Below are 72,089 nucleotides of genomic sequence, written 5' to 3'. Positions count from 1 at the left end.
GAGCTGGCCATCTGTCTTGATGGTTTAGGACAAACTGCACTGAGGAAACACACACACACAGGCCAGTAGACCACCTAGTTCAACTGAAAGCCCTAAGAAGGGGGCATTGCATGTAGGAAATTATGAACCCATGAGTGGTCCTGAGTGGTAGGGGATGGAGAGTAACACTCCAGAGCAGGCTGTCAGTGGGCTCCACCTTGTTATGTTTTATTGATCCTTACATCGAATATCAGCCTGGTTCCTCAGCCCATTCCTGCAGCACATAATGTGCCAGAGGCTTGTGTCTCCCAAATGTACTTAGAGGCTGAGGCCAACTTTTCTTTAAGCATAAGGACAGCCATGGTGGGAGTAACGTTACCTTTACAGGCAAAACGCCAGCGAGCAGGTAAGGATGTGCCTCTGTTTCCAACCAGAATAGACCAAGTGTGAGGAGATAGAAACATATATAGATGGATTTATTGCAAGAAATAGTTTACCCAGTTGTGCATGATGGTTAAACAAGTCCAAAGTTGTTAGGGTTGGTGGCTAGGAAGGGACGATCACGAGTAACCAGAATTCTATGCGTGTGAGCTACAGCTGTTGTGTAAAGGGGGCTGTCAGGAAGCAGGTCTGGAGGAAGGGAGCAGATGCTGACCCAGGGCTGTCTGCAATCTCTCCCTCAGGGAGGGAATACGGTTGCTTTTAAAACCTTCCAACTGGTCAAATGAGGCCCAGCAGAATAATATCCCCTTTGAGTGACACAGTCAGCTGAGCAGAGATTTCCATCACATCTGCGAAATCCCTTCCCAGAGGCACCTACACCATAGTTTGGATGAATAACTGGGAGAGGACGTGTGAATGGTGCAGAGTGGCAGCCGCTGCTCCCTGTCCTCCAGTTCTCCCAGATGCATCTCCCTTGCCACCCACCTGCCCAGAAACACACTAGAAAGGGGATTCTAGGAACTGTCCTCTGGCCTAGGCAAGCTGACACTCAAAAAGTCCTCCAGATGGAGAGCAAAGGACAGAGTGCAACCAGCTTCTGATGTATTTGACTTGCCCACTGATGAGGTAGCAGATCAGATTATAAGGCTGCCTGTATTTATCACAGTTCACATTCATATTAGGTTAGGGATATTAACACCACACATTTATGGGCAATTTCATACATCTCAAGTGTTTTCTCAACTGCAATTCATTTCTATTTTGTTTTCTTTTGCTTTGGGCTTTATAGAACACTTTCACATGGGTGGAATGGCTGTTATTCTCCCTCATTTTACAAACAGAGACACTGAAGGCCACAGAAGTTAAGTCTCTTGCTGAAGGTCACAAGAATAGTGCTTGGGAGGCCAGACATGTCCAGATTTTCTGACTCCAAGTTCAGTGCTCACTCCACTACCGCAGACTGCCCAAGATGAGATGCAGATAGCCCAGTGTCCAAAGCATTATCTCCATGGATAATATTTTTAGTTACCACAGAGTCTTCTAAAGCAATAGAAGACCTGAAAAGATTATGTCCAAATTCTGGCTGTAGGCTATGCTTGCCTATGCATAAGTTCCCCTTTATGTAATTGATAGTCTTGCAAATTTGAAAATCACATAAAATCCAGTGTTATGCTCACAGGAAGCTCCATATTCAAAGAAAAACCACTAGGTTGTAAGCCCCTGTGAGGCAGGAATTTCTGTCTGCACTGTTCACTGTTGTATCTATAGTGCTCAGAGTAAAGTCTGTCACACAGCAGGTTTTCAATATTTTTTTTGTGTGTAAATATTAATGCTTAATGAAGCTATGAATCCTGAATCAATGGGAAACATTTGTGTGTTACTGAGTTTTTGTAAAGTCAGATCATCAAACCTACCGGGTTTATTAATGGTATTAGTTTACTTGTCACTTTGTGGTAAAAATGCACATTATATACAAGCCATATCCTGGGAAACATGTCCTTAACATCTTCAAAGAGCTATGGCCTGGAGTCATCCTGGAGCAGACAGAGTTCTGCACCTTAATCTTGAAAGAGAGTGTTTCTCTGGGGCATAAGAGCAAAGCCTCTTTTGGTCTCAGCTCTATCTCCTTATGATGCTGGAGATAGGGTCTGGTGGGGGGTGGCTGATAGCTGGCCTCAACCCACACAGTCCTCTTAATGGGATCTTGACTCTGCCACAGGAAAGAATTCAAGGGCAGAGTCACAGTAGACAGTGAGAACAAGTTTAATAGGACAGATAAGAAATGCAGGTTCCACAGAGAGTGAGGCATAGCTCCAGAGACTGAGCAGGGCGCACACCAAGTCTAACACTAAAGGAAGTTCAGCACAGACATCAAGTCTATCAAAAGCAAGAAAAATTCAGTATAAAGCGCAGGTCGGCTCAGGAGAGTGAGCAGCTGCTGCTGACTTTCAGATGCAAAGTAGAGTGTTGGCCCCTCAGCCCACCATGTGCAGGCCGCCTCTAGCAAAGCGAGCGACAACCCGCCTTCGGCTGCCATTTGGTTTTTATAGTTTCTCCGTAGTTTTTGTTGCTGGTACATAGAAATGCAATTGAGTTTTTGCACAACTGGTGTTCTATCCAGTGGTCCTAGTAAACTCACATTGTTAATTTTAATAGTTACTCTGTACATTCTTTCGGGTTTTCTGAACACATGCTCATGTCGTCCATAAGGAATTGCACTTTTGTTTCTTTCCATCCACCGGTAATGTTCCAGTTATTACACTTCGGTGGGTACATTGATTTTATTATATTGTTTAAGTCATTTTGAATGTTGAGATATTTCTAATAAAGTGAATATTTAATTGATCAAGAAAGTTTTTAGTGGTGATATATTTTTCTTTAAGTAAAATTTCTTATAAAAATGTCAAAATCACTCTATTCATTTGAAACTGTCTCGAAATTTGCTCATAAAAATGCCTCTGAATCATGTTGCTGTGGACAATAGTAACATTTCTGTACTTCTCCCCCAAAACCGTTACTAGAGGTTAGAACTGGCCCAACATTTCTCCACTCTCCTCCTTTCTCACTTCTAAATACCTTGTAAAACTGTCCACAGTTTGAGGAGTGTCTATGAAGGACGTTTAATATTCTCGTACGGAATCTGTGAGGCCTGTGAGAACGGGTGGCCACGGATGCACTGCTTCTAAGACTGTATTGAAGTGGAACCTCCACAGAAAACAGGGAACGGGAAGATGATGAGCTGTCATTAACCAGGCAGTTTGAATGAGTCTGGCTGCCCCGGCAAACCTGCAATCCCCTGGATACAGCAGGGAGTCTGGGAACCACACGCGATCACATGGCGGTGGTGAAGACCACTCGCCCCTGAACTGGCCAGTAACACAGTTTTAGAACCAACACAGAATGAAGACTTATTTTATTACCTTTGTCCTCACACATGCAGTGAACTGAGATTTATCGTACTTATTCTAAGTACTCTACAAACAGTATGCTGCATACATTGTTAATGTTAAACTCTCAGTAAAAGCACTTGTTTCTGCAAAGTTGTTCTTAAAAAATTCAAGAATCCTCAATGAATAACTATGAGATCTGCAAATCCCGACAGTGCGTCTGCCTCACAGGACCTGAGTGTTTGTGCTGTCTGTAGAGAGACTGACAGCCAGACAGTAACCACAAAGTGTTTCCTCTCCACCACACTAAAACGTCCCCCAGACTGACATGCCACCCTCTCCATAACCCATGGCTCCTGCCTGTCTATTCTGTTCTATTCTAAAACCAAGCATTCATGAATTTAGAAAATTGGCATTGTATTTTCTTCATTACCATGAAGAAATGGAAACTTTAACTAGGTAAAGCAATGGATTATTTTGGCTAAATTTGACAAGTGATTCAATTCCCTCAGTGTAGTCTTACTACTCAGCCTTTAATATTTATTCCTTTATATCTCACTATATGCACTAAATACAGCCAAAAAATTGTTAACAGAGGAAGAAACATTTAAATAACAATTTATTTTAGTTTGATCTAAAATAAAATGCTTAATTTTGTAAACTATGATGACACTTTTTCCTGATAAATAAGAGAAATTTTAATTGAAAAAAAAAAAAAGCCAGGAATGAACACATATTCAGTGACTCACCTCCTTTTTTCAAATCTGTACAGAGGCAGAATTGGCAGACATATAAAGGGTAGACCTGCATGTTCCTTAGATTCAAGGTATTGCTAGTTCAAATCAGACTCTTCTCTGTGTACAAATCAGAAATAAACATGAAACTGAAGTACCTCATAGAAACATGAAAGTGCAGCACAAATGGAGATGACCCTTATTTCAGAGATGGGGAAACTGGCCCAAGAGGAATTGGTGGCCCGCAAGGTGAGGCCGCCTGCCCCTACCCCAACCCTCTCTGCATTTTCCTAGATGTTATTTGTTTTCCACAAATGCTCACTTTTATAAAGCCACTCATGACAGTAATGCAGGGTGCCTCAGGCTGTGTGAGTACAGGGCAGGGAGAAGCCCCCCACATGTCCCCCACAGGGAGCAGGGAGCAGCAGGTCTGTGTTGGGAGGAACATGCAGGGACAGGTGTTACCAAGTGCTCTCCTCCCACTACCTCATTGGTTCAAATTCATAGGCTATTGCATTGCAATTGATTCCCAACTTGGTTTCAAGTCAGTTTTTTTATTATTATGAAATCAATTTTAAAAAGGACAAAGCAAAAAAAAAAGGTAGTTTTAAAAATAATAAGTCTGAGAAAAAAACATATTTATATATAATACAGATTATTATATCTTAAAAATATTTAGCTATACCATCTAGTGATTTACCCATGAGATGCTTCACACTGCATGATGTGTGAGAACAGCATTTAAGCCCATGCCATACTATGCATCTAGAAAGCAGTCTGCAGCCTAATTAGGCTGCCCCTCTGATCTCAGGCTGGCCCAGATAACCACACTCTGGACGCTGCCACCTGCCTTCTTTGTGGTCAGTTATGTGAATGATGGTTTGGGCTTGAAAAGAGCCCATCATGTCACCTTGTTTGGTGTCTGGCTGATAACCCCATCCTGGCCTGACATAAACCTGCATGAGGAGCTGAGTGGTACCTGGTCCTGCAAAGCTTTTCTGTGCTGTTTTCTCCCACCAGGGCCAATGACACGGTGCGCTTCCCTATGAGGGGCACCTGCCATCATGCCGATCGTCATCATGGGTGCTCACCATCCCGCCTCCAAAAGCTTATAAACTGCGGCCTCTGCTGTGCCAGGGATGGTAATGGAAAAATCAGGAATTCTGTCCTCATGGGTTTCTAAGTTTTATCTGGCCAGCAACAGACCCAGTGTTTATTACCACAAAATGGGTACAAATAGAAATTGTTTATCTAATGGGTTAGCAGGCCATAACAAATTTAGTAATACACTAAACAAAATCTGAAATTGTGTCTTTTGAATGAGAAATAAAATCCATTTGCATTTAGGGTGGCTATTGAAAATTATTGTCATACTCCTGGCATTTTGTTGATTTTTGTTTTGTTCTTTTGAGTACCTTTTGTTTCTTTCTTTCCCTTTAATGTTTGTCTTTGGTGTTCATTGGTTTTTTGATGTGGAAAGATAGTTTCTTTCTCTTTCTTGATTGCATATCTGACATATCAGTGGGTTTTGTTGTTAATATATTCATGGATGATTGTCATTTTGGATTTCTCATAGGGCTGATTGTGTGGTGGTGAACTCCTGCAGTTTTTGTTTGTCTGGGAAATACTCTATTTCTCCTTCATTTCTGAAGGATAGCATTGCTGGAAATAGTATTCTTGGCTGGCAGGGTTTTCTTCTTTTAGTACTTTGAATATATCATTATATTCTCTTCTGGCCTGTGGGATTTCTGCTTAGAAACCTGCTGTTAGTCTGATAGGGACTTCCTTATAGGAGATTTAGTGCTTTTCTCTTGTATTTAGTGTTCTCAGTCTGTCTTTGAGTTTTGACAGTTGGACTATAACATGTCTCAGAAAGGACCTTTGAATTGAATCTGTTTGGGGATCTTTGAGACTTTTGGATCTGAAAGTCTGGGTCTCAGCCAATACCTGGGAGCGTTTCCACCATTATTTCATCAGGCAGGTTCTCAACTATTCATTCATCACCCTGTTTTTAATATTTAGAATCTGATTTGCCTTCAGAAAGATTGCGTTTGTGAGAGAAGGATGCAGACACAGAAAGGAAGATGAGCTGTGGGTTTTAAAGTGTCTGTAGAAGCTGATTCCCAATATGTGCATTAAAAGCATATAAAAAAGGTAACACATCTTCATGATTAAACACTCAACAAACTAGAAATAGAAGGAACCTTTTTCAGACTGATAAAGAATATCTGCTAAAATCTTACACCTACTTCAGAATAAATTTTTGAAAGTTCAAGATGTTTACAGCAAAAACAGAACTGCTTTTTTGAGTGAATTATAAAAGACCTAAATAAATAAAAATACATGTCTGGTTTAATTATTTAACATTCATTGTTAACATAATGATACTTGCCAAACTGAAATGTAGATTCAATACAATCTGTATTAAAACTTAAGCTACATTTTTTTCCTCTAGAAATGCTCATCTTAAGATTTATGTGAAAGTGCAAGTGACCCAGTCTGTTGTAGACAGGGGCTACAGAAAATAAGTATATCAGTTTTTCTCTTTATAAATTGTGGTGCTTGGAGCAAGTGACCCCAAGCGTTTCAGGTACTCAGAAAGTGTCTGCTGGCTTTGCTTTTCTATCAAAGACCCATTGTGTTCTGACTCCCTGGTAAAAAATATTTTTCACTCAGTTTAGATGGACAGCCTAAGTTTCTTTTCATCTGTTGGCCTGGATATTCCCTCAGATCTCTGCCATGTGGGCCTCTGCATAGGGAAGCTGATAACATAGGAGCTTGCATTCACAGTTTGAGAAATAGAATGGAAAAGAGAGAAACAGAAAACATTGAAGAGAGTAAAAGAAAATGACAGCTTTTTGTGTAATCAAATCTTGGAATCTGCAATGGTCTGAATGTTTTTGTACCACCTCGAAATTGTATGTTGAAATTCTAACAGCCAATGTGATAAAATTAGAAAGTGGGGCCTTTGGGAAGTAATTAGGTCATGAGGCTGGATCCCTCATGAAAGGGATGACTGGCCTTATAAAATGGACCACAGAGGGCTCTCTCCTCCCCTCTCTGCCAGGTTAAAAGACAACCTGAAGTCTGCAGTCTGCGACCTGGAAGGGAGTCCTCACCAGAACCCAGCCACAGTGGCACCTTGATTTCAAACTTCCAGGCTGCAGAATGGTGAGAAGTAAATTTCTGTTATTTACAAGTGATCTTGTCTACAGTGCTTTGTCACACACTCTGAAATGACTAAGACAGAAGTGATACTCTCACATTTGTTTTTATCCTGTTGGTCAGAAGCGAGTGAATAACCAGGCAGTGTTGGAGCCACCGTGGAGGCTGCCACCTCCTAGGCTGAGGGGAGGCTCATGGGTCTCATTGTAAACATGATGGACAGGAAGTGGAAGGTTTATTATCAAAGGATAAAAATATCTGAATTTTATTTAATGTTAAAGTTTTACCAGCATTGAATGAAAAAATGAGGCCAAAAAGAGAAGTGACTTCCCCAAGATCACACTGCTGGAACTCAGGCCTGTCAGAGCTCTAGTCCATGCTGCCTCTCACTCTTTTCCTCACCTCTTATCTCTAAACGTGTGCATTATCTTTCTACATGTGGCACCAAGCCTGAGATTTCTCAGTTTTATTTCATACATGCCTGATGAGTTTCCTATGAAGTAGATGCTGGCATGATTCCCATTGTGCATATTAAGAGACAAGAAGGACTTAGAGGACACAATGGTTGGTCTGGGGTCACAGAAATGGTAAGAAAAAGGAGGATCTGATCTAGCTCTGGGTCTTCAAACCTGAGACACCAGCTACATTCACTTTTTCCCAGGGGGCTGAGGAAGGGCTGTGTTTGCACAATCATGGACTCTGAAAGAGGTGACAAAGGAGAGGAGGGTGAGCAGCCAGCAGCCTAGTGGAATCTTTGAGTAGAGGGTATTGAAGACAGGGACCCAGGTCATGTAACATTGAAGATGTGACCTCACTTCCTTAACAATAGACCCAAAAAGAACTTAGAACTTTGGTAACCAGACACCTACATTTGAGAGAAAGCTCCCTGCTCAGCTCACTTGCCAAGAAACACTCAAGAGAGGAAGATATTCTGCTGTGTCCTGACTTTCTGAGGTGCTTGCCTCAGAAAAGCCTGGAGTGAGAAAATTTTTCAATAATGCAGACATTGGCTCAGTCCTCACCCCCAACACCTTTGGTCATTTGGTAGAAGGCAGTCACAGGTAACACAGGGCAGTCCAGGGAAGGTCTGTTTAGGCCAGTCCTCACCTGTGATCTTATCTGGGCAGTTTTTCACCTGTTCCTCATAACTCTGTGAGTGTGTGTGTGTTTCTGTGTCTGTGTAGCAGAGATGAAAGGGGCCCTTCCTGAACAGAATCAGGTTGGTAGGGGGTTGGAACCCTCATAGTCCTGTCATGTTTACAACTTGAGCCATGGCTGGCAGGATAGAAACGTGAATGTTTGTGACCAAGTTTATCTACTCAGATGGACTCAGAAACTAAAAGGGGAAGCCTTTAACCTGCCAAAATGTTTTTTAAAGCCCATAACTTGTAAAGACCGTAAGAGGTGTGCATCCCTTCAAATGCACAGACATTAATGCAAATGTAGCAGATAAAGAAGGATCAGTGAATCGTGATGACATTAAAAGAAACTTATAAACTCCAGTAACTTACTGCAAAGAAATGAGATCTATGAATTGGTAGAAAAATAATTCCAAATAACGGTCTTAATGAATCTCAGTGAGCTGCAAACAAACAAAGCAACCAAAAAAAAAAAAAAAAAAGGCCACTGATACAGAACTAAATACAATTTTAAAATACATAAACAAAATTGTGTTTATAAAAGAAATAGAAACCATAAAAAGGGAACCAAACAGAAATGATGGAGTTGAAGAAAACAATGAGAGAAGTGAAAAAAATGAATGGAGACCTTCAGCAGCAGTTGTGATCATGCAGAAATACCCAACAAACTCAAAGGTAGATTATTTGAAATAAGCCACTGAGAGGAACAACAGGAGCAGCAAAAACAGCAAAATGGAAAAAGGTGAAGAATACAAAAGGGACCCATGGAACACCATCAACTGTGAACACATAGAAGTTATGGGCATCTCAGCAGGAAAAGCGAGATAAAAAGGGGAGGAAGGTTTATTTAAAAAAATACTGTCAGAAAACCTCTATATCTTGGGAGGAATGTGGACATCAAGAAGCTCAAAGAACCTGAGGCAAGATCAACACACATACACAATATAATCTGAAGTGAATTATCAAGATATTAAAATTCAAAACAATGAGAGAGTCTTGAAAGCAGCTTGCAGACAAAAGACTCATCACATATAATGAAACCCCCATTAAGCTATCACCTGATTTATCAACAAAAGCCTTGCAATCCAAGGGATAGTGAAATGCTGAAAGATGGGGGGGAAAGCCAAACAAGAACAGTTCACATTGGGAAACTGTCCTTTAGAAATGGAAAAATGGAGACATTCCTAGACAAGCAAAAGTTGAAGGAATTTATTACCACCACCTCCCTTACAAGAAATGCTAACATGAGTTCTTCAAATTAAAGTGAAGAGACATTAACCTAAAACATGAAAACCTATGAAAGTAAAAATCATAATGCTAAAGATAAATATATATTCAAATTCAAAACACTATGATAATGTAACAGAGATGTGTAAATCACTTATATCTATAGAATAAAAGAGAAAAGAAAACTATTAAAAACTTCAATATCAATAAAAAATTGTTAAGAAATATACTATATAAAAATGTAAATTGTGACATCAAAAGCATGAAATGTTGGCTTAGAGCAAATGAATATAGATTTTGTTTGCAATCAAGGTTAAAATGTTATCAGCTTAAATTAAGATTTTATTACTCTCAGATATTTTATGAAAGGCTTGGTGATCACAAAGAAAAAAAAACATGTAGGAGATAGACAAAATATTAATAACTGGGGTTCGTCCTTCCAAGATGGTGCCTTAAGCTTTTCATCCTCATAGCAATGGCAGTAGATAAAAAAAAGATCCAAATACTGTATAAAGAGTTCCTTTTACATAAGTCTTAATACCATTCATAAGAAAGGAGCCCTCATAATCTAATCACCTCTGAAGGGCCTACCTCTTAATGGAATTCAATTGGAGATTAAGGTTGAACATAAAATTTGGATGGACAAATTCAAATCATAGTGAAGAAGAAATTTGAAAAATTCACAAACATGTGAATTAAACAACATGCTCCAGAACAACTCATAGGTCAAAGTAGAAATCAAAATAAAAATTTTTAAAAATATTATGAGATAAACAGAAATGGAGACAAGAAATATCAAAACTTACAGGATGAGAAAAGAAGGTGTAACAGGAAAGTTTATAGTAGTAAATATCCACATTAAAAAAATGTCAGAGGAACAACCTAATATTACAATTCAAGGATCAGAAAACCAAGAACAACCACACCCAATGTTAGTAGAAGGAATGAAGTAACAAAAATGAGCAGAGACATAAATAAAATAGAAACTAAAAAACTAGAGAAGATCAACAGAACTGAGATTTTTTGGTTTTGTTTTTGTTTTCTTAAAAGACAAAGTTGATAAAACTTTACCTAGGTTAATAAGAAAAGTGAGAGGACACAAGTAAGTAAAATAAAAAATGAAAGAGAAGACATTTCAACTGATGTCAGAGAAAACCAAACATGAAAAAATTTAAACGACTCTCAGTGAGTTACAGCAACAAAATGGATACCTAGAATAAATGAATACATTTTTAGACACATACAACCTACTAGGATAAAATTACACAGAAATACAAAATCTGAACAGACAGATAACAAGTAAGGTGATTGAATAAATGATAATAATCTCCCTCCAAATTCTCATCAAATAAAAGCCCAGAACCCAAGGGCTTCATGTTTAAATTCTACCAGCCACTTAAAGAACTAATACCAGTGCTTCTCAAATCTTCTGAAATGTTCAGGATGGAATACTTACAACTCATTTTAGAAGGCCAGCATTACCTTATATAAAAGTTAGACAAGAACACTGCAAGAGAAAAATTATAGGCCAGTCTCACTCATAAATTCAGATGCAGAAAATTGAATTCAATAGCACATTAAAAGGTTTATTCACCATGAACAAGTGAGATTTATTTCTGTGAGGTAAGGGAGTTTTAACATATGCAAACCAATAAAGGTGACATACCATATTAACAGGCTAAAACACAGAAACCATGTGATCATATCAATAGATACGAAAAAGAAAAACGCAACTGAGAATATTGAACATATTTTTAACAAATGACTAAAATTTCAGTAAATTAGGTATAGAAAAATGTGCTTCTACACAATAAAGTTAATGTATGACAAGTTCAATCGAATACGATACTCGACAGTGAAAGGTTGAAAGCTTTTTATCAAGTTCAGAAATAGAAAAGAATAGCCACCCTTTTCAATTCTATTTAACATAGTACTGGAAGTCTTTGCCAAAATGTCAAGCAAGAAAAATAAATAAAAAGCATCCAAATCAGAAAGAAAGAAAAAAATAAAATATTTAGAAATAAATTTAACGAAGGTGGTGAAATGTCTGTGCACTGAAAGGATAAAGCATTGAAGGAAGAAATTGAAAAATACAAAAATAAATGGAAATATTTGGTGCTTATTATTTTGAAGAATTGATATGGAGAAAATACACATAATACCCAAAGTGATCTACAGATTCATTGCAATGTCTATCAAAATCCTATACCATTTTTTCACATAAATAGAAACAAATTCTAAAATTTGAATGGAACCACAAAAGACCCCAAACAGGCAAAGTAAAATTGAGTGAAAAGATCAAAGCTGATAGCATCACACTACCTGATTTAAAAATATAATATAAAGCTCTAGTAATCAATATAGCATGCCACTGGCGTAAAAACAGATACAAAGACCAATGGAATAGAATAGAGTGTCCTAAAGGAAACCCACACGTTTATGGTCAATTGATTTTTGACCAAAATATCATTAACAGACAATGGGAAATCAATAGGTTCTTTAAGAGTGTCAGAAACACTGAATATCTACATCCAGAAAAACAAAAATGGACCATATTTTACCCATGTAAAAAAAAAACCTAAAATAATTAAAGAATTAAACCTCAGACCAGAAACCGTAAAACTGCTAGAGGTAAAACCTTCATGCCTTTGGCCTGAGTAAAGACGTTTTGGACATGAACTCTAGAGCACAGCTCACCGAGGTAGAAATGGACACATGGCAGCTCATAAAACTAAAAGCTCACGTGAAGCACAGGAGACAGTCAACAGAGTAAAGGGACAACGTACAGGATAAGAAAACCATTTGGGAACCATATATCTTATAAGTGGTTAAGACCCAAAATAGATAAGGAACTTACCTCAATAGCAAGAAAGCAAATAACCCAATTAAAAGTGGTGAAAAAACGAACAAAAACTAAAATACGAAAAACTCTGGAAATGTATTTATCATAAGAAGATATACAAATACCACTAAGTATGTGGAAAAAGTAACGTTTAACATTACCAGTCATCAGGGAAAGGCAATTTAAAGAAACAACTAATAGACATTACATCACAGCTGTTAGCATGGCTATTACTAAAAAAGAAAGAAAACTCTTGGAACGGGTGCAGAGATAAGCGGGCACTTGTACACTGTTGGTGGGAATGTAAGTTAGTAAAGGTATTATGTAAACCAGTATGATATTCTCAAAATATTAAAAATGGAACTACCATAAGATCCAGCAATTTTACATCTGGGTATATATATCTAAAATAAATGAAATCAGTATGTCAAAGAAATATTTTTACTCTTGTGTTTATTGTAATCTTATTCACGATAGTCAAGATATGAAGTTAATCAACATGTCCATCAGGACTAAATAAAGAAATGTGGTATATATATTATTAAAAAGACAGAGAATAACAAATGATGGTAAAGATATGGAGAGAGTGGAACCCTCCTGCACTGTCGATGGGGCTGTAAATTAGTACTGCCATTGTGGAGAACAGTACAAAGATTCCTTAAACAAATACAGATAGAACTTTCACATGATCCAGCAATCCGAGTCCTGGGGATATATCCAGAGGATTGTAAAACATCAGGTCAAAGAGATACCTGCACTCCCATGTTTATTGCAGCTCTATTTACAATAGCTAGATGTTGGAACCAACCTAAATGTCTACCGATGGATGACTGGATAAGGAAATTGTGGTATATAAACATAATGGAATACTACACAGCCATAAAAAAGAATAAAATTCTGCCATTTGCAACAACATGGGTGAGCCTGGGGAAAATTCTCCTAAGTGAAACAACCCAGGTACAGAAAGAGAAATACCACATATGCATAATCATAACTGGGAGCTGAATCCATAAATAAACAAATGAACAATAAAGAAAGACAGAGAGAAAGAAAGAAAGAAACAACAATCACAGTAATAGACTGAACTTTAAAAAAACTAGATGTGGCCACAACCAGCCCAGTGGCAGCCACCTAGCCACCACAGGAAGCAAGCCAGGCTTTCCTGAGCTGAGTTTGTGGGGGAGCTCAAGCTTTGGCCTCACACCCCCAACACCCACTGCCAGCTCAGCAGTGATCACTGAGTCACTGCAGGAAGCACCCTGGGCTCTCTAGAGCTGGGGTGGTGTGGGGCCTTGGGCCACAGCCACAACACCCTGACACCTGCAGCCAGTTCAGCAGTGAGCACTGAGCCACTGCAGGGAGTGCCACGAGCTGTCCCACCCAGGATGGCGGGGGCTCTTGGGCATCAGCCACATACCCCAACACATGCAACCAGCCCAGTGGCAACCACCAAGCTGTAGCAAGAAAGGCCCTGGGTTCCCAAGCTGGGACAGTGGGTGGTGAGGGCTTTTATCACACCTGCCTTACATCTGCACCCAGCCCAGCAATGAGCAAGCCACTGTTGGAATCCCCCCAGTCTCTCCTGTGGGAATGAGGGGATGCCACAGGCCTCAATATCACCTCTCCTCCTTCCTCCTTCTTCCACTCCATTTCCTTCCCATTTCTCCTCTCCCCCTCCCTCCCAACTGCATGGCAACCACATGCTAGAATGTAAAAAATAATATTAATAAAATTACATTTTCTTTACAAAAAACTAGAGGTGGAAAATGGGGGGGGTAGGAGAGGGGAGAGGGAAGGGGGCTAATAAGGATTTGGTCAACAGACACAAAAAACGATTGTATATTGTAATGATGAATACCCTAACTACACTGATCTAACCACCACACGTTGAAAACAAGTATTGAAAATCAACATTGTACCCACATGCATGTACAGTAATTAAAAAAAACAACAACAGCAGGATACTTTTCATCCTTAAAAGAAAACTGCATGTACCTGGACGACATTGTGCTGAATGAAATATGGCAGGCACAGAAAGACAAAAACTTCATGAACTCATTTATATGTGAATCCAAAATTGTCTCACTCATAGAAACAGAGTACCATGGTGGTTATCTGGGGTTCAGAGTGGGGTGACAAAAGGAGATATGTTGGTCAAAGGATAAAATATTTCAGATGGACAGAACAAGTAATTTCAGGATATATATTGTTGTACAACAGAGTGAGCATACTTTAAAATAATGTATTCTATACTTTCAACACTACTGAAAGAAATTAAAGAGGACACAAAAAGGTGGTAAGGCATACTATGCTCTTGGAATGGAAGAATTAACATCCTGAAAATGCCTATCTCACCCAAAGCAATCTACAGATTCAATGCAATCCTCATCAAAATACCAATGACATTCCTCACAATAAAAGAAAAAGCAATCCTAACATTCATATATAAAAACAAAAGACCTCAAATACCCAAAGCAATCCTGAGCAAAATCTAGAAATAAACCCGGTGGCATAACACTACCTGACTTCAAATTATATTACAAAGCTATTGTAACCAAAACAGCATGGTACTGGCATAAAAACGAACACTTGGATCAATGGAACAGTATAGAAAACCTGGGAATCAACCCACATACTTACAGCAAACTGATCTTTGACAAAATCAACAAGAACATACACTGGGGGAAAGACTGCCTCTTCAATAAATGGTGCTGGGAAAATTGGGCATCCCTATGCTGAAGAATGAAACTGGACTTGTACCTCTAACCACATAGCAAAATCAACTCAAAATGGACTAAAGACTTAAATATAAGACCAAAACCATAAAATTACTAATGGAAAACATAGGGGAAACACTTCAGCAAGTAGGATTGGACAAAGACTTTATGCAGAAGACCCCCAAAGCACAAGCAAGTAAAGAAAATATAAACAAATGAGATTATATCAAAGTAAATTGCTTCTGCATGGCAAAGGAAACAATCAACAGAGTGGAAAGACAATGTATGGAAGGGGAGAGAATATTTGCAAACTATACATCTGACAAGAGATTAATATCCAGAATATATAAAGAACTCAAACAACTATACAGTAAAAATAAATATATAGATGAATAATAACCCAATTAAGAAATGGGCAAAGAAGATGAATAGACGTTTTTCAAAGGAAGACATACAAATGTCCAGCAGACAAATGAAAAAATGCTCCGCATCACTAATCATTAGAGAAATGAAAATCAAAACCATATTGAGATATCATCTCATGCCAGTTAGACTGGCCATTATTAAAAGACTGAGAATAACAAATGCTGGCAAGGATGCGGGGAAAGGGGAACTCTTCTACACTGCTGGTTGAACTGTAAACTGGTGCAGTCATTATGGGAAATGGTATGGATGTTCCTGAAACAACTACAGATAGAACTACCATATGATCCAGCAATCCCAGTACTGGGCATATATCCAAAGGAATGGAAATAATCATGCTAAACGGATACGTGCACTCCCATGTTCATAGTAGCTCTATTTTCAATAGCCAAAATATGGAACCAACCTAAATGTCCTTCGATTGATGACTGGATAAGGAAAATGTGTATACATACTCAGCCATAAAAAGGAATGAAATTCTGCCATTTGCAGCAACATGGATGTGTCTGGAGAAAATCATGTTAAGTGAAATAAACCAAACAAGGAAGGGGAAATAACACATGTTCTCACTCTTAACAGGGAGGGAGGGAGGGAGGGAGGGAGGAAGGAAGGAAGAAGCCAAAACAATATGTTGAACATTCAGAAGGAGAGAACAAACCTAAAGATACTAGAGATGGGCGAAAAGCAAATTTTGGCCCTCACACTTTCTGATTTCCAAACATATTACAAAGTTACAGTAATCCAGATAGTACGAAACTTGCATAAAGACAGAGATTTAGACCAGTGGAATAAAACAGGAATCCCAGAAATAAAATCTCACACAAGAGGGTACTTCAAAATATTTGTGAAAAAATAAAATAAAAGATAGCTTTTTGAAGTACCCTCATATATGTTCAAATAATCCTCATCCAAAATGGCAAGACTACACAATCAGGAAAGGGTAGTCTATTCAACAAATAATGCTGGGAAAACAGGACACACATGTGCAAAAAAAATAAAGTCGGACCCTTACCTTACACCATTTAGGAAATTATATCTATTGAATTAAAAACCGACATGCTGTGCACCTTGGTTTTCTGTAATTGTAGTCAAATGCCTCCCTGAAAATCTCCCAGTCACTTGTAGGCTATTGTGGGAAGGAGTAAACACATTTGGCTGGGGTGGGGAGTCTCACTGGATGTCTGTAACCTGCTGCTCCCCTCCCCAGCCAAATGTTGTCTGCTCCTTCCCATAATAGCCTACAAGTGACTGGGAGATTGTCATTGAGGCATTTGACTACAATCACAGACAACCAGGGTGCACAGCATTTAGATTACAGATATCCCATGAGACTCAGGGAGAAGGAAACAGAGCGAGAACTCAAGAACAGCCTGTCACACGCTTTCCAGCTGAAGACCCACAGGTGACTCCCAGAGCCCTCTTACCTGTAACAGGAGAGAATGTGGAACAGACACTTCCCACACATGATGGAGGCAGACACAGTGGTTACCATCCAGACTTCTGAAATAGAGAGGATGGTATCAGACCCCTCATAAAATAAACCAGAAGCAGTATTTTCAAAATGCACAAACCCACTTCTGAAATCTATGGCCAAAATCTATTCTACTTCCTTCAACATAATCCTTGTGTAAATAAAGGTTTACTTATTTTTCTCTTTTATTTTCAGCTACACACACCTTTGATATGCTGTATTTTCTACAAGTTCTTCTCCCTTGGTGCTAATATTTCCACTTCACAGTAAATAAAGAGAAGACAAATTTCTAAAGTGTGCACTCTACAGGTATCCTCCTTCCTGCCCTCTAACATTATTGGTATTTGAATTTCTTTTTTTGGGGGGGGGGTCGTTTTCGTGACCGGCACTCAGCCAGTGAGTGCACCGGTCATTCCTATATAGCATCCGAAACCGCGGTGGGAGCGTCGCCGCGCTCCCAGCGCTGCACGCTACCGAGTGTGGCATGGGCTCGGCCCCTGGTATTTGAATTTCTAATTGACATTTCATGGGAGTGAAAACCAAACCTCCTCAATAACACAGCAGTCAGCTGCAAGGATAACTGAGATCAAGGGTTCTCAACTACTCATTCATCCACTCACCCTGTTTTTAATACATAGAATCTGATTTGCCTTCAGAAAGATTGCGTTTGTGAGAGAAGGATCCAGAAACAGAAAGGAAGATGAACCGTTGGTTTTAAAGTGTCTGTAGAAGAAGCTGATTCCCAATATGTGCATTTAAAGCATAAAAAAAAGGTAACACATCTTCGTGATTAAACACACACAACAAACTGGAAATAGAAGGAACCTGATAAAGAATATCTGCTAAAATCTTACACCTACTTCAGAATAAATTTTTGAAAGTTCAAGATGTTTACAGCAAAAACAGAACTGCTTTTTTGAGTGAAATTATAAAAGACCTAAATAAATAAAAATACATGTCTGGTTTACGTAGCTAACATTCATTGTTAACATAATGATACTTGCCAAACTGAAATGTAGATTCAATACAATCCGTATTAAAACTTAAGCTACATTTTTTTCTTCTAGAAATGCTCATCTTAAGAATTATGTGAAAGTGCAAGCGACCCAGTATAATCAACATAATACTGAAAAATTTGCTATAAAGCATCAGTAATGAAGGCAATGTGATAGCGACAGAGCACAGAAAAAAATATATGTATCAGTAGAATAGAATTGAAAGTCAACAAACAAATCCTGACATTTATGGTAAATTGATTATCAACAAATACGAGAAGACAATGTAAAGGTAAAATTTAGGGTTTTCAACAAATAATACTTAGAAAAATGGATACTTACAATGAAAATAATGAGGTTAAACTCTTGATTCGGTGCATACACAAAAATTAACTCAAAACGGATTATAAACCTAAATGTAAAAAATAAACTCTTATGGGAGAATATAGAAGCAGAGTTTTGTGACCTTGCTTTGAGAAGTAGTTTCTTAGACATGACACCAGTGGACCTGTGACCAGCAGCTTAGTAAATGTGACTACCACTATGTACCAATGTGAACCTCATGGTAGAAGCATTTTGGTGTATTTCAAGCACTCTTTTTCTTCATCCCATTAAACACTGGTGTTAGACAATAACTCAAACATGCACATTGACCTCAATGTGTCCATGTGGCTGGATGCTGAGATGATTGCTTTTGCATGGGCAGCATTTTTTATGAGACCCTCTCATGGAGAGTAATGTCCCTCAGCTGTGGCCAAAGAGAAGGTCTGGGACTGTGGATTTCACACTAGGACCTCAGAAAATTCTAGCCTGGTGGTCTGTGAGGAGCTGCCCGAAATCGCCATTACAAGATGGCGCTGATTTCCGGTGGAGGGCAGGGCTGCTCCGTAACACGCCTGGGCCGATTAGGCAGCCACCAATAAGGTAGGAGCACGTCCTAGGCGAGGAGCAGTCTCTATATAAAGGGCGCGGGTTCCCTCGCTCGGAGTCTCCATTTTTGGCAAGCTTATGCTCTCCCTCTCAAGATGCATTAAAGCTTATCTGCAGAAGGATCCTTTGTGTGCCGCGTCGTTCTTGCTGGCGAGACGGTAGCGCGGGACATTTGGTGCCGAAACCCGGGAACTTGTGTCATCGTCAGCACCTTCGGAGACCCCCTGGAGACAGGGAGGATTCAGAACTGCAGGAGGGTAAGTTCGGAGAGGTATGCCTGTTCTTGGTCTGGGGTTAATCCGGTTGGTTTAAAAGGTTTTGAAATCGCCCGTTGGTGTGGTCAGACTGACGTAGATAAGCAGCTGCACCAGAGACCTGTGTGAGCCTCTAGTACGTAAGGGAACGGCGCGTCTCACAGCGCCTCCCACGGAGTGGGGCGCGTTATGGGTTCCACTCAGTCCATGGTTACCGCGTTAGAGGCCGTGCTGAGACAACGTGATATAAAGGTAGGGGGCCGTGTGCTCAAAAATTTTGTAAAAGAGGTAGATCGTGTAGCGCCGTGGTTTGCTTGTTCCGGCTCCTTGACTTTGAGCTCTTGGAACAAACTAGGCAGAGACCTTGACCGCAAGTACACGGAGGGAGACCTCCGTCAGGGCACCAAGACCATTTGGAAGTTTATTAAAAATTGCTTAGAAGATGAGGGCTGTAAACCGGTAGTGATAGTAGGGCAAAATACATTAGAGGAGGTCCAAGACAGCATGTCAGAAACTGAACGGAGTGAGAGGATGGGTACCCGCAGGAGGAGAGACGTCTCCCATAAGAAAAAGGGCCCTCCCGGTAAGTCTACGGACGAGGGAGAGATTCTAAAACAACAAAGTGACACTCCCGGCACATCTGCCGGTAAAGGAGGGATTTCAAAACCCAGACAAAAGTTGGAAGGGAAAGAAGGAGGCCTCTACCCTATGCAAGAGCTGGGGGCCTTAAAACAAGAATTAGAAGATTTAAATCTGGATGAGTATGTTTGGCTGTTGTGTGGGGTAAATGGCAGCTGCACGGACCTTTCACCGTTTGCCTTTTCAAAAGGCGGTGGTTGGGGAAATGCCTCTTTTGAGTGGAATGTGACTGAGTCCTTTGAATCCACTGTGTCCATAAAACAGCTTGGAACAAATTACTCTGTCCCGCCAACACCAGTTTGCCTTTATCCTCCTTTCATGTTTATTTTAACTAATATTAGTGATGAGAGGAGTCAGATTGCTTGTGATAACTGTACTTGCTTTTATGCACAGTGCTGGAATGCTACGCTGTTCAATTTGGCCATAGTTGCTCGAATGCCTAGATGGATTCCTGTCCCAGTAGAAGCTCCCAATACTATGGTCTTGTTCAGGCAGAGGAGGGATTTTGGTCTCACTGCGGCAATAGTCGCCGCCGTATCCCTGGCGGCGGGTGCAGCCACAGCTGCTGCCGTTTCCTTGACTACCACGGTACAGACTGCCACCACGTTGAATAATTTGTCCTCCGCGGTAACACAGGCCCTAGAAACACAGACTGCGCTAAACGCTCAGCTGAAGGGAGGATTAATGGTGGTTAACCAGTGGGTGGATCTTGTGCAGGAACAAATAGACGTTTTATGGCAAATTGCTCAATTGGGGTGTCAATGGAAATATTCAGGGTTATGTGTCACCAGTATCCAATATAAAAAGTATACCAAAGCTGCAAATTTGTCTAAACAATTATCCCAGCATCTTTCAACAGGTTGGACGAGAGAATTTGACAACCTGATAAACCAGCTGCGCATGGCCATTGTGTCCGTGAATTCAACAAGAGTGGATGTCTCCTTCGCAGCCGGACTGTCCTCATGGATTAAAACAGCCGTGTCCCACTTCAAGGAGTGGGCAGGAGTGATTGGGGTTGGCATGTTCTTATGTGGGGGAACTGTGCTCCTACTATGGTTGGTCTGCAGATTAAAAGCCCAGACCCAGAGAGACAGGGTAGTCATCGCCCAGGCATTTCTAGCCCTGGAACAGGGGGCCAACCCTGACGTTTGGCTGTCCATGCTTAAGGATTAGCCTGCTCTGACTCCCCTTCCCCCTTCCTGTTGGCTGGCCTCCCTGAAGCTTGTTCAGAGGAGTTCACCCTTGCTCAAACAGGTCTATGTGTAACAACAGGCTCCAGTGTGTCCAGAGACGGGCAACTTCCCCCAGACTTGAACCAACCTAAGACATGGTGCCCGGTGGCGATAGGGTCAACCTATGACGGGTAAGGTCAAAGTCTGTGGAGGGACGACCTAGGACAGGAACGCTGGCTAATTTGTCCGCGACCGCCGAGCTTGTACCAGCCGCTTTAAATGATAAAAAAGGGGGAGATGTGAGGAGCTGCCCGAAATCGCCATTACAAGATGGCGCTGATTTCCGGTGGAGGGCAGGGCTGCTCGGTAACACGCCTGGGCCGATTAGGCAGCCACCAATAAGGTAGGAGCACGTCCTAGGCGAGGAGCAGTCTCTATATAAAGGGCGCGGGTTCCCTCGCTCGGGGTCTCCATTTTTGGCAAGCTTATGCTCTCCCTCTCAAGATGCATTAAAGCTGATCTGCAGAAGGATCCTTTGTGTGCCGCGTCGTTCTTGCTGGCGAGACGGTAGCGCGGGACAGTGGTCTTCATCAGTTCTGGTATATTACATTTCTATATGTTGTAGGAAGAACAATACAATGTAGATATACAACTTTATGAGGTTTCTTTCTAAGTCAATTAAGAGAAGAAAGTAGAAACAATGTGCACTTATATTGCCTTTTATAGTTTCTCATTTACCTTTACAGTGGCTCCATGTTTTCTTTGTGTGTGAATTTGTATTATTGTCTGGGGTTATTTGCTTCCAGGCTTAAGAACACTTTTTCTATTTCTTGTATTCCCATCTACCAGCAACAAATTATTTCAGTTTTGTTAATCTGGGTATAGTATATATTGCACCTTCATTGTTGACACATAGCTTTTTCTCTTCTTTCCTCTTTATGATAAATTATTATGTCAGAACATATTTATTAAAATGCCATTCTTAGATTATCCTAAACAGTAGCCGCTGTTCTCAATCTTACTATCACCAGATCCCCGTGATAATAATCTCTGAGCAATTTTGGTCTCATTCTACCACTCAAGCCCACATCAACCTTGATGACTCAAGCCAGGCATTTCTCTGTTTGAAAAGAAAATTCAGTGGTAGCAGGGGCTTGAGAAACCCATGCACAGAACTCCTTGCCAAGTCTGTGGCAGAAACCAGGGAAGAAAAGGGAAAGTTCAGGCCCATCACATACACTCAAAAACACACAAAAACATATAATGAAATATTTGACTGATGCATATATGGATTAATGAACAGGACCTGGGGGTTTGGGGGCAAATAATTATCAGATACTGCAAGTGTAAATTGACACAGGATTATGGAGTGCACCTACCCTATGACCTGCTATTTTATTTCACTATATACACAATAGCATTTTCCCAATTGTACAATAAAATCCATTGGAGACTCACAAATTAGTTTATTGGATGAAAACAAACATCTTTTGATGAACTGGAAGAAAGTTACCATAATAATTTCTGGCTTGTTAAATCTTTTCAAAGAATGATTACATATTGTGATGATGAATAAGCTAACTATCCTGATTCTACCGTCGCACGTAGTACACAACTACTGATAGTTAACTTCGTACTACACAAATATGTATAATAAGTTACTTCAAAAAAATTAAAAACATTAAAAAATAAAATAAAAATAAAATGAGGTCAAATAGGGAAACAGTTTTTTTCATACTTTAAAATGCATCTGTAGAAAATAGACTTGGGTTCTATAACAGCGATATATATATCTATATAACAGATATACTAATATCAGAAATAAAAATTTTAAAAAAGGAACTTATTAATATCATCTACTCATTTGCCCACATTGAATTTTCCCTTTATCACCACAATGTCTCTCATCAAATAAGGATTTAATCAAGAATCAGAATTCCTCATCACCAACATCTGGATAGAGACCACAGCTGTTCCATCACGGCCTGGTGTCCCAGTAGCAGATTTCCCGCTGGAGAAATAAAGATTTCCTCCATTGTTCCCAAGGGGGAACCACAGAGGCTTGTGGGAAATAAAGTCTCATCCTCCGTTGACATCGCCTGCAGAGAGCTATGGAACCGGCCTTGTGTTTCTTCTGCGCATGTGCCACTCAGTTCGCTCTGCAACCTGGGAAAGGTAGTTTGGCTTTGAAATGACGTCATCCTCACGGGATCCGGGCAGGGCTGTTCTGGGTTTCTGGTGCGCATGTGCGGCCTTGCCCGTTCCCCTCATCTTCCGGAGGCTGCTGCCACCTCCACGGTGCTGACGAGATTCTGTGGTTGGAGTCTGTGTCCTTGAAGGTGGGTGCGAGGGTGAAGGAGGGGACCCTGTGGAGCAGACGGGTGTCTCAGCGTTTGGTGGAACAGGTCCGCTGGTCCGTGTGAGGCGGGCGGAGCCTGATGGGCTGGTCTGAACCATGGACCTGGGCTGGGGAAGGGGGGCCTCCCCCTGTTCTGTCGACTGCTTCGTCAGAGGAATGTGGGCCTGCAGAAGGCGGGGCTTGTCCTTCCTGGAGAACAAAAGCCGGTTGCAGAAGCTCCGCCATTGGGGGCCAAGACCAAGATGGCGGCGGGTCTGGAGTGGGGGCGCCTGAAGACAGCGTGAGCCTGGGAGGTGTGCGGTGAGTTCCCGTTGCGGCCCTGCCATGAGGGCACCTGGTACTAAACTAGTGACATTCAGTTTACTGATGTGTAAGATGAGCGCATTCGCAATAGTAGCGAAATTGCCTCAAGTTCCCAGAGAAAGAATTGTGAAGCGTGTGCACACTCAGTGTTACTCTCTGCAAGTTGTATCTGTGGGGCGTCTTGGTGTCTCTTTTAGCAAGTGTAGTTTCTGTTCCCTCCAGCACTGTGTAGCCTGCCTAGCACTTCTGGTCCAAGTCTACAGATGTTTGTACATGACCGAGTCTCCAGGGACAGTGACTTCTAGGACAAAGATTGGGCCACTGGCTGATGGTCCAGTTCTCTTAGGAGTAAAGGAGGTGTTAAAAAGTTTGAAGGATGGTGCCCAGTGAATTGGAATCTCCCCTGCAAGAATTCCCCTCTGACCTGAGACCTCTCAATAGTGCTTCAGTGCACAGGCAAAAATGTCCCAGAAGGTCAAGATCCTAGCTTTGCACAGCCCAACCCATTACTGATCTCAGTGTCTGGAGTGAACACGAGTTGGTTGATTGAATGAGGTGTTCTCGTGCAATAGCTATTGGGGACTGGGTGCTATTGAAAGATTTGCACCATCTTTCAAAAGAGACATGAGTTTTGGGCCGAGCCTGTGGCGCACTCGGGAGGGTGCTGCGCTGGGAGCGCGGCAACGCTCCCAGCGGCCGCGGGTTCGGATCCTATATAGGAATGGCCGGTGCACTCACTGGCTGAGTGCCGGTCACGAAAAAAGAAAAAAAAAAAAAAAAAAAAAAAGAGACATGAGTTTGAGTATAGGCGAGGGCCTAGGAAATGTTACTTATAGTAGGGGGCTTGAATGTATGGCCTGGAATGAAGGAATAACCTGTCATATCTGAGAGGATCTGCCTACAGTGCCCTCCAAACACGCTCTCGTTTCTTCTATCTTCCCTGATTGTTTCGAGTGTCTGAGCTCTCTCAAACATAGCCTATCACCATTTGTGGCATCTAGAGATAATCCTGAGGCTCTCACTATCCTGATAGTTGTTCTCAATAGTTCAGGAAGTGTTTGCCAAGTTATTCCTACCTTATTAGAAAGATTGTTTAAAAATGGATTTTAGGAGATGTGATTTGCCCATGGTCACATAATCTGTTGATGTTACACAGCCTGACTTTTTGGATAATGTTATCCTTTTGCCACACTTAAGTCAAAATAAGTGACTGCATGCCTTCACTCATAAGTGGGCACTAAAAAATAAATGTATAAATTAAAAGAAGGAAAGAAAAACAATCAATAATACATTGAACTTTTCAAAAGGAGAGCTGAGGTTACCAGAGGGGGGAAAGGGGAAGGGGGAGGGAGGAATTGATAAAGAGCTGTGAAAAATGATGACATTGTATATTGTTGAACATGCCAGTTATCCTTATTTGAGCATCACATGTTGCACACAGGTATCGATATTCAACTCTGAACCCCACAGATATGTACAATCAACTGTTACAATAAAACTAAGATTAAAAAAATATAAAAAATCATTTGTTTACTTTTAAGATTATCTTTGTGAGAATGAAATTAACTTAGATTAAACATTGCTTTAATATACTTTGCCTTAAATATCACTATCCTTTTTTATTTCCAAAACTTTCTATGGATTATATGATTTCAAAGGGTAAACAACACCAGTGTTTTCCACTTAATGTCAGTAATCTGTTCTTAAAAATTATGAAATCTGCAAGGATATAATGGGAGCCTATTTAACATTATTTAAAATGGGCAAATTAGACTGCATCACTCTTCTCCTCCACACCTATGTCTTTTTTCTTTTTTTTTTTTTTTTTTTGTGACCGGTAAGGGGATCGTAACCCTTGGCTTGGTGTCGGCTGCACTGTGCTGAGCCAGTGAGCGCAATGGCCATCCCTATATAGGGTCTGAACCCGCGGCCTTGGCGCTGTGCAGCTGCGCTCCCAGCGCTGCACTCTCCCGAGTGAGCCACAAGGTGGCCCCACACCTATATCTTAAAATGTAATTAAGTTACAGTGTAATACTTGCTTATAAGTAACAGACACTTTTTATTTTTTATGTTTTTAGGTAAATAGACTTGTTTATGACTTGAAAAATAAATTTTAAAAACTTACAACATACTTTACTGATGCAACCAATTGCTTTATATAATTCACGTGGCCTCCCTGAGCTCTAACAACCTCACTGAAGTCCATCCAGTTGTCATTCTGTGTGATTTTCAAAACTTTTGTGTGTGATTTTGAATTTCTATTGACTATTTTTGACATGTAATTTAAAATGTCTTCTTCCAAATAATTTTGTTTCTATTGAGTTCTGGCATCTTCTGTGTAACAGTTGGTATTTGCTAAGGAAATTGGTAAGAAACTAACCAAAATTCAATGACTTATAAAACAGAAATAAACACAAAATGCATTTCATTTGCTACATGTGTATTTGCTATGGAAACGCTTTTTCGAGTGTGCTCAGGTGGGCAGTTTCTATGTTAGTGTTGCCTGGATTACAAATGAGGCTTCAGTCAGCTTGTGCCCCGACTGAGGCTGGTTGGTTTAAGATGTCATCACTCACTTGCCCTGTAGTTTTTGGTGGCTCTTGGGTAGGTCCTGTGTCTCCAACAGGGTAGCCCCAGGCTTCTTTACAACATAACTGTGTCTAAGAAGGCAAGCACCAACGGCAGTCACTTTCCGAAGCAATGTTTGCATCACATTTTCTAATGTCTTAGTGGCCAAAGAAAATCAATTGCAAAGCCCAGTTTATTGCGAGAACATACTATATGAGAAGATGGATACAGGGATACCTGACACTGGAAATTATTACTGGAAGAGTGTACCACAAGAAATATGTATCATGTATGTCTTTTCTTATACTTATGGGCAAAAAATGTTGGGGTGCAAGATGTACACTTTTCTGATGTTTAGGTATATAAAAGCAAGATATGTTATAGTGGAAACACTCGTGTGGACTCCTGTGTGAAATCCCTGTATTAATAGGCAAATGGTTAATACAGCCTAGGTATATTTTATCACATTAATTTTAGTGAAGACATGATATTTTGTTCTTTGGTTTAAATGATTAAATTATATCTTAAGGTAAAATTAGATGTTGCTAAAGCAGTAGGTAATCTGTGAGGGGACTTCAAAAACTGTATTGAAGGATTCACATTATCTTTTAATTTAATGTTTATGCAGACTTTTTAAGTACCCTCATCGGTTTTCATTAACCCCAAATTAAATTGTCTGCTTTTTGTCAATTAATGTATTTGTAGATGCATCTTCAGTTAGTTATGTGCTGCCTCTTTTTGAGGCATAAAGGACTATCATCCAATAGGGAGAAAAGTCTGTTGTGTTGCTGGTGGTGGTGGTTCTTGTTTCCAGCTAATTGGCAGTGTTTTGGTCAGGAGAATCTAAGATCAAGTCACACCAGTTCTCTTCTTAATTCACTCCATTTTCTTTCTCCTTCAGCTGTGCAGCCAGAGTGCTATTTGCATTTCCAAGAGCAACAAAAAATGAATAAGTCTTTGGTGAGTTGTTTGTTTATGTTCTTTACTTTGTCTGACATTGTATATATGACCTTTATGGGGTCCATGAATTAAAATAGAAAAATATAAATAAGTAAAACTTAGCTTGTGGGAAATGTAGGAATAAAAGATAAAGTTGGCATGTAGACACAGCAGGTAGGCAGAAGTTAGGATATTCCATGCTGAGTGCAAATTTGTCTCCAGTCCTTTTGATGTCATGGCAAAAAGGAACTTTTGTTTCTTGATTGAAATGAAATTTGAGAGGACAGTATGCTACATTTTTTACGGAACATCCAGATTTGTTGCCACCGAAGTCTGACAGACAATTTTCATTGAGTATGTTGTGGAAGGTTTTTTTTTAACCACCAATTTGAAAACAAATACTTTCAGTTTTCTGCAGTAAAAACAATAACCTAGTGCTTAAGAACAATTCCCTTAAAAAGGTTTTTCTGGAATTTCTAAAACAGTGTGAACCCAACAGCTTTTGGAAGGCCTTATTTGATTCACAGCTAAAACCTGGATCATCGGGAGGATGGAGTCAACCACAGATTCTTGAATAACTCTATAAGTTTCTTTCAGTTCCTGTGTTCATGCAGGTGTGTAGCACACTGTGCAAAGTTATATTTTCTGGAAAATGTTCTCACCATTCATTTGCTCTTGAACCCACTCAATATAGTTTTAGTTCAGTTCTTCAAAAGTTTCCCAATCACCTAAATTTTAATCAATTTCAATGACTATTCTCTAGCCTTTGCCTTACTTGAATCTTCTGCCATATTTGAAACTGCTGTTCATGACCTTTTCCCAGAAATTCTTCTGTGTTACTTGCTAGGATGACCTCACTGATGGTTTCTTTTTTCTCTGAATTCTTCTACTTTCTATTTGTAGCAGAGTCCATCCAAGCACTCCATCCTGGGCCCTATTCTCACTCTGCAATTCTTCTTGAGAGATTCAATCCTCTGTAGTTTTCAGACCTATTCCTCTCCAGTTTGTACCTCTTTTCCAGCCTTTCAACCATAGATTAAACTCCCTGTTGAATACTTCCTTGTAGCTATTAGAAATGTACCTTAAGGTAAAAAAAATTCAAGACCACAGTTTCTCACAAAATGCTGTCATGTGCACAATATAATTTTCCGCTCTCAAGAGCCTCAGAAATGTTTTGCTGTTAAAGAACGGGCTGAAAGCCCAACATAAACAGGTCCTGTGGCCTGTCATCTGCTCCTCCAGACACACCCACCTCACAGTGAAGACACTGGCGGGAACGTGTGGGCACTTCCTTTCAGAGAGGGCTGGTGGGAAGGAGAGGCACCTGTAGACACTGGTCTGATCAGTTAGTTATTCCCACTGGCCATGTGCTGTAGTTCTTTGAACAGGCCCTGGTCCTCTTCCCTGGAAAATTTCCTCGTGACTCTTTACACTTCCCCTTTGGCTGTCACAATTTTCTGTCAGTATCCTTATTCCTCACATGCTTGGGTTTGTACTTGACCAACTTTTTTTTTTTTCTATTTCTTGCTTATAGTAATTTGGGGATCCAATGGCCTCTTTTTCACCTTTTATCTAACTCTGGCCTTTTGATACAAGAAATGATGTAATCATTACTTTAGAAAGCACAGGCTTCTGTGCATTAAAATCCATTAGACCAAAACTACCCCCACAGAGCCGACACAGGCTCTTTGATTTTTAGCCTCCATTCAAAGTGTGTCATGTAATTTTCAAATATTTGAGACTTTGTGAATATACTTTTGTTGTTGGTTTCTAATTTAATTTTATTGTGGTTAAAACATATTTTATAGTATTTCAGTCTTGAGACTTGTTTTATAGGTCAGTGTGTACTGTGTCTTGATGAGTGTTTCTGTATTAGTCTGGTTTTTTTTCTTTTCTTTTCTTTTTTTTGGTTTGTTTCTTACAACAGAATATGTGAAACTGGACAATGCATTAAGAGAAGAGGTTATATTTTACAATTTTGGAGGCTAAGATCAAGTCCAGGATCTTCTTCATGGTGGGGCCTCTGTAGGGAGTCCTATGGCAATGCAGATTAACACATGGTGGGAATGGCAAGAGCACTTTCATGTGCCCAGTGTACAAAGCCACCAGTCTATGCCCATGATACCTCATTAACACATTAATCCATTACTTTGTAAGTGGATTAATGTATTCCCCAGGGCATTGTCATCACAATCCAGTCACCTCTTAAAGGTCCCACCTTGCAAATATTATAATTGGATTTCCTACCCTCTTAACACTGTTATAATAGGGATCAAGTTTCCAACACATTAACATTGGTGGACACATTTACTCATAGCAGCTTCAGATTGTACTCTACAAATATCAATTAGGTTGGATGGGGAAAACATACTCAGTTTCCCCTCCTATACTCAGAACACACTGCTGGCAGCTGACACCAGATACATGAGGATTTCTCTTCATACACTAAGCCCAGAAGCAATTTTGCAGCAGAAATCAAGCAGGGTGCATTTCTAATTCAAATTTATTTTGGCACTATCTACTTGGAGGTAGCATCATATCTCATAAGTTAAGAGCTTTATCCCCAAGACTATCCCCACTTCAGATGCCAGTTGCAAGTCCATGTTCCTGGATCTTCTGACTGGCTCCCACAATGCCCTTTTTTCTCTTTAGTCTATATTAATTTACTAAAGGGGCTCCAAGAATTCAGTGAAACATTTACTTACACTTATTCATTCCAAAGGACATTTTGAAAAATACAAATAGGTGAAGAGATACAAAGGGTGAGGTCTGGAAGGGTCCTGGCACAGGAGGTTCCATTCCCTTGGATATGAGGTACACCACCCTCCTGTCTCACGGATGAGTTCAACTGTCCTGAAGCTCCCTCAACCCTGTGTTCTTGGGTTTTTATGGAGGTCTCATTAGGCACAATTGATTGCAGCATAGGCCACTGTTGATCAACTTAACCTTCAGTTCCTCTCCCCACCCTGGAAGTTGGGGGTGTGGGCTGCAAGTCCCAACCCTCTAATTACAAAGTTGGCTCCGCTGACAATCAGCTCCCATCCTGAATTTACCCAGGTGCAGGCAGCCACCAGCCAACTGATTAGCATGCAAAGTGACACTCATCACTTTGAAGAGTCTAAGGATTTTAGGAGTTGTATGCTAGGAGGCAGAAACAGAGACAAATATACATATCCATAATATGATATAGTTACAATTTTGTCAATTGTATCTGTATTCTTCCTGACAATTTTATCTGGTTATTTCATTAGTTATTGAGAGAAAAGAATTCTGCAACTATGAATGTGGATTTGTCAATTTCTCACTTTAGCTCAGTTATTCTTTTCCAGGTACACTCATGTGCCACATAACATTTTAGTCAACAGACCCCATTTATATCTGTGCAGTAATCTACATTACATAGTCCAGGTATGTAGTAGGCTGTACCATGTAGGTTCTGTAAGTGCACTCTATGAGGTTCATGCAGTGACAAAGTTGCCTAATGACACATTTTTCAGAACTTACCCAGTCTTTAAGCACCACATGAGTGTACTTTGTGGCTCTGTGTTTAGGCACAGACATAGTTATAATTGTTACATCTTCCTCATGTATAATCCTTCTGTTATTATGAAAGGGCTGTCTTTTTTCCCTGTTGATATATTTTGTCTTGAAGTTTCTTTTTGCTAGTATTAATATCTCAACTTAGGCTTTTTATACTTACTGTAAATGTAGTACATCTTTTTCCATTTTTTAAAATTTTACTCTGTTTGTGTCTTTGTATTTAAACCATGTCTCTGTGGATAGCATATAGTTGGGTCTTACTTTCCTATCAAGGCTGACAGTCTCTGCATAAAGTAGAATATTTAGTCCAATTCAACTGAAACAAATTATTAATAAGGTTAGAGTTAGGTCTGCTATTTTGCTTCCCTCTTTCTCTTTGTCTCAATTGCCATTTTGTCCTCTGTTTTTACTTTCCTAAATTGTTTTTGGGTACTCAATTTATTTTTATTTATTTATTCATTTATTTTTCAGTATGATCAACTACTGGCCTCTGAAAATTATTTTCAAAATAATCTTTTTAATTTCAGTAAAAAAACACATATACACATATAAATTTAACCATTTCTTAACCTTTAAGTGGTGTTAGGTATATTCACACTGTTGTGCAGCAGATATCCAGAACTTTCTATCTTGGAAAACTGCAAGTCTGTACTCATTAAATGACTGCTCTCAATTTCCCTCTCCTCCCAGACCTTGACAACCACCATTCTACTTTGTGTTTCTAAAAATTTGACTTTCATCAGTGGAGCCATATAATATCTGTCATTTTGTGAGTGGCTTATTTTCCTTTGCATAATATTATCAAAGTTCCATGTTATACAATAAGACTGTGAGGACTTTCTTTGTTTTTAAGGCTATCTAATATTCCTTTATGAAAATAAAATGTTTTGTTTCTGTATTCACATTTCTCTAAGGACATCTGGAATGCTTCCAACTTTTAAGTGAATAATGTTGCCATGAACACAGTTGTGCAAATATTTTGCACTACTATTATTAATTATTTTGGATTTATACACAAAATTGTATTGTTGGATTATATGGTAATTCTAATTTTAATTTTTTTTAAAAGCAACTGTATTATTTTTGTAGTGGCTGCACCATTTTACATTCCCACCAACAAAACAGTTGACAAGGGTTCCAATTTTGCCTGTGCTTGTTTTTTTCTATTGTGTGTGAAGTAATATGTCATTGTGGTTTTAGTTTGCATTTCTTTAATGGTTAGTGATGTCAAGCATGTTTTCATATGCTTGTTAGCCATTTGTATATCATCTTTGGAGCAATGTCTGTTCAAGACCTTTGCCCATTTTTAATCAGGTTATTTGTTTTTTGACTTGTGAGTTGAAGGATTCTATGTATTCTGGATATTAATTTCTTGTGAGATATATGATTCACAACTATTTCCTTTTTGGGGTGCTAATGTAAATAGTGTGGTTTTTGTTTTTTCGTTTTTTGTTATTTTTTACTTCAAATTCCACGTGTTTGTTGCTAGTATATAGGAAAGTGATCAAATTTGCATATTAACTTTGGATCTTGCAATCACATTATAATCACTTATTAGTTCCAGAAGTTTTTTTGTCCGTTTTGGATTTTTTACACATTATCATATGATCTGTAAACAAAGACAATTTTATTTTATTTTCCTTTATGTATGCCATTTATTTTAAGTAGTTATCTTATTGCATGAGCTAGTACTTTAAGTACCATGTTGAAAAGAGGGGTGAGATGGTGCATTCTTGCTTTGTTTCTGATTTTGCTGGAAGGCTTTGAATTTCTCACCATTAAGTATCATATTAGCTGTAGTTTCCGTGGATAGACTATCAAGTTGATGAAGTTTCCCTCTAATTCTGGTTTACTGAGAGTATTTATCAGGAATGATGCTGTATTTTGTCTCATGCTTTTCTGGTTCTATGCTGTGATCATAAGGTTTTTCTATTTAAGTCTGCTGATGTGATGGATTATATTAATTGATGTTCAAATGTGTACCAGCTTTGCATGCCTGGAATAAATCTGACTTGATCATAATGCACAGCTCTTTTAACTACATTTTTGGATTAGGTTTACCAATATTTTGTTGAGGACTTTTGCATGTATATTCATGAGTGGTAATGATTTGTACTTTTCTCTTCTTGTAATGTCTTTTCCTGGTTTTGGTATTGAGGTAATGCTGCCCTCATAGAATGAGTTGGGAAGTACCAATACACAGTAGGGAATTGCTATAATTTCTTCCTTAAATGTTTGGTTGAATTTAACATTGTACACATCTGGGAAGGATGTTTTCTGCTTTGAAGATTATTAATGATTTACTCATTTTCTATAACAGATATATGCTTATTCATATTGTGTATTTCTTATTGTGTGAATTTTGATAATTGTATCTTGTGAGGATTTGATCCATTTTATCTAAGTTTTCAAATGTGTGCAAGAGAATTGGTCATAGTATATCATTATTATCCTTTTATGTCCACAGGATCTGTAGAGATGCCCCTCCTCTCATTCCTAATATTGGTTGTTTTGGTCCTCTTTTTCCATAGCCTTTTTATAGGATTCTTAACTCTATTTATCTTTCCAAAAAATCAGATATTTTGTTCTTTGTTTTTGATAGTCTCTATTGACTTTCTATTTTAAAATTATTAATTTTTGTGTGTGTGTGTGTGTGTGTGTGTAAAAGCATACATAACTTTACACATTGTTTCCAAAATTATTGGATACAACCTATTATATGTTAGATCAATTCAGAATAAGAAAAATAAAACCTTTTATTTTACTTCCACTTATTTCTTCTTTAATTCTGTTCCTTTTTTTATGGAGGTTAAGATTTCTGACCTATATGCATCTTTTTCTCCTGTCAACAGAAATTCTTTTCATATTTCTTGCAAGACATTTACACTGGCAGCAGATTTCCTTAATTTTTGTTCATATGAGAAAGTCTTTATTTTTCCTTCTTTTTTGAAGGATGATTTTACAGGGTAGAGAACTCTAAGTTAGTGGGTTTCTTCTCTTGACGCTTTGAGAGTTTCATTTCACTGAGTTCTTACTTGCATGGATTCTGAGCAGATTTTGTATGTAATTCTTATCTTTTCTTCTCTATAAGTAAGATTTTGTTCTCTTTTCCTTTTTGTAGTTTTTTTTTAAAAATTGATTTTCAGTGTTTTAATAATGATATGCTTAGGTGTAGTTTTTGGCATTTATCATGGTTGATATTCTCTGAGTTTCCTGGGTCTTTGCTTTGGTGTCTGACATTAATCTGTGGGCGCTCTCAAGCATTATTGTTCCAAATATACATTCTGTTTCTTTTTGTCTCTCTTTCTATTTTTTTGGGGGGGGGGTATTCTCATTATTCTATGGGACAATTTTGTAGTTTTTCCCACAGTCCTTGGATATTATGTTCTTTTCTGTCTTAGTTCTCTTTGCTTTTCAGATTTTGAAGTTTCTATTGATGTATTTTCAAGCTCAGAGATTCTTTTCTCAGCCTTGTTCAGTCTGTTAATAAGCCAATTAAAAACATTCCTAATTTCGGTTACACTGTTTTTGATCTGTGTTACTGTTTTTATGTTTGTTTGTTTGTTTTGGTACTTCCTTAGAACTTTTATGTGTACTTTCATTGCCCATCTGCTGTTGAGTAATGTCTACTTTATCCATTTGATCCCTAAGCTTATTCATCAGAGTTTTAAAATAAAACTTGTTTGACAGTTTTAACATTCTGATCATGGCTTTTTCTGATGCTTGCTCTATCACTTCCAGCTGTGTTTCTTTACTTGTTTATTCTGTTTTTTTTCTTTGTCTTAAAAATGCCTTGTAATTGTTTTCTTTATAGCCTGATATGATGTAACAGGGAAAAGAAACTACTGTAAATATGCATTCAGTAATGTGGTCTTAAGCTGTGGAGAGGGGGGAGCTGTCTTGGTCCATTTGGAGTTCTTTAACAAAATATCTTAAAGTAGGTAATGAATAAACAATAGAATATTCTGGCATATTTAAATGTTTGCCTTTTTGCTCTCACAGGTGAAAGCAAGGGGGGAGATCTTTTTTATTATTAACTGTAGGATCCTGTTCATGCTTTTGACAGTGAATTACATAGTACTTTGGTTTCCTGCTATGACTGGGTCTCCTGGAGTTTTAACCCTCAGAGTTGTCTACAACTCTATTGATGAGCCTCCATCAATTTGTCAGTCACAATTTAAGTTTTCAAGCTCTTACGCTGTTTCCCGTGGTGGTTTCCAATAGTAAATATCCACTCCTGTAAGCCATGACTCCATATATTTGCCTGTCTGCCTCTCTAATCTTTGGGGCAGCAGTGTGCTCTGTGTCCTTTTCTTTCTTACTGTTCAAGAAGAGTTATTGATTTTTCAGTCTTCAGCTTTTTATTTGTTGTTCCAATGGAGTGATGATTTCCAAGTGTTTTTCTTTGTGTGTGTGTGTGTGTGTGTGTGTGTGTGTGTGTGTGTGTGTGTGTGTGTGTGTGTGTGCAGGAATAGAAAACTGGAACGTATTTCTAGAAGTACCTTTTTAATGTTTATGTAGATAATCAAATGATTTTCCTTCATAACTATGAAAGTGATCAATTTTATTGGTAAACTTCTTAATACTGAGTTTTCCTTTATTCATGAAATAAATTCAGAAAATTTTTCCTGATCTTCACAGTCTATTTCTCTTCTTCTATCTTTATATATTAATGTTTCTGCAGATTCCCTAAAATTTTAATTTAATGTTATAGATTCATTAACTCTGATTGCTAAAGGTATCAATGAAATTCTGATATTTTCTCAGTCTTAATTATCAGCTTAGATATCTGTCCTAAACACTGAAATTATATATCTAATTGCCATTTGGACATTTTCACAGATATTTTAATTATAATGTGTTCAAATCTGTGTCACTTCTGCATTATAGTTTTTTTTAAAACCCATTTTCCAAATTTTACTTTACAATGCCAATACCTATGTAGCTGAAATCATGTAAATAGCCTTGAAATAAGACTCTTATTTTTATTCTCTGCACAGCAAATTAGAACCATATTCTGCTCCTGCTTTTTCCTTCCTTTTTTCCTCTTTGCTATGCTCACTGCTGTGTGTCCTGATGACAGGTGATCATCTATTACTCTGTTTTTCCCCCTATGATTCTCCCATAAGCACCTTAACCATTCCCTTCTAGTGGATGAATGTCAAATGCAAATCTGATTATGTTATTTACCTGTCCTTAAAAGACCTTATTATTTAACCTCGTGGTTTGAAAAGTGGCAGTATTCACCCCGGGGTGGGCAGAAGCAAATTTTTGGACACAGAAAGAAAATTTGGAAATGTTTGGTACATGCTTTTAATTTGAAAGTAATTTAAAGTCAACAATGAGTGCATAAGGTTTTTGATATTTGATTTTGGTCAAATTGTTTTTATCCCATCCCCTATACCTAGTACCGTATGTAGTTCTCTTAATATATTGTGAGTTGTTTGTGCCCTTCTGACTGGACTTTTGCTGTTTACTCACATACATTACATGGAAAGGCTAAGCATCTTTGGCATTTCAGTGGAGTTGAAATTGAACACAAAATAGAACTCTATTTTCTCATTCTTTCTTAAGCCAGTCTATATTGAACTTGGTTCTAAATTAGTTCAACTTGCACTTTTTTTCAGGTAATTATTTATACTTATGTCTTCATACTAATCATAGATCCCTTGGAGGAGTAGAATTTTATTCATCCTTTTATCTGTAGCAAGAATGATGGTCTAGATCTGCAAAGTGGCTTTGTAGTAGTATTTTTTATAATTAATAATTTATTACACTTGCAGAATCTTCCTGTTGTGATTTTTATTTCTTCTACCATATGGAATACTGTACCTGTTGTAAGATACCTATGTACATGCACCCACAGAATTATGAACTTCCAGATTTCCATTTTGTGAACCAGGTCTCATGACTTGAGTTGAGGAGAAATGTGCTGTTACAGGGGTTAGTGTCTTTTGAGGATGTTGCTGTGGACTTCACATGGGAGGAGTGGCAGGACCTTGATGATGGTCAGAGGACTTTGTACAGGAGTGTGATGCTGGAGACCTACAGCAACCTGGTGTCATTGGGTGAGTGAAACTCCTCAGTGTCAGGGGCAGTACTTTCTTCCTCTATGGTAAATAAAGCAACCACTTATAAGATTTAATGTTATTTAGGTAGGATTTTATTCCATAAATAATGCATCATCCCTCTCCAAAGAAACATTCAAATTGGCCCTGTCATTTCATAGCATCTTAAGATGAGCTCTTGTCATCCTTTCAAGAACCTGACAACAATTTTGCAAAGTCCCTGTTATTATCCATTAAAGGGTACTGCATTACCAAACCTGAAGTGATCTTCAAGTTGGAGCAAGAAGCAGAACAATGGACAATAGACTCCCAAAACCAGAGTCTACAAGGTCAGTATGTCCTGGGCACTGAGGCTGGAAAGAGTAAGGTCCAGCAGATTTTGGTCATGTTCAGCTGTTTTTACCAATATATTTGCTAGATTTCAGACCAGAGAACTCCTGGCCTACTTAGAAACTCATGCATTATATAATCTCCAAATAGAGCTCTAACACTTATATACCCACGTTTTATTTTAATGAGTAGTTCATATACTTCCACAAATCTAATCTCTACCTTTCTTGTTTTAGACCCTTTTATTTACTGTGAACTTTATCAGTATTCTTGGTAGCTCTCTTTTGGTCCATTATCATGTACGTCTCCTTCCAGAATGTTTTAGTCCATGTTTTTCTACTTGTAATTTTATACCTGAAAACGGGTAATTTATAAGAAAACAAAATTTATTTTTTATAGTTATGTAGGCAGACAAGTCCAAAGTTTAGGTATCACATCTGGTGGGGGTCTTCTCATTTGTGGGGACTCTCAGCAGAGTCCACAGTTGGTGCACTGTGTCACAAGGCGAGAGCGGCAAAAGTGTGTCCACATGCTGTTTAAAGCCACCAATCTACCCTCAATAACCCATTAAGTCACTATTTCATGAACAGATCAATCCATTCATAAAGGCATGGCCTTCACTATGTAATAACTTCCTCAAAGCCTTACAGTTCAAATACCATAGTTAGATTTTCCACACTCTTCATACTGTTAATATGATGATCAAACTTCAATATGAGTTTGGGGGAAAATTTAAATTATAGAACAAACATTTATTTATACACATATTTTTTAACTACATCATTATTAAGTGGGTTTTAAGTACTGTTTATTTTATATATATTTGTACTTAAAACAGCAATAATCTAAATAATGTCTCTTTCAGAGGTTTCACATTCTGATGAGAAACAAGATAATAATATACACTAAATATTTGTATTAGAATCATGAGGAATATGTAACCACAGTGAGAGAGACAGAAAAGTGGGTAGTGAGAATTTAAGAAGGATATCCAGATTGGGCAGTTCTAGGAAGATTATTGTTTACTTTGGCATAGCGTAAGTTCAACTTAACTCTTTTCCAAATTTAACATATTATACTTGCATAAGTATAAAATTGAGAGTTTAGAGAGGACATCACTATTGGAGCTACAAATTTGGAAATTGGTGGCTTACAGCTGATTTTTAAAGCCATAATTATATAGGAGGTTACCTAGGGAGTTGATAAGAGGATGAGCAAAGAGGTCCAGAAGTGAGCATTGTGTACCATGAATCAGAAAGTATGAAGCTGTTATGGATACAGCATAGGCACCTGGAAAGGAGCTACTGGACTTGGAAGGAGATTCAGGAGATTGTGGGTCCCAACATCATGTGAACCAAGAGTTTTATGTTGAAGGGCTCAGATTTTTTTGTAGAGTACTGGAACTTGAAGTTAGCATGTTCCCCTTCTCTTTGTGAATATTATTCTAAACCAACAAAGAGAACAAGGAATGTACACAAGACTTTATTTTTTATGGAAATAGGACACAACTGAAACTTCATTGCAAAACATAAAAGCCTTCAGAAGCAGCAAATTATAAAGCAGAGGTGTGTGCACCAGAAAATAGAGGTAGAATGCCAGTTAAACTCAGAAGGAGCTAAATAGAAATGGAAATATTGTGGGGACATCCTGGGTTGACAACCAAATATCTTAAACCTGCAGAAAAGGGGTGCACAGTGTGGTAAAATGGAGCTTTTTGAGAAGCAGAGGCAGTGAGGTTAAATGAGAAATTTGTAGTAAGATGTCTTTATCTACTGTGTGGGAAAGGAGATGTTTTATCTGAAAAATTTCCAGATGTCTATAGCCTTTTTGTAGGGAAGAATGAAAACTAAACAAACAATAGGGGCAAAATTCTGCACTAAGCCAAATTTCTGTTTAAAGGAAAGAAAATTGGTTTCCTGCTGAACCTGAAACTACCTGATCCAATAAAGTATTGCCATACTGAAATCAGAATAAGAAGGGAAAAAAGCACTATGTGATACCCACTGTTGTTATAAGAATAAAATAGAGAAATAAAATAAGTTAAACAAATGTCAGATGATAAGCACTTGGTTGAAAATTATGACCAAGCATAGGTGAAAGTTTTACCAAATATTTTCTTATGAATGAAAAATAAAATTGTACATTAGAAAATATGTTAATACAATTTATTACATTATTGTAGTATGTAGGAAACATGTATACTTATAAATCCAATTTCTATTATTCATTTTTGTACAATCCTATGCCATGAGAATATGAAAAAACTTCTTTACTTTTACATGCTCATTTTAGCAATACTTATGTGTGACTTATGGATATGGTAATTTTTTCTTATTTTAGATGTTCAGATAGTCGAAGTTCTAATTACAAAAAGCCAAGAACGTCATGATACATATTTGCAGGATGTTGTAATTACCAACAGCAATACATCAACTGAGGAGAGAGTTGAAATAGAACAAGCATTTCATTTGAGCTCAAACCATATTTCAAGTTCAATTATAAATAATGAAAAGTATTTAGGACTGAGGTGCAAAGAGTTCAATGTATGTCAGAATGTACATCCTCCTAGAGAGGCTGATTGGATGCATGCTGGAGAGAAATCTGATGAGGCTAATATAACTGGAAAATTGTGGAGACATTGTGAGTATCTTAATCAGCATTCCAAGATTCATGTTCAGCAGCAGGCTTTTGAATATAGTGGACAATGGAAATCCTTCAACACAAAGCCAATACTATTGGAACAGAAGAAAGCGTATATAGGAGAGATGTCCTGTAAATTTGAGTATGGGAAAGTCTTTCATAAGTCAGCTGTTCTTGCCCAAGAGATAATTCCAGTATCAGAGAAAGCTTTTCAGTTTGACATATGTTGGAGAAAGTTCTGTGAAAATTATGAACTCACTGAACAGCAGAAAATACACACAGAAGAGAAACCCTATAAATATAGTGAATGTGATAAATCATTCATGAAGAAATTACCCCTTACAATCCATAAGAGAACACATACAGGGGAGAAGCTATATGTGTGTAATGAATGTGGGAAAACCTTTCACAGTTCCTCAAACCTCAGCAAGCATCGGAGAGTTCACACAGGTGAGAATCCATATGAATGTAGTCAATGTGGAAAAACCTTTCACAGGAAGTCACACCTCAGCAGGCATCAGAGAATTCACACAGGTGAGAAACCATATCAGTGTAGTGAATGTGGAAAAACCTTTTATGAGAAGTCACTCCTCAGTGAGCATCAGAGAACTCACACTGGTGAGAAACCATATGAATGTAGTGCATGTGGAAAAACCTTTCATGGGAAGTCACACCTCAGCAGGCATCAGAGAATTCACACAGGTGAGAAACCATATCAGTGTAGTGAATGTGGAAAAACCTTTCACAGGAAGTCACTCCTCAGTGAGCATCAGAGAATTCACACAGGCGAGAAACCATATGAATGTAGTGCATGTGGAAAAACCTTTCACAGGAAGTCACACCTCAGTGTGCATCAGAGAATTCACACAGGTGAGAAACCATATGAATGTAGTGAATGTGGAGAAACCTTTCACAGGAAGTTACACTTCAGCAGGCATCAGAGAATTCACACAGGCGAGAAACCATATGAATGTAGTGAATGTGGAAAAACCTTTCACAGGAAGTCACTCCTCAGTGTGCATCAGAGAATTCACACTGGTGAGAAACCATATGAATGTAGTCAATGTGGAAAAACCTTTCACAGGAAGTCACTCCTCAGTGTGCATCAGAGAATTCACACAGGTGAGAAACCATATGAATGTACTGCATGTGGTAAAACCTTTCACAGGAACTCAGGCCTCAGCAGGCATCAGAGAATTCACACAGGTGAGAAACCATATGAATGTAGTCAATGTGGAAAAACCTTTCACAGGAAGTCACTCCTCAGTGAGCATCAGAGAATTCACACAGGTGAGAAACCATATCAGTGTAGTGCATGTGGAAAAACCTTTCACAGGAAGTCAGTCCTCAGCAGGCATCAGAGAATTCACACAGGTGAGAAACCATATCAGTGTAGTGAATGTGGAAAAACCTTTTATGAGAAGTCAGATCTCCGCAAGCATCAGAGAATTCACACAGGTGAAAAACCATATGAATGTAGTGCATGTGGAAAAACCTTTCATGGGAAGTCACACCTCAGCAGGCATCAGAGAATTCACACAGGTGAGAAACCATATCAGTGTAGTGAATGTGGAAAAACCTTTCACAGGAAGTCACTCCTCAGTGAGCATCAGAGAATTCACACAGGCGAGAAACCATATGAATGTAGTGCATGTGGAAAAACCTTTCACAGGAAGTCACACCTCAGTGTGCATCAGAGAATTCACACAGGTGAGAAACCATATGAATGTAGTGAATGTGGAGAAACTTTTCACAGGAAGTTACACTTCAGCAGGCATCAGAGAATTCACATAGGTGAGAAACCATATAAATGTAGTGAATGTGGAAAAACCTTTCACAGGAAGTCACTCCTCAGTGTGCATCAGAGAATTCACACTGGTGAGAAACCATATGAATGTAGTCAATGTGGAAAAACCTTTCACAGGAAGTCACTCCTCAGTGTGCATCAGAGAATTCACACAGGTGAGAAACCATATGAATGTACTGCATGTGGTAAAGCCTTTCACAGGAAGTCAGTCCTCAGCAGGCATCAGAGAATTCACACAGGTGAGAAACCATATCAGTGTAGTGAATGTGGAAAAACCTTTTATGAGAAGTCAGATCTCCGCAAGCATCAGAGAATTCACACAGGTGAAAAACCATATGAATGTAAAGAATGTAGAAAAACTTACTCCAGTAAATCATGCCTCATTGTACATCAGAGAACTCACACAGGTGAGAAACCATATCAGTGTAGTGAATGTGGAAAAACCTTTTATGAGAAGTCAGATCTCCGCAAGCATCAGAGAATTCACACAGGTGAAAAACCATATGAATGTAAAGAATGTAGAAAAACTTACTCCAGTAAATCATGCCTCATTGTACATCAGAGAACTCACACAGGTGAGAAACCATATGAGTGTAGTCAATGTGGGAAAACCTTTCACAGAAAGTCAGACCTCACCAGACATCAGAGAATTCACACAGGTAAGAAACCATATGAATGACAACAATGTTCAGAAATTTTCTAAAGTAAATCAGACTTCAGTGTATATCACAATACTCACACAGGTGAGACACCATATGAATATAAAGAATGTACAAAATCTTTCTACCATAACTTGGATCTCAATAAACGTAAGAAAAATCACACATAGAAAAGGCCCTATGAATACAATGTGTTAAAAAACCTTCAAACATGTCAATCTTCAGCATGCATCAGAGATTCACACAGATGAGAAGCCCTATGTATGTAATGAATGTGGAAAAACCTTTCACCACAAGTCAAACCTCAGCAAGCATTGGAGAATTTATGCATGTGAGAATCCAGATGAATGTAAAGAATATAGGAAACCTTTCTACAGTAAAGCAGACCTCCGTGTCCATCAAAGAACTCACACAGTTGTGAAACCATATGAATGTAATGAATGTAGGAAATCTTCCTACCAGAAATCAAACCTTACTAGTCATGAGCACACTTCAGGATGCATCAGAGAACTCATGTAAAAGAGAAAACCTATGAATGTACAGCTGTCCATTCATATCCACAGGGGATTGGTTTCAAAACTTTCCATAGATACCAAAATCTGTGGATGCTCAAGTCTTATATGAAGTGGTGAGCTAACATTCTGCTGCACAATTTCACATCATGTCTAGATTACTTATATTACTGAATACATTAAAAACAATATAATTTGTTGTAGTTTTTTGGTATATTTTGAATTGCCATACTTTCTTTTTTTCAAATATTTTTTATTTATAGTTGGTTGAATCCATGAATGTGGATTTTGTGGATATGAAAGGCTGATTGTAATGAATGTAGAACATCTTTTGTCAGAAGTCACACCTAAGCAGACATCAGAGAACTCACATAAGGGAGAAATACTGCATGGCAAAGACTAGCTAATTTTTTCCAGAAACACACACACACACACAAAACACTGTCTTTTGTACTGACAGCTTTTTTCAGCAAATGGTGCTGGGAAAATTATATACACTTGCAGAAGGATAAAGTTGAACCCCTCACTCAAATCACACCCATTCTGAAAAGTATTCAAAATAGATCTCTTATTGTTTGTAGGAGATAAAATTATAAAACTTATAGAGAAATAATAGAGTAAATATTTGTAATTATAAGCTAGGTAACAATTTCTTAGAAATTCCACCAAAATCACATTCTAGAGAAGGAAATAAAAAGATAAACTGCATTTGATAACATTGTGACACTTATGTTTTTCAAATGAGGCCATAAAAAAAATAAAAAGACAAGTTAATTAATGCAAAATAAGTTTAAATTATGTATCTGTGTGAGGGGTATATTTCAGAATAAAGATGAAACTCTTAAAAGTCAATAATAGACAATCAAGTTTTTAAAATGGACAAAGGATTTAAATACACATGTCTACAAAAAACATGCAAATTGTCAATAAGTTCGTGGAAATATGAACATTATTGTGATTAGAGAAATGCAAATGAAAACCATAAGGAGGATAACACCCAATAAAATGGCTATAATATAGACAATAAAAAGTGTCAACAAAGATTTACAGAATATGGAACTGTCATATTGTAAATGAGAATGTAAAATAGTGCAGGCACTTTGAAAAACATTTTGGCAATTTCTCAAAATATTATCTAGAATCACTGTACTACTCAAATTTCTTTAAGTGTATGCAAAAAAAAAAAAAAAAAAGATAAGTTTATGGCCAAAGACTCATGTGAATGCTCATAGCAGCACTATTTATAATTGCCAAAAGTAAATGAAACAAATATTCATCCACTACCAGAAGGTAACATGTATGCGGTGTATCTGTGTCATAGAATACTATTCCCCAATCAAAGAAGATATAGTAATGATATGTGCTCTAGCAGGAAAGATCATCAACAGTGTCCAGCTATGTGAAAGAAACTACACCCAAGGAAACTACATAATTTATTTTTGCACTTAAGATATTTTTATAAAGGCTTATCTTCAGAAACAGTAAAGGCATTAAAAATTGTCTAGAGCTGGAGTGGTGAAAGAGTAAATGCAAATAAGATGAGTCATGGACATATTCTAAAGTTTGTGATTATGGTTATATAATTATATTTTCTAGTATTCCACACGTGTGTAATTTTATGTGTTGGACTTAGTGATAATTAAAAAAGAAAAGTTGAAAAACATGAAAATGAACTCTGAAGATGAATATGCTGTAGGTGGAGGTCTCTGGCAAGTACTCTTGGAAGAGTCTCAGTATTTCATTTTCTTATTGTCTGATGGCCACTAGTAGGATTATCCAATCAGAGCTTGCCTACTGGTCTTTCAGAAGTCCTTCTTTGAATATAGAGTATGAATAGGCTTTCTAGGTCCCTATGTGCCATTTTCTCTTTTCTCAGGCTTGGCATGTCTGCTCTTCACAGCTGGGCTCTGCTATTTTTCAAACAGTGTATAAACACCATCCCTGAATCTCAGAGCAAAGACATGAGCTGCAGAGAGTGACAACAGGAGAATGAATGACTCTCCTACTGTGTCAGAGATGGTGGGAGCAGATTCTCCCAGAGGTTATTGTTCCTGGGTCCATGCACTTCTCAATCCTGCCCCAACAACTCAGGCCTTCTGGGAACAGATTTCATAATCTGTGAGATTTTTATATGGGGACCATGTCCATGGTCCCCACGCATATTTCTCCTGAAGAGCAGCAGGCAGGAAGAGTAACTTATGACATATGTGTGAATGTACATCTTCCTGGAATAATTCACTGGTTGTGGTGGTTCTTTGCAGGAGCTGCCTGTTTGCCTTAGCATGTATAGGGGAAAAAAGAGAACAGACTCACTGTCTGCTAATTACCTCCAGGGCTCTGAATCTATGTCGCTCAGGTCATGCTGGGCTTGGGGAAGGGGATTGTAGTCACTATTTGTTGTCACAGAAATCAGGTTGAGTCCAGGGAGAAATGACCCTACCTGACTACCTTCTGTTGCCACCTTCTGGAAAACATCAGGAGGGTCTCCTTCTCCTGATTGGTGAGAGTATAATGACATCCTGGCACTCTGTTGTTTGTTTATTTCTACAGCCTTCCAGAGTTCTCCTGTGGATGTTTCTTAGGAAATTCCAGAGTTTATAGTTGAACATAGTAGATAGGAGGAGGAAAAATGGTTCTTGTCATCTTGTTCAGACAGGAAGTTCCAGTTTACAAATATTTTCTCTGACTCAGGGTCTCCTGTCATTTTTAACTAATTTATCTAAATTGACATCAAAGGTCCTCCAACACAACCGTGATAAAGTTTAAAATTGAAGAGACTCCATTTCCCCACTCAACACTGATACTTTTCCTCCTATAGACTATGGTCCCATAACTGCATGAGTTAAGTTTCTGAAGAAGAGATCCTGTTTTACCCATCTGGTTTCTCTTAAGGTTCATGAATGTGGCTTTTGTAACAAGGTAATTGTCATCTAAAAACACTTAGACCTTTAATTTGTTTGTGATTTTATATTAACTTGGAATTCCAGGATTGTGTTGATTGATTAGTTATCGTACTTAACCTGTGTTGTTCCTGATTGTATTAGGGCTGCTACAGTCCTTTTCAGAAGTAATGATGTTTGCTGAAGATTTTTTCTTACAGATAGTTATAAAATCGTATGACTTCTAGTACCTCCATACCAGTCTATGTTTCCTTGAGAATATATTTTAAAACCTTAAAATAGTCTTAGTTACTGTATTTTTTAGGCCCTTGTAAGTAAGATGGAGAGCAGAAACCACATTGTGGCAGTTGTATCCACAATGGCTGGAGCAAAATTTTCACTCAAATGCTAGAGATGGAAATGAAACCCTTATTTAATTTTGGTTAAAAAAAAAAAAAAGCCAATGTCAAGAAGTTGTGTTCTTCATGGTCTGCTCCTCATGGGAGTGTGGAGAACTTAATTGAAGTTCATTCACGTCAGCAATGGCTTCCTGTCTCCATCCAGAAGACAGTCCTTAGTCCTCGACTTATTATATACTTCTCAGTAGCCATTAAAACTTCTCCTTCATTTTGGTAACACTGGTTTCCCTGTTTTCTCTTCATACTCTCTTGCCCTTCTTTTTAGTCCCCACTGGGAGTTCAAAATTAAAAGTTTAAATGACCCCATGTGCAAGACTTGGTGTTTGTTCTTATTGGTGTTCTCTTGCTAGACAGCATCAACTGTGCTCAGAGATTAACACTGGTTCTGGGTATTATCGTCGCTTAATCCAGATCCTCTCTGTATCTCATTAGTTCTATTCTTGGTCATCTGATGTTTCTCAAACTTGACTCCTCAAACACAAAATGCTTTCCTGCTCTTGCAACAAAAACAAAGCCAATAAACAACACACACAAAAAATTAAAAACTGGGGGAAATCCTGTGTGTGTGTGTGTGTGTGTGTGTGTGTGTGTGTGTGTGTGTGAGTGTGTGTATTTCTTTCTTCTCATAACTATCTACAAAGGTTTTCCAAGTATCACAATCTAGATATTTGGAAAACAGGTTGGTCCAGGATCCTCTCATAGTCACACAAATATGTGAATTTGTTCGTTTATTTTTGGCTCTCACATATTTCTCAATTGTATCACCTCTTCTCCACCTCAACTCTCATGACGAAGTACAAGGTGCCATCACTCCTAACAACCCTAGGCTCTAAAAAATCACAGTGAACTGCTGGTAAGGGAATATCCAAATCATTACTACATTTTAAATTTGTGTTTTTGTCCTTTCATTATATTTGGTTGTTTTCAGTATAAAATTAGAACACTTACATTCCTAAAATTCTTTCCAGAGGTTTTCATTCTTTTTGATCCTATTTTCAATGGTATCACTTTCTTAGTTGTGTTTCCAGAATGTTTATTGCTAGTATATAGAAATACAATTGATTTTTTTACATTCACTTCATAACCTGCTACATTGCTGAACTCAGTTATTTTTGAAGATTTTAAGTTGAATTCCACAGGATTTCTTTTATATAAAGAATTATATTTTGAGCATTAAAATAAAGCTTTACTCTTTTTAAAATAAAGTTTTGCAATTCAGAATCCTTTTTTCTCATTTTTATTGCATGATTTCCTTAGAAAAAGCCTGTATTTATTACAAGCAGTAAAAGTAAAAGATTGAAGAAGAACAGATAAATTTGTCTCCAGCAAAGGAATCCAACAAATCATAGAGTTTGCTATGTTTTTGTTGCTGTTTTTGTTGTTACTGCTCTAAGAAAATTCTTACAACTGTAACATGATTTTTGTAAGCCTCATGGTAACCACAACACAAAAGCTTATGAGACATACTAAAAATAGTGAGAAATCAAAATATAATGCTAGAGAAAACCACTTTACCCCAAAGGAAGACAGTAAGTATGGGAAAAAGGACAAAATAACCTTCAAAATCACCAGAAAAAAATAATAAAATGGCAGTAACAACTCCGTGTATATCAATAATAACCCTAAATATGAAAGGATTGAATGCCTTAATTAAAATATACTAAGAGGAATGGAAATCACTATGTCAAAGGGATACCTGTAGTCCAATGTTTATTGCAGCATTACTTACAATAGATAAGAGTTGCACCAGCCCAAATGTCCATCATCAGATGAGTGGATAAGGAAAATATGGTATGTCTACACAATGAAATGCTACTGTACTATAAAAAGAATGAAATGCTACCATTCGCAGCAACATGGATGGGCTTAGAAAAAATTATATTAAGTGAAATAAATTAGGCACAGAAAGAGAAATGCCATATGTTCTCACTTATTTGTGGGAGCTAAAAACCAATCAAACAATAAACATACAAACAAATAGTGGGCAGGGATTGGCAGGGAAGAAGACACAACAATCACAACAATTCCTTGAACTTATTGAGACAAGTGAACACATAATGTTGATGGGGGAGGGGGGAGAGGGAAAGGAGGAATTGGTAAAGGAACACAAAAATCACTACATTGTATATCGATAAATTAAAATAATAAAATACACAAAGTGGCTGAATGGATTATAAAACAAGAATCCACAATATAATGTGCACAAAAACTTACCTCACCTATAAAGACACACATTGTCAGAACGTGGAGGGACAGAAACAGATATTTTATGGAAATGTAAATCAAAAAAGAGCAGGAGCAGCTATACTTATCTGAGGTAATATGTACTTCAAGCCTAGGAAACTTAAAAATAGAAAAGATCGGGAAGGTTATTATATAATGCTAAAAAGATCAATTCAAAAAGAAAGTATATACAGACCCGTTTTCATCCGTTTTGTGTTGCTATAACAGAAATATCTGAGGCTGGGTAATTTATAAAGGAAAGAGATTTATTTGGCTTATGATTCTGGGATGGGCTGCATCTGTCACGGGCCTCAGGCTGCTTCTACTTGTGGTGGAAAGTGGCAGGCAGCTGGCAGGTACAAGCAGATCACATGGCGACAGGAAGCAAAAGAGAAAGTAAGGTGCCAAGGTCTTTTTAAGCAATGAGTTCTTATGGGAACTAATAGAGTGACAACTCACTCATTAATCACCACTCCCCCAGGGAGAGCATTAATCCATTCATGAGGGATCTGGTCCCATGACTCAATCAGTTTCCAACACTGCCACATTGGGGATCAAATTTCCACATGAGTTTTGGAAGGGATCCAAACTCATCAACACATCCAAGTTCTATCATTTTGCCCCTGGCCCCCCCAAACTAATGCCACTCTCACATACAAAATACAATCATTCTATCCCAATAGTCCCAAAAGTTTTAGCTTGTTCCAACACCAACTTAAAAGTCCAAAGTCTCTTCTGAGAACAAAAGCAAAAGTCCTTCCAGCTGTGACCCTGAAAAACAAAACCAAATTTATCTACTGCCAAGATAACAATGGTGGAACAGGCAATGGGTACACATTCCCATTCGAAAAAGGAGGAATAGGCCAAAAGAAAGGAAGAACTGATCCAAAACAAGTCCGAAGCCCAGCAGGGCAGGCATTAAATCTTAAAGCTCCAAAATAATGTTCTTTGACTCCAAGCCCTGCATCCTGGGCACAAAAGGCATCAGGGCTCCCAAAGCATCAGGCAGCCTTCTTCCCACAGCTCTGCCAGGCACAGCCCAGTGGGCCATGCTGGTGCCTATGGCTTTTCCAAGATTGCGTTACATGTTACCAGTGGCCCTGCAGTTTTGTTGTCCTGGCAGCAGCCCTGCTGCATTGGTTCTACTAGACATTTCCCTGGTGGGGGTTCTCTGTGGGGGCTCCAACCCCACTTTTCTGCTTGGCATTGCTCTAGTAGATGGCCTCTGTGGTGGCTCTCCTCCTGTGGTAGGTCTCTGCCTGGGCTTCCAGGCTTTTCCATACATCCTCTGGAATCTGTGTGGAGGCTGCCATGACTCCACTGCTCTCACATCCTGCTGGCTGCAGACTTAACACAACATGGATGCCACTGAGGTTTTGGGCCTCTACTCTCCAGGGCTGCTGCACAAACCACACTTGGGGCTGTTATAGCTGGAGCAGCTGGGATGCAGGGAGCAGGATCCCAATGGCAGCTGTGCCCCAGGTCTATCCTCCAGGATAACTCAGTCCTTCTAGGCCTCAGGGTATGTGATGGGTGGGACACCCTTCTAGACTTCTAAAATGCCTGCAGGGCTTTCCTCTCATTTTCTCCACTATTAGAATCTGGCTGCCTCACTGCCAAGATAATGTCTTTAGCAACCAGTTTATCTGCTTCACCCTTGCATTGTTCTCTGTCTCTCTACTTCTTTACTGCATGGCCAGGCTGCAAATTTTCCATAACTTTATGTTCTGCTTTTAAATTCTGGCTTTACATCATGACTTTGCCACTATAAGTCAGAATAGGCTCTGAAAAGCAACCATGCAGCTTCCTTAATGCTTTGCTGCTTAGAAATTTCTTTGGCCAAATGCTCTGGTACACAACTCTTAAGTTGCAACTTCCACAAAATCCAAGGGCATGGACACAATGCAACCAGTTTCCTTGCTATGGTGTAGCAAGGGTTCTTTTGTCCAATTCCCGATAAGTTCCTCATTTCTACCTCAATCCTCACCATCCACATGGCCTTTACTATCCATATTTCTATCAGCATTCTGCTCACCATCACATAAGTCTCTAAGACATTCCAAACTTTTCCTTGACTTTTTCTCTCCTTCTAAGTCCTCCAAACTCCTCCAACCTTTGCCCATTACCCAGTTCCAAAGCTGCATCCACATTTTCAGATGTCTGTTTAGCAACACCCCACTCCTTGGTACCAATTTTCTGTTTTAGTCTGTTTTGTGTTGCTATAACAGAAATAACTGAGGCTGGGTAATTTATAAAGGAAAGGTTTATTTGGCTTATGATTCTGGGACATATGCATCTAGTACGGGCCTCAGGCTGCTTCTACTAATGATGGAAAGTGGCAGGCAGCCGGCGGGTACAAGCAGATCACATGGTGACAGGAAGCAAGAAAGAGAGATAAGGGGCCAGGGTCTTTTTAAGCAATGAGCTCTGATGGGAACTAATAGAGCGACAACTCACTCATTAATCCCCCCTTCCCCAGGGAGAGCATTAATCCATTCATGAGGGACCTGCCCCCATGACTCAATCAGTTTCCAACATTGCCACATTGGGGACCAAATTTCCACATGAATTTTGGAGGGGACAACACATCCAAACTCCATCAACACCTAACTCTGGAGCAGCCAGTTATATGACAAATTACTTTTAGACCTAACAGGTGACATAGACTTAAACTCAATAATATTTGGAGACTTTAATACCCTACTTTTAGCCAAAGACAGATCATCCAGACAGAAACTTAACCAGGAAACCTTAGAATTAGCCTCTAGTACGGGATGACTGACTTTAATAGACATTTACAAAATATATCATCCGACAGGTGCAGAATACATATTCTCAGTGGCACATGAAACAATCTCTAGGACAGACCATATGATAGGACACAAAACAAGTACTAACAAATTTTTGTAAAATTGAAATTATACCAACTATCTTGTCTAACCACATTAGAATAAAGCTAGAAATCAATAACAAAAGGGTTACTAGGAACCATAAGAAATACATGGAAATTAAACAATATGCTCCAAATCAATGAATGGATCAAGAAAGGAAATAAAAAGGAAATAAGAAAATTCCTGGAGACAATAGAAAATGAAAAGAACATCCCTGTCCCTATAGGATACACTGAAAGCAGTTCTAAGAGGGAAGTTGTATAGCAATAAACACCTACATCAGAAAAGAAGAAAAACTCAAACAACCCAACATTACACCTTAAGGAGGTAAAAAAATAAGAACAAGGTGGAGGCCCCAGGTAGAACAACTTGTTCATGAATTATTAAGCATTTAATAATGGGAACACAAAAATGTAGATTCTGGCTTAGGTGAGAAGCCATCACGGCCTACCCCATGATGCCATGGAAGATGTGCACAAATGACCCCAACAGTCAGTGTGTCCACACCCAGACATTGTCTGGAGCTGTGGGGAGCATCAGTCATGAACAAAGGGGGGAAAGGAAAGGCTTATTAGCACCAGGTTACACAAGAGCAGGGGGCCAAGACCCATGCCAGTGAGGTAGTGGGAGATCAAACTGTGCATGAACCCAGGGTCTAAGCCCCCTGGCATATGCCACATTTTCTCATCAGACAACTTTCAAAACACAAATCCAAGTTAAATTTATTAAATATTTAAAGAAAGCAATCATAGATTATTACACTCTATATGTGGGACCATTTTGTGAGCAGCAGAGCAACTAAACTTGTCACACAACCATGGAGCTGGCCATACATCTCCTTTTCAATAGAATGGTCCACGTTTATTTACAACCCATCCACAATATCTTAGGCTCCACATGTGAACTTGTTGTATATTTGATAGAATGTAGTTTAACTTCCTGAGGGGAGAAATGGTCTCTCTTTTCAATTTAAGTTGTTATTTTCTTTGTCCTTGTTAAATGCACATCATTTTATAATTTCATGGGACATTTTTTCTTTTCTAGATTTAATTTTTTGCCGGGAATTGTAATTTGCTTTTTGGATATTATCTTCTTAGCTCTTCTCCATTCTCCTGCCAAGCTTCCATCTATCTTTTCACTTTTAAAAATACTAGACATTTGGGCCGGCCCGTGGCTCACTTGGGAGAGTGCAGTGCTGATAAAAATACTAGACATTTAAAATCTAAGCTACTAAAATTTATCAATATTTTAAAAATTAAGTTTTTCACATGAATCCTTCCCAGTCCCCAAGATACAAGTCTAGTTGCCTACATATATTTGTAATACATATATTTTAACATAAAAACTTGTTGGGTTGATTTTGCTTATTTTAATTTTTTCAGGTTTAGTGTGGTATAATTGACAAATAAACGTTATATACATTCAAGGCATCCAATATGTTGTTTTGATGTATGTATACATTTTGCAATGATCACCATGATCAAGCTATGTAATGTATCCATCTCCTCATGTAGTTAGCCTGTGTGTGTTTTGAGATGGAGAAAAGGTGATAGAATTGAGAGTTACATGGAACAAGAACAGATCCCAAATACCCAAAGCAATCCTGAGAACTTAAATAAATAAATAAATAAATAAATAAATAAATAATGTCAGAGGTATTGCACTACCTGACTTCAAATTATACTACAAAACTATAATTACCAAAACAGCATGCCACTGGTATAAAAATGGACAGAGGGACCAATGAAACAGAATAGAGAACTCAGAAATCAACTCATGTTTATAGCCAACTGATGTTTGAGAAAGGCACCAAGTATACACATTAAGGAAAAGGACTGCCTCTTCAATAAATGATGCTGGTATAACTGGATATCCATGTTAGAAGAATAAAACTAGACCTGCACCTCCTGCCATATACCAAACTCAACAAAAATTATACATCTAACAAGGTATTAATATCCAGAATATGAAATGAACTGAAATAACAGTAAAATAACAAGCAAACCATCTTTTAAAAAATGGGCAAAGGAGCTGAATAGACATGTCTCAAAGGAAGACATACAGATAAACAACAGGTACGTGAAAAAATGCACAACAGCACAAATTATCATGGAAATGCAAATCAAAACCACACTGAGATATCATCTCTTCCCAGTTAGTCTGTCTATCATCAAAAAGACAGAGAATAAGAAATGTTGGCAAGGAAGGAGAGAAAGAGTAACCCTTCTACACTGTTGGTGGAACTATAAATTGGTGCAGCCACTATGGAAAATAGTACAGAGGTTCTTGAAACAACTACAGATAGAACTGCCTGATGATCTAGCAGGGTATATACCCCCAAAATGGAAATCATCATGTTGAAAAGATACCTGCACTCCCATGTTTATCACAGCTCTATTTACAATAGCCAAGAGTTGGAATCAACTTAAATTTCCATCAACAGACAACTGGATAAGAAAAATATGGCATATATGCTCAATGGAATACTACTCAGCCATAGAAAAGAATGAACTTCTGTCATTCGCTGCAGCCCGGATGAGCCTGGAGAAAATTATGTTCAATGAAATAAGCCAGGCACAGAAAAAGAAATAATGCATATGCTCGATTGTAAGTGGGAGCTAATAAAAAAATAAATATGAAAGAAAAAGAAGAAAACAATTACAATAACATGTTCATCTTTCAGGAGAACAGGATTGTGGTTACTAGAGGCTTGAAAGGGGGAGGAGGGGAGGAGCGTTAGCATGAAACTGGTTAATAGACAAAGAATAATTATGTTTTATAATATAAATGTGTTAATTATGTTCATTTTGTCATCACATATTGCACACAGGTATTGATATTCAACTCTGTAACTCACAAATATGTACAATCATGTTTCAATCTTTTAAAATGTATGAGAAAATGTAGGGGTGGAGATTGAGTTGAAGTATAGGTGAAACCGAAGTGCCACATGATTAGCTGTTGAGGCTGGGTGACAGGTCTATTATACTATTTTGTTTATTTTATGTGTTTAAAATGCTCATTAACAAAACACTTGTATAAAAGACAGAGTTGATCTCTACTGTTAGCTGTTAAGATCTTGGTTACTTTGGGGAGGAGGGTGGGAGAAAGTGATTGTTGAGATGCATGAGTCAGGCTGGTTCTATTTGGTGGTTACACAAGTGGGTTCCCTTTGTAGTGGTGCATAGAGCTTTACGTGAATGCTTTGTGCATATATTTTGATATATGCACAAATTTCTAAATATTACATATTTGCACAAAACTTCTAACTCAATATCTCAAAATAACAGCAGTGTTTTGTTTTGTTTTAAGGTACAACAAGTTCATTCTTGGCATCATCTGCTAGGTTTTAACATTCTTAGATGTTTATTTAGGGCCAAGGACAAATAGTATATTAAGAAGTTTGCCTTTAATCTTTCCCCTCCGAATCCAAACTCAGAGGGACAAGGGTATGGATAGATCTTAGAACACGGTGTTTCTTCGTTCTGGGACCCATTTTTATTGCATTGCTGTCTGATCATTAGGAAGGTAAATGGGCCCACACCAAGCAGCAGATGGCAAGCAGTGGTTTCTCTTTAGACACTTCCTGCTTGCAGCCCTCTGCTCTCTGTCTGGGCACCACCTCTCCCACCCTTGGGCCTGAGGAGAGATGTTGGTGGGAAGCAGGTGTTCCCTCACCTCTTACCTAGAGGGGGTTTCATTTCCTTCACCCCCCTGATATCAGGAACATCAGAGCTCTCAGAGCTGCACTTGCAATGTGGTAGCTGCTGGCCACGTGTGGCTACTGAGCACCTGGCATGTGGATGGTCTGAATTGAGATGTGCTGGAAGCATAACATACTGAGCGAGTTTTGAAGATTTAGTACCAGAAAAAGGAAATACTTCATTAATATTTTCATATTTCTCACATATTAAGATGATAATATTTTGAGTTAAACAAATTATTACAATCAATTTTATCTGTCTCTTTTGATTTTCTTTTATGCGGCTACTAGAAAATTTAAAATTACACACGTGGATCACGTTTTATTTCTATTGGACATTGCTGCCTCAGATGACCGCCTCCCTTTTCAAAGCTCAGGCTGCCTCCTCAAAACACCAGAGGCCAGGAAGGTTATAAAGTTTTAAATGTTAAAATAATTGTCATCATATTGTTTCCACTTGTGAATAACGTGTGTGTGTGCGTGTACACATAGATATACTCATATATATACATGTCATAAATGAACATAACCTTATATACAAGGTCACATGCCAATGTCTCCTCTGGCAGGGTTAGATCCCACAGCAGGGAGGAAGCCCTGCCTGAAAAGGACTGCAGCCCAAAACCTGTCACTCTGGCCTCATTCAGCAACGTGTCTGTGCTTACCTCCTGCCACTCAGGGCCTTAGAGGGGCGGGTCCTGAAGCTCTGTCCAATCAGGTAACAGCCAGGGAGGAGGGGTCGGCCTTCCACAGTCTGGTGGAGCGCCCCGGGTCTCCACAGCTCCCTGTCCTCTGCTCCGGGAGGCCCACGTGACTACGCCATGGCCTCTGTCGCCCTGTGACCTGCAGATACTGGGAGATCCTCGGGGAGGAAGCAGGGACAGTCTAGAAGCTGGGAAATGATGGGTGTATGGGGAGGGTCCTCTGTCCCGGAAGGGGGCTGCTCAGAACCGGTCCCCTACAGCCACGGGGTGGGCACTGGGTAGCAGCCGAGATCCCCTGGGTGTTCTGTCTCTTCCCTTCATGGTGATTTCGGGAGCTCTGAGCCCTCTGTGGGCAGCTCCGCGCCAGCGCCCCGCGTCTCCTCAGATTGCGGTGACAGCGGGAGGGTCATCGAGAGAATCCCCACCCGGTGTGCGGTCCGGGACAGAAGGAGATGCAGTCCCTGGGGTCTCCAGTCCCTCATTTCTACTGTTAAAAATTAAACTGAGGCTTCGTTAAAATATTGGAGAGTTTATTTAAGCAAACAGCGATTCATGATTAGGGAGCACCAGCTGTGGTATGTGGTTTGGGGTCCATGGGAGGGTCTTGAAGGAAAAGCGTTTGTAAGGTGTAGGTGGAAGCAAAACAGCAGATAATTGATTGGGTGCAGTGGTGTAGTCTCCTTATTTGCACCATTTGTGTGGAAATTTCCTGGTTGTGTAATTAGAGATTAATTTGTGGTTCCTGGTTGCTTAAGCCTAAATTTTGTTTTTCTCTAAGTTAGTAATTTACGAGAAATGCGTGTGAGTTAGATTTCAGTTTCCTTAGGGACCTACGGCCCCTTCGCTCTTATTGCCTAGTTTTAATTAACACTCCAAAGTGGGGCTGGCCTCCCCCTGCCTTTTTCAATTGTATGGAAAGCAGAGTCTCAAATCCAGTCCCCTGTCCCCTCAGCCTACCCTCTTCTAGAGCTTGCAGTAAAACCCGAAATTTCCAGTTCCTTCTCCACATTCCCAAAGCCAACTTCTTGTCTCCAATTCACAACGTTGTCAACTATTTGTTTATTATTGTAAATTTCAAAGAGAAACAGTATTTTAATTGTTCATCATACTTTCACAGAGCAATTGATGGCTCTTTTTAAAATATTTGGTTTTTTGTTTTTGAGCATTTCATATGAGAGAAAAGCAGAGAATAATTACCTCCCACTCTGCTATAAAATATCTTTGTGCCTCACCTCCTAGTATCATCCCTAGGCACAGACACCTTATCAAAAATTTTGTCTTTTCTCTTTTGATGGCTGGCTGGTATGGGGATCTGAACCCATGACCTTTGTGCTATAAGGCTGTGCTCTTACCCACTGAGCTAACTGGCCAGTCCAAGAAAATCTTTTTTATAGAGGTCCTCTTTGGAAAATTGACAGACAGCTTCGATACCCAGGACAGGAAGATAGGAGGATGGTGTGTTTTCAGCCACCCTCCTATCTTCTTGCCCTGGGTATCGAAGCTTTCTGTGGCTGACACAATGTGTGCATGGCAGCCATATCTCTTGGATTGTCTAGTGGACATCAGCCCCTGTGTCATCTCCTCTCAGAAGACAGCCTGATGTGTGGGGCTGGATGGAGCTTCTCAGGGGAGCAACTGGTTGTCCTGGCACTGGTGGGAATCTCCTGGCCTGCCCTTCACCTAAAAACATAACCCCTTGGACATTAACCTTTTCTTTCCCTAACCCCAGTTTTATTCCTTGTAGACAAACTGGTGGTCAGCCAATCAGATGCTGGTATTGAGAGGAAATGACAGAAATTATTTCTGTCCTCTGGAGTCTCTCAGATTTGTGAAGAAAGAAAATCTATCCCAAAAAACAAGGGAAACCCACACCAGCAAGGTGGTGCAAAAACCTGCAAAGCAAAGTTCTCTTTGGACACAAGGTGGGGTGGGGGCAGAGTGCAGGGTCTCCAGGGAGGGTGGTCATTGATTTCTTCAGTGAGCTAGATGGGGTGAGAGGATGTCCCAAGTGATAGGATGGCCTAACTTGACACTTGTGTTTGTGACTGTTGTTTCTTGAAAGGTGCAGTTGTCCATTCGTTTAGTGACTTTTCAAAAGTATTTCTGCAGAGACTGTATTACATGTTGTGTGTAGTCACTGTAAGTCTTTGATTTTTTTTAGGTTTGTGTAGCCCATATTTTCACAGAGATTTTCTTGAATGTCTGGCATTCTGATAAAGATTGCATCGAACCATACATTGTTTGGGGGAGTATTGCCACCTTAATAATATTAAACCTTCTGATCCATGAACATGGGATGGTTTTCCATTTATTTAGATCTTTAGCATTTTTCAAAAGGTTTGTAGTTTTCAGAGTATAAATTTTGTACTTTAAAAAAATTTCTTCCTATGTATTTATTCTTTGGGTGCTATTCTAAATAGATTTATTTTCTTAATTGTATTTTCAAATATTTTATTGCAAGTGTATAGAAGTGTAGTTGTTTTTGTGTGTTAATTTTGTATCTCCAACTTTGGTGAACACATCTTCATGTTGGTTGCTTCCAAGTTATGAAAATAATCAACAATGCTGCTGTCAACATCCCTGTGCATGGTTTTGTGTGGACCTACATTTTCAACTCATTTAGGCAAACCCACACTTAGGAATTGGTTTAGGGTCCAAGACATACCTCTCTGCCCCATGGGATGGGAATGAGAACAGTTCGCTCTGTGCAAATTGAGTGGATATGGGTCTATGATGACGTTTGTGTAAAACCTGTGTGTGTGTTGGAGCCCAGTGATTTATCAAGTGCTGCTCTTCTGTGTAACAGCCCTTCCAGTAGGTGCCACTGAGAATAAAACTGAACAAATGTCCCTGTTCACTTGAAGCTGGCATTCTAGGAAATAAGAGATGAGGGGTAGAAGTAAAATACCCAGTGTGTCAGATGGTGGTTATTGCTGAAGAGGGAGACAAATGTGGTGAATAGTGCAGAGGCCTGGGCTGTGTGTGTCTCTCTGAGCATTTCTTGGCATCCTTTGTCTGTTATCTCTAAGGGTCAGTGAGTTTTGTATCTGTGTGGGTGCACCCACCTGTATGTGTGGTGACACAGTCTATGTGATTTTGTATGTATTGGGGGGGTTGTGAGTGTATGCTCTTTAAAATTTGGATTACTTTCCTTTGTGCCTATTTTCCCTGGTAGCACCTTTGTTTCCATGATAAATAGAAGTGGTGAGAGCATGTTCCACTTGCCACCGTGTAACGGAGACAAAAAAAATATTACTCAAAGCACCATGAATGCGATAAGAAGCCCAAAGGGTCTGCACCCCAGCAACTCCTTTGTTAGAAGGAGATAATTGGGTGCACAGCTCTCATTCAAAGTTAGCTTTTGTTTTTTATTGTAAAGCCAAGGAAGTCTCATGAGAAAATTCAGTTGATTCGATCATTACAAAGGGACACAAGGACATGGGCTGCATTACAAAAGTTATCTATGGCTAAGTATACTTAAACAATGGAAATTAGTAACATCAGTAAAATTAATAGTGTGACATTCCAAAGTACAATTAGTGAAAAGCTAAGTTGGTCCAACTGGCTCATTATCTAAAGTATAACCTCTCCTTAAGCGAGAGTTACATTCTTATGATAAAATCTAAGTATAATTATTTCTGAAATTTCCCCTAACAGACATCTTGCCCATAGCAAACATTTTTTTCACATCTTTCCCTTCAGTAATTCTTAAAATTTCTTAATAGGATCAGTATGACAACCACCTGTTAATGCTAAAATCATTAAAGCATACAATCCCATACCTAAGAGTTGATTAGATGGGCTTTTACCCTCTATCTGTAAACTATGGTCCCCTACCCAAGGGCTTTTTACCCATACATGCATTTACCTAAAAACCCTATTCTAAAATCAAATGAGAATCAAGATTGCTAACCCTCTACAAGAGCAGACATTGTTGTCTTGTTTCTGATATTAGGGAGACAGCATTCAGTCTCTCAGCATCAAGTATGATGTGGGTTGTGGGTGTTTTCATAGATGTCATATAGTATTTTGAGGAATTTCCCTTCTGTTTCTAGTTTATTGTTTTCATTGTGAAGGGGTGTTGAACTTTGTCAAATGCTTTTTTCTTTATCCATTCTAGATATTAACACCTTGCCAAATATATGATCTGAAAAATTTTCTACCATTCTACCTGTTACCTTTTCACTCTGTTGATAGTGTCCTCTGAGGGACAAATGTTTTTAATTGAGATGAAATCAAATTTGTATATTTTTTGTTGTTGCTGACAGAGTTTGTGGTGTCATATCCAAGAAATAATTACCACGTCCAATGTGGTGAAACTTTTGTCCTATATTACTTCTAAGAGTTGTTTAGTTTTAGCTCTTTCTTTTAGGTCTTTGACTCAAGGGGCCAGCTTTATACTTCTGCATGTGAATATTCAGTTTTACCAGCTCCATTTTTTCCATGGAATTCCTTTCCCACTGAATGATCTTGGCTGTTGAAAATCATTTTATTTTATATATGAGGGTATCTTTCTGGGCTCCCTATCTTTTCCATTGGTGCACATGCCTGTCTTTATGCCAGTACCTCAATGTTTTGATTACTGTACTTTTGAGTAAGTTTTGAAATCAAGAAGGGTGACACTTCCAACTTTGTTGTTCTTTTTCTTTTGTTTTGGCTATTTGGCATTCCTTGAGATTCTGTTAATTTTAGGATGTTGCCTTCTATTTCTCTTTGAGAAATATCATGGGGCTTGTGATAGGAATTGCATCAAATATGTACATCCTTTGGGATAGTACTGACATCTTAATAGTAAGTCTTGTAACCCTTGCACATGAGATGCTGTTACTGCCAGACCAGGCTCAGCTTGCCCTCTTGCATTAAACAAATGACTCAAATGTCCAGAAGTTGGTGCAAGGATGAGAAGGTTTATTCAGATAACCAGCATCTGGGGAATTACCAGCTAAAATCACCCCAACTTCTGATGCCTATTCTGGGATTTATAAAGGAGAAGAGGCAGGAAGATGAGAAAGGGTCTTTGTGCTAAAGTAAAAAGTGGGGGAGAGTCTGGGAGCAGCAGATGGTCTGAATCAAAAGTCAGGGATCCATGATGGAGTGGAAACTTCAGCGTCACACAGTCTGTGGTCAGCTTCAAATCCTTGATGTTACCTTGAGGTTGGTGTCCTTACCTCTTAGGGAGAGCTCAAGGAAAATAACCTCAGTCAAATATCATAAAAATACTTGACTAGGATTTTGAATTAATGTGGATGCAATTTTCCTTTAAGTAAGAGGGGGAGTTTACAACGAGCAAGGTTGTCTTGCCTCTCTCTTATGTCTCCTCTTGTTTGCAGCCAATTAGAGAGGTTAGAAAAACAAGAAAGTTACTTTCAGCCCTTAATTGCAGGTGCACCCCTCTGAAGTAAATTGACATAAGAGCTGTTGATTTCATCTCCTGGCGGTTTCTCGATTCTTCTGCTAACTTCAAGGAATTGATAATTATCAGTTTCCAAGGTAAGGGCTGACTGTAACATTCTGCTTGGTCTTAGTTACCCCAAAGATGGTTGTTTTTCTGGCTAAGTTCCGTTTCAATGCCCTGCCGTCAATCATTCTATCCATTTCTATGGATATGGGCCACAGTTGTTGCCTAGGTACCTCCTGCAGAGGGAGGGTATCATACAATTTATCTTACAATGGAATTTCTTGACATGGTGGGAGAAATATTCTTTAGTTCCTTTCTTCATCTTTGGGGTAATAAGACGTAGCTTTCTGTTCTGAGTTTTTGATCTTCTTTTGCATAGTTTTCTTTCCTTTGAAACATTTGTATAAAATGTATATGAATAAAATAATAAGGATTAACATGATTATTGTAAAAGCGATTCACCCAAGAGTTATATATAAAGAGTGAGTGGGTAATAAACATTCTCACCATCCCCAAACCCCTCTGCTGGCATTGCTGTATTCCTTTATTAGGTTCAGGATATGTTTCCATTCATCATCTACTGTCATTTGAACTTTATGGTAGACCTCATTGGAGGTTTGTAAAACTCATTCTAAGTCAGCATCTAAAAGTCATAATTCCTCTTGTGGCCATTTAGTTTCCATGGAAATGACATCCTGAGAGGGATATAAATTGGTCTTAAGGAACAATTTGTCTTCAATATCTAAGTTATCATGGGATTTATTTACAGCAGGCAAACTTATATTTCCCATGACCATTGTATTACACCAGATGCCAGTTTTAGAGATGGGGAAGGAAGATTCTATACATGAGTAATCAAACAGCTTCACTGTGGTGTTGTATTGACCCTCCCAACAAAAATGACCCTTTCCCATATACCAGATGTTGTGGCTCATAGGAGTTGATACTAAAGGCCATACTTGGGAGGTATCAGAGTTCCAAGTAAATTGAAGGCAAAGCCATTGTCCCCTCTTATTCTCACAGTCAGAAAGAGAAATAGGATTCCATGTGTTTGAATCAGTTAGAATAGCCCAATGACTTCCCATAGGAAGGACTTTGGTGTGATTGACAATCATCTCAATGCCTGCTAATTGAATTACTAACTCAGGGTTCTATTTAGTTTAGGCACCTGGGCTTTAAGAACACAGTACCTAAGGTCACATTTATCATCCAGGAATTGCTATAAGGCAGGGGGGCCATAAGCCTCCCAAAGGTTGAGATGGGATGTCGGCTCTGAGTATAGTGGTCCATTGTCTCATACCTATTTCAGATTCCATTTGTATCAGTATGGTCATTAGTGCCCATTGGGTTCGGGTGCATGCATGTTCCATCTCTGAGTTTCAGAATAAGATTGTATGATTTGTTGGTTTTTTCTATCCATTTGATAAGGACCTCATTGTCCTTTTTTGCTGCTTTCCAGCTTTTCTCTTCTTCTTGGTATAATATCCCTTCTATATGTCCTATCTTGGATAAAGAGGGTTTTCCTAGAGAATGCCTTTCTTCTGTGGCTGCAAATTCTGCTTGTCTCATAATGCCTAATCCTGTTCCTATTCCCCCTATGAGATCTCTTTTCAGTCTCTGTGGGGGCCAGTTCTAGTGTATCCACCACGAATGTTGCTGCCAAATTATATTAGTAGCCTCAGTGGAATTAGGATATATAGAATTGATCCAGAATCTCTGGGTGTCCCAAACCACTGTTAGGTGAGTGGATGTTACTGCCAAGTTGGCTTTTGTCTGGGTATTCCATAAAGCTTCCCACAGTTGACCTGATCTAACGGTCAAGTTTGTACTGTCAGGTATCTCTGCCCACCATGTTATTCCCATAAATTTATTTTTAAGAGTTTTATTATCCGGGGTCATGGGCATCCATCCACAAGTACAAGACTGAGGAGATTTTGAGCACATCATACTGTGGCAGAATACACATGAAGCTGCTGTCCTTTTCCCGTTATACCCAAGCAAAGTTCTAAGCCTCTGATCATTAGTTTCTATAGTAACACAATGCTCTTTCTGATCACAATTCTCTAATAGTTTATCAGTGTCGTTGTTGGGCAAATACTCTTGTAACAAGTCATATTTTCTATAGCTTTTGAAGTAAAGGTATCCCAGGAAAGGATTTTCTTTAGTAAATTCAAAATTGAGCTGTTCCATCTGGTACCTTTCATTACATCATTGTCAAAATCACACCATACGATATATACTTTTCCCACAGGGAAATCTGTAAGATTGGCAACTTCCCCAAAATATTCTTCAGGCTTAAAAAGTGGTGGAGGGGGTGTCATACAGATAGAAAGGACCATGGGAAACAAGGTAGAATCTAAAAGCATCTTCTATTAATTACATTAAAACAATAATAATAAAACCGTTTATTTAACTTTCCTGAACAGGTATTTTAGGTCTTCCACTGGATTATAACTCCACTGAGGTTTGGAGCTCTCTGTTCCTGTATTTTCTTCAGCAGGTGCCTTTTTGACTCATGTGTGATGAACCCAGGGCTTTATACCTGAAAGCTTTAAGGCAGAATGGGTGGTTAATAAAACGTCATAGGGCCCTCCCCACTTTTCTTTTAGCTGTTGCTCAGGACCCTGTTCTCTCCAAGACTTCAATAACACCTTATCTCCTGGTAAGAAAAAAAAAAGGTGCAAAGGATCATCAGTGGGATAAGTGCACCTGGAAAGAGCAAACTGATGAATTAATAGCAAGTTTCATGTAACTGTCTTACATACCATTTCACTTGGATCTCATTTTCTAATTCTGGATTACTTAAGTATAACCTAGCTTGGAGAGGTCTCTCAAATACAATTTCAAAAGGACTCAATTTGAGTCCACTTCTAGATGCTACTCAAATATGGAGCACGGCAAGGGGCAATGCCTTATCCCAGGTAAGGTGGGTTTCTTGGCAGAGTCTGGTAAAGTCTTTTTCAAGATTTGATTCATCTTTTCAGTTTTCCCAGTGGATTGTGGCCTCCAGGAGGTGTGGAGCCTCCAGATGATCTTTAAATTTTTACTCACTGCTTGCAGCACTTCAGCCACAAAAGCAGGTCCACTATCACTCTGTATTGAGGTGGGCAACCCAAATATTGGAATTACTTCCTTTAATAGTGTTTTTATTACTTCAGTCACCTTTTCACTTCAGATGGGAAAGGCTTCTACCCACCCTGAGAAGGTGCCTACCATTACCAACAAATACCTGAAATCCCCAGCAGCTCTGGGCATCTGAGTGAGGTCTATTTGCCAGTCTTCAAAAGGACAAATGCCTTTCTATTGTACACCCTGTTTTATTGGGTGTACTTCTGTTTTAGGATGTTTTTTGGCACATATTTGGCATCCTCTGGTTACTTGCTGAATAATTTTCCTCATATGAGGTCCCTAAAGTTGAGGCTGCAGCCATTCTCTCAGGGCATCTCAACCATAATGAGTCCCCTCATGTAAATGTTTGATAATTAAATACACAAGTGCCTTAGGAAGCAAAATCATGCCTGTCTTATTTATTTTTCACTTCTTGGAATGATCCTCACATGTGAAACCCCATTCTTTGGCTTTTTCCTGATCCTCAATGGTGTATTGAGGTGTAAAGCTGGTGAGGTCTATGAGTAGAATTAAATCACCTACTAAGGGGGCTTGTTTAGCTGCCTCTTTGCCTGCTTTATCAGTGGCCCAGCTCCCTTGGGTTATCATAGAATATTTCTTTTGATGCCCAGGACAGTGCATGACAGCCACTTCTGCAGAGAACATAACTGCCTGTAGAAGTGTTAGTATTTCATTAGGGTATTTCACATCTTTATTTCCAGAACTTAGCAGTCCTCTTTCCTTCCAAATGGCCCCATGTGCATGCAAAATCATAAAGGCATACCTGGAATTGGTGTAAATGTTGACTCTTTGACCTTGAGATAATTCCAATGCCGGGGTGAGTGCAATCAGTTTGGCTTTGGGGGCTGAAGTCCCAGTGTGGAGGGGAAAGGCTTCTATCACCTGATTAGCAGTGACAACAGCATAGCCTGTGCAGTGTTTACCTTCTCCCATAAAACTGCTGCCATCCATGTATAGCTCCCAATAAGGATCCATCAATGGCTGATCAGCAGGTCTCATCTACTAGAGTAAATCAAATTTAACACTTCAACACACTGATGCTGTAAAGGGAGCTCATCAGAAGAAGGCAGTAAGGTTCCTGGATTCAAGGAGGTAGTAACTTGTAGGCTAATGTTAGGATTATCAAGGAAGATTGTTTGATATTTTCCCATCCTTCCCACTGTTGGCCAATATCCTCCCTTCTGTTCCAGGAGGGTGAGCACTTGATGAGGCATATAAACAGCAATTGGCTGTCCCAACGTAAATTTCTTGGCTTCCTGAAGTATGTCACATGTTGTGGCCACTGCTCGTAAACATGGGGGCCATCCTTTTATAGTCTGATCTAATTGTTTGGAGAAGTAAGCGATAGGTTGTGGATTTTCTCCTACTGTTTGAATAAGAACTCCTAACCCCAGCCCCAGTCTCTCATGCACATATAACTTGAAAGTCTTTCTGGGGTTAGGAAGGCCTAGAGGTGGAGCCAACTGCAGATGTTCTTTGTGTTTCAAAGGCTTGTTGACATTCTAAAGTCCAAACTAGGGGTTCAGAGTCCAGACATTTTAAGGCTTCATATAGGGGCCTTAGTATAAATCCATAGTTGGGGATCCAAATATGGCAAACTCCCATCATGCCCCACAATCCTCACAATTGGTGTTGGGTATTAGGGGTCCTGATGGCCACTATGCCCTGTTTTCTCTCATTTAAAAGTCTTCTTTTTCCTTTTTGTATTTGGAACCCCAAATAGTTAACCTTTTCCTTGCAAGTTTGGGCCTTCTGAGAAGATACCTTATATCCACACTTGGCAAGGTGGTGTAGCACTTCTATAGTATTTTTTAAAACATTTTTCATAAGTGGGGCTGTCTAGCAGTATATCATCCATATATAGTAGTAAAATCCATTCATCGAGTTGTAAAGGCTTTAAGTCATGAGCAAAAGCCTCACCAAACTGGGTAGGAGAATTCTTGAACCTTTGTGGTAACACAGTCCAACAATATTGAAAAATCATTTTTGTCTTTGGATCCTGCCATTTAAAGGCAAATAGCTGTTGGGACTTCTCATCTATAGGGATACAGAAAAAAGTATCCTTCAAGTCTAACATAGAGAACCAAACATAATCTCCAGGAATTGTGGTCAATAAGGTATATGCATTAGGAACAGTGCAGTGAATATCTTGTACTGTTTCCTTAATGGCCCGGAGATCTTGTTCAAACTGATATTCTCCCATGTGTGACTTCTTTACGGGTAATATTGGAGTGTTGTAAGGAGATTGACAAGGTCTAATTAGTCCATATTTTAAAAATTTCTGTAAGACTGGTTGAATCTCCTCTAAAACTTCTTTCCTCAATGGATACTGTTTCTTTCTTGGTATGGATGCCTTAGGCTTTAATTCAGCGGATAGGGGTGGGACATTGATTGCATAGCCTAGGATCCCATCTGCCCAGACTTGTGTACTCACTTTCTCATGGATTTCAGGTGGAAATGAGTCCATGAGTGGATCTTCAGTTTCAGCAAATAGGATGTGAAGTCGCAGAGCTTGTTCAGGAGACACCTGTAGTTAGCTGTTTATCTTCAGAAAAAAAGGTTACTTGAGCATTTAATTTGCAAAGTAAATCACAACCTAGCAAAGGAATTGGACATTCAGGCAGGTACAAGAAGCTTTGTCTTAAGGTTTTGTCCCCTAGATGGCACTCAAGAAGTTGCAAGAAGGTCTTTTGTTGGGGTTTGCCAGTTACTGCTATTATAGGCACAGATCGGTTAAAGTCCTTTGCCAACCTAGTGTTTAACACAGAGATCATTGCCCTCATGTTGATTAGAAAATTGACTAATTGATTCCTCACTGTCAATTGTACCCAGGGTTCCTGTGGGGAAACAGTGATTGGTTTGTTTAGATTGAGAGGAGCCCCTGGGCCTCTTTATTCCTCATCTGAGTCTCCTTTTTCCACCATCTGTTTTTGTACTCATTCCTTCTGTTTCTTTTCTTTTCCCTTCTCTAACTTTGGACATGAGATTTTCCAATGTTATGTTTACAGTATGCCCATTGATTGGCCCCCAAACTCCTTCTAGGGTCTCTTTTTCCCTCTCTCTTCTTATAATCTGCAGTCTCCAAAAAGATAATAGACTGTCTGGGTTTTTTAGCCTCTCTGGCATTGTAAACTTTGAAAGCAATATCCACCAGTGATGAGGGACTCATACCAAGAGTGCCATCTAGCTTCTGCAGTTTTTTCTAATGTCAGGGGCACTCTGTCCAATAAATGTTAAGTTGACTGTCCTCAAATTTTCTGGGGCCTCTGGGTCCACATCACTATACTTTCTATAGGCTTGATACACTGTTCTAAAAACTGTGCAGGTCTTTCGTTAGTCTCCTGTCATAACTCCTGGATTTTGTTTAAGCTTATTAACTTTGTTCCCCCTTTCTTTAAGCCAGCCAAAATGTATTGATGATAATGTGCCAGTCTCAGCATTCCCCCATTACTGGAATCACAATTAGGGTCTACCAAAGGCACAGCAGTTGTTGGGTCAGAGGTCCCATTAAGATCTTCCTGATGTATTTGTCAAGCCTCTTCAGTAGCCTTGTCAATAACTAGTCTCCTTTCATCGGCTGTTAACAATATACACATTAGGGACTGGATATCACCCCATGTGGGGCAGTGGGTATTGAACACAAGAGTGAACAGTTCTTTTATTTTCTGTGGGTCCTCCCAATATGGAGGATTTGAGTTTTTCTAATTCATCAGATCTGACATTGAGAACAGTGTATAAATCCAAAAATTACCAGCAGGTTGTCGCTGAGCATTTAGTCCCCCTGTGGGGAACTGCTTTAAAGAGAATTGCCCTGCTGCATATGAGCTTGCACCTGGACAAAATTGGGTGCCCTGGTGATCATGAAAGGAGAGACCATTCCAGCTTCCTGACTATACCTTGGGAGAGCACTGGGGCCAGACATCTCTGTGTCCTCATCTCCTGACAGTGGTGGAACTGGAGGAGCATTGAGGTGCCCTGGCCCCTGAGGTGCAGAATCAATTGGGGCAGGAAGGGCATTTAAGGTCTCTATTAAATGCTGGTCTTCAATTTCTTTTTCCTCTGAGTTTCCTAGCTGTAAAACAGTTTTCTGAGATTTCTTATCCTCTCTTTGGACCATGAGATTATTTCCTTCTTTCATAGCATCCTGATTGTGGAGATGCATAAAGGCTTGGATATATGGGATCTGATCCCATTTTCCAGATCTCTGACAAAATAATTCTAATACTATACCATTTTAGGTACAGTAGTTCAGACATCCATTCAAGGGGCAACGTTTTTCTGAATCTGACACATACACTGGCCCCACGGTATTACAATAATATTTCATCACTTTCTTATTCATGGGGGTGTATGTATTCACCCATTTTGTGATTATGCACCTGAGTGGACTCTCAGTGGGGACTGATAGGTAATTCCCATATTACTCCACACCCTTGATCTTTAGTTCAAGTCTGGTGCCAACCTTCAACTTGCAGATTCTTATGATTAGCTGGGACACAAACACCACTGGATTTTCCAAATTAAAATACTTCACATGAAAGGCCCGAGCCTAACACTAAAGGCTAGTGGAGGAAGGAGGGGTAATGCAAGACAAGAAATGGGCAACTGACTGTGACTTGGTTCCAGGACCAAAAGTGTCTTTCTCAGAGAGCCGGTCCTTCCTTCAGTTTCCTAGTGAGTTAAAAACAGCTGTGGTTTGGCATTACCTTTTCTCAGTGACCCTAAGGCCAAAAGACATGGAATTAGATCTTGTGACTCCAAAGTAGTAGCACAAAGAACAGGCAGAAACAGTTTCCACATATAGATGAAAACACTCAAGCACGTGCACACATACACATCCCAATGAGATGTCTCAACTAACAAACAAATTCTTCAGGCAAAATTCTAACTTGCCATATTCCACACCTATGTTACCAATACCAACATTAGTCCTAACAAACAGCATGGAATAGAGGGTGTCTGTGGTGTGTGAAAGGACGAGTCGACACCAGTTGATGATCCACCAGAGAGGGCCTGTTTATTAGGCAGCACACACACACATATGTAGGGCTTTAAGGGGAAAGCTGATTGGCTTAAAATACAATCCCTACTTAGCATACCACATGGGGTTTGGGCGGGAGCTGATTGGTGTGTAATTCGTGCCAGCGGGAAGGAGAATACGGAAGAGAAGGGCAACCAGCGCCATGATGGGGTGTGGCCAAGAAGGGCTTATGTGATCGGGGTGTGATCCCTTGGGGCATTTGGGTCCCTACAGTGCGCACACCAACAATAACTCACCGATCCAAGGATTCATCAATCCAGCTACAAACTCTTCTTTCCTCACCAACCAGGAGAAAACTGGCAGCCAGCAGCATGGTGGGGAGAACAGGAGAATCCACAGGGTTAAAAGGACCCTGGTGGCCACTTAGGAAAGTCCCAAATTCTCCATCATAGGGCTTGCTTACCAAGGGCAACAAGATCCCCATTGACAGCCCAGGACAATCTCCAAAAACGTGACTGGGTTAACCCACTGTGCTTCTGCAGCCAATTGCTCCAGCCATTGGGGTTCAGGGGAATGTCCAGGCAACTAAGGTGGCTCTCCTGGCTTCGCTCACCAAATTTGTTACCACCAGACCAGGTTGAGCTTGCCCTCTTGCATTAAACAAATGACTCAAAAGTCCAGAAGTTGGTGCAAGGGTTAGAAGGTTTATGGAGATAACTGGCATCTGGGGGATGACCAGGCTAAAATCACCCCTACTTCTGTTGCCTCTTCTGGGCATTATAAGGGAGAAGAGGCAGGAAGATGAAAAGGGTCTTTGTTCTAAAGAAAAAAGAGAGGGGGAGAGTCTGGGAGCAGCAGATGGTCTGAGTCAAATGTCAGGGTTCCATGTTGTATCAGAAACTTCAGTGTCACAGAGTCTGTGATCAACTTGTGGTAACATCAAGTCCTTGATGTTACCTCGAGTTTGGTGAACTTATCTCCTAGGGAGAGCTCAAGGAAAATAACCTCTGTCAAATATCATAAAAGTACTTGACTTGGATTTCAAATTAATGTGGATGCAGTTTTCCTTTAAGTAAGAGGGGGAGTTTACAACCAGCAAGGTTATCTTGCCTCTCTCTTATGTCTCCTCTTGTTTGCAGCCAATTAGAGAGGTAAGAAAAACAAGAAAGTTACTTTCAGCCCTTAATTGCAGGTGCACCCCTGTGAAGTCAACTGGCATAAGAGCTGTTGATTTCATCTCCTGGCCATCTCCTGATTCTTCTGCTAACTTCAAGGAATTGATAATTATCAGTTTCCAAGTTAAGGGCTGACCCAAATGTTCTGCTTGGTCTCAGTTATCCCAAAGATGGTTGATTTTCTGGCTAAGGTCCCTTTCAATGTGCTTTTATTTATTTGTATCTTCCTTAATTTCTTTCAGCAACATTTTGTAGTTTTCAGTGTACAAGTGTTTTGTCTTCCCAGTTAATTCCTAGGTATTTTATACACTTCAATGCTTTTATTTGTGGTATTTTCTTAATTTTCTTTTTAGATCATTCATATTAGTGTATATAAATGCAACCAATTTTAGCATATTGATTTGGTATCCTGCAACTTTGCTTATTTTATTTTTAGTTCCAATTGTTTGGGGGGTGTTTGTTTTTGTGTGTGCAGTCTTTATGAATTTCTACTTATAAGCTGATTTCATCTGTGAACAGGTATAACTTTATTTCACCATTTCAAATTTGGATGCGTTTTCCTTTTCCCAATTGCTCTGGCTAGGATTTTTAATTATAGTATTGAGTGGAAGTGAAAGCAGGTGTTCTGTGTTTTTTCTTAGGGGAAAGACTTTTTGAATTTCACTATTGATTATGATGTTTCTGTGGCTTTTTCATATATGGTCTTTATTATATTGAGATAGTTTTTTTCTAGTCCTAGCTTCTTGTGTGTTCTTATCATAAGTGGGTTTTGTATTTTATCAAATGCTCTTCTGCATTTATTGAGACACTTGGGGTGTTTCAGTCAGTTTGCTAATGTGGTATATTACATTGATTGATTTTCATGTGTTGAACCATCTTTATTTACATTTCAGGGATAAATATCATTTATTCATCTTGTATATCCTCTTAATATCTGCCAAATACAGTTTGCAAGTATATATTTGAAAATTATTGCATTTATATTCATAAAGACATTTGTCTGCAGTTTTGTTTCATGTAGTGTCTTTTGTTCTTGGTGTCAGTATAATTTTGGCCTCATAGAATGAGCTGGGTTTTTAGCTTTTTGGAAGAGTCTGAGGAGGATTGGTATTCACAGTTTTTAAAATGTTGGTAGATTTCACCAGTCAAACTATTTGGCCCTTGGTTTTTATTTGTTGGAAAGTTTTTAATTACCACATCAGTCTAAAACTACAGGTCTATTCAAATTTTCTGTTTCTTCATGACTTTGTCTCAGTACATTGTTTGTTTCCTGACATTTGTCCACTTCACCAGTGTTTTCCACTTGTTGACATACCCTGAGAGACTTCTTCAAATATGTCAGAGGCATACAGTTTAAGCAGCTGTGCTCTGCCATTTTTATGCATGTGCTGTGCAGCTGTTGATGTGGTGGGAAGGTGTGGGGTGAGGAGAAACATTCTACAGATCCATAGTTTAGTTTTACATTTAGGAAGCCTGTGTCTCTGTGGCTTGACTTGCATAAGTCCTTCTCAGTCACTACCCTCCTCCTTTTGCTTAGTGAGACAGGAATTTTAGAGGGGGATGGAAGTAAGTGTTTTCCTTTCCCCAGATATTTAGTTCCTGGTAAAACCTCAGTTTGTTAGTCATTTGAGAAATAGTTGGGCTTTTTGGAAGGCAGAACTTGTTCAGAACAGAATTCTCTGGGCACATTCGGAAATGGCTACTTTCTCCTCCTCGCCTCCCTTTGCTGAAAGGAGGAAGAAATTTTTTTCTAAGATCTTCACCGAAAGAGCTTGGTATTATTTCTAGAGGTAAATCATGTAAATTTGTGATTAAAAAATAAAAAAACCTTAATAAAAACACTAAG

The 72,089-nt window shown here is 39.1% G+C and overlaps 1 protein-coding gene across 1 annotated transcript; it reads left to right on the top strand.

Annotated features, from left to right (window-relative positions):
- The first annotated feature begins 23,951 nt into the window (after positions 1 to 23,951).
- Positions 23,952 to 43,148, top strand: LOC134376106 (zinc finger protein 420-like). The gene is given in 8 exon segments (XM_063094777.1): positions 23,952 to 24,057; positions 27,148 to 27,206; positions 36,667 to 36,793; positions 37,033 to 37,122; positions 39,464 to 41,410; positions 41,496 to 41,690; positions 41,762 to 42,182; positions 43,070 to 43,148. Coding segments are annotated over 8 exon segments (3,024 nt in total).
- Positions 43,149 to 72,089: the final 28,941 nt, after the last annotated feature.

This window comes from Cynocephalus volans, chromosome 4, assembly GCF_027409185.1.
Source record: "Cynocephalus volans isolate mCynVol1 chromosome 4, mCynVol1.pri, whole genome shotgun sequence".
Classification (NCBI taxonomy): Eukaryota; Metazoa; Chordata; class Mammalia; order Dermoptera; family Cynocephalidae; genus Cynocephalus; species Cynocephalus volans.
The sequence above is the reverse complement of the archived record's forward strand: the minus strand, read 5'-3'. Positions and strand labels throughout refer to the sequence as shown.